General features: G+C 32.1%; 8 protein-coding genes across 8 annotated transcripts; 5 read left to right on the top strand and 3 right to left on the bottom strand.

Annotated features, from left to right (window-relative positions):
• Positions 1–10,874: 10,874 nt before the first annotated feature.
• Positions 10,875–13,372, bottom strand: LOC133688404 (protein TIFY 10A). Its single transcript, XM_062107880.1, has 5 exons — positions 12,970–13,372; positions 12,134–12,314; positions 11,595–11,905; positions 11,428–11,485; positions 10,875–11,260 (listed from the first exon to the last, which is right to left on the bottom strand). The coding sequence occupies exons 1-5, from the start codon at positions 13,133–13,135 to the stop codon at positions 11,152–11,154; spliced, it is 825 nt and encodes a 274-aa protein (XP_061963864.1). The 5' UTR covers positions 13,136–13,372; the 3' UTR covers positions 10,875–11,151.
• Positions 13,373–25,287: 11,915 nt separating this feature from the next.
• LOC133689586 (probable polygalacturonase) lies at positions 25,288–30,979 on the bottom strand. Its single transcript, XM_062109495.1, has 5 exons — positions 30,307–30,979; positions 29,080–29,200; positions 27,842–28,090; positions 26,917–27,070; positions 25,288–26,136 (listed from the first exon to the last, which is right to left on the bottom strand). Exons 1-5 carry the CDS (start codon positions 30,745–30,747, stop codon positions 25,611–25,613), a joined length of 1,491 nt encoding a protein of 496 aa, XP_061965479.1. The 5' UTR covers positions 30,748–30,979; the 3' UTR covers positions 25,288–25,610.
• A 2,415-nt stretch (positions 30,980–33,394) lies between these two features.
• On the top strand, positions 33,395–35,043 carry LOC133688253 (photosystem I chlorophyll a/b-binding protein 6, chloroplastic). The gene is made up of 5 exons (XM_062107679.1): positions 33,395–33,552; positions 33,695–33,856; positions 34,040–34,077; positions 34,242–34,756; positions 34,841–35,043. Exons 1-5 carry the CDS (start codon positions 33,500–33,502, stop codon positions 34,856–34,858), a joined length of 786 nt encoding a protein of 261 aa, XP_061963663.1. The 5' UTR covers positions 33,395–33,499; the 3' UTR covers positions 34,859–35,043.
• A 139-nt stretch (positions 35,044–35,182) lies between these two features.
• On the top strand, positions 35,183–38,449 carry LOC133688252 (pollen receptor-like kinase 3). The gene is made up of 2 exons (XM_062107678.1): positions 35,183–36,859; positions 37,389–38,449. The coding sequence occupies exons 1-2, from the start codon at positions 35,536–35,538 to the stop codon at positions 37,955–37,957; spliced, it is 1,893 nt and encodes a 630-aa protein (XP_061963662.1). The 5' UTR covers positions 35,183–35,535; the 3' UTR covers positions 37,958–38,449.
• Positions 38,450–41,778: 3,329 nt separating this feature from the next.
• On the top strand, positions 41,779–43,916 carry LOC133689733 (uncharacterized). Its single transcript, XM_062109734.1, has 6 exons — positions 41,779–42,176; positions 42,257–42,364; positions 42,532–42,693; positions 42,781–42,952; positions 43,387–43,460; positions 43,558–43,916. Exons 1-6 carry the CDS (start codon positions 41,832–41,834, stop codon positions 43,636–43,638), a joined length of 942 nt encoding a protein of 313 aa, XP_061965718.1. The 5' UTR covers positions 41,779–41,831; the 3' UTR covers positions 43,639–43,916.
• Positions 43,917–44,071: 155 nt separating this feature from the next.
• Positions 44,072–46,836, top strand: LOC133689731 (actin-66-like). Its single transcript, XM_062109733.1, has 4 exons — positions 44,072–45,029; positions 45,104–45,497; positions 45,608–46,221; positions 46,394–46,836. Exons 1-4 carry the CDS (start codon positions 44,973–44,975, stop codon positions 46,457–46,459), a joined length of 1,131 nt encoding a protein of 376 aa, XP_061965717.1. The 5' UTR covers positions 44,072–44,972; the 3' UTR covers positions 46,460–46,836.
• Positions 46,837–53,604: 6,768 nt separating this feature from the next.
• Positions 53,605–57,826, top strand: LOC133688054 (uncharacterized). The gene is made up of 3 exons (XM_062107437.1): positions 53,605–53,810; positions 54,746–54,867; positions 57,205–57,826. Exons 1-3 carry the CDS (start codon positions 53,687–53,689, stop codon positions 57,526–57,528), a joined length of 570 nt encoding a protein of 189 aa, XP_061963421.1. The 5' UTR covers positions 53,605–53,686; the 3' UTR covers positions 57,529–57,826.
• An 8,286-nt stretch (positions 57,827–66,112) lies between these two features.
• Positions 66,113–68,214, bottom strand: LOC133687862 (protein NEGATIVE GRAVITROPIC RESPONSE OF ROOTS-like). Its single transcript, XM_062107197.1, has 6 exons — positions 68,101–68,214; positions 67,915–67,987; positions 67,069–67,565; positions 66,793–66,958; positions 66,655–66,714; positions 66,113–66,564 (listed from the first exon to the last, which is right to left on the bottom strand). Exons 1-5 carry the CDS (start codon positions 68,104–68,106, stop codon positions 66,695–66,697), a joined length of 762 nt encoding a protein of 253 aa, XP_061963181.1. The 5' UTR covers positions 68,107–68,214; the 3' UTR covers positions 66,113–66,564; positions 66,655–66,694.
• Between the last annotated feature and the right edge of the window lie 2,392 nt (positions 68,215–70,606).

Genomic DNA, 70,606 nt, shown 5'->3' with positions numbered 1-70,606 from the left:
TGCGGGGCATCCCACTTCAGGGCTCTTTTTTCTCGATTTTAATTTTTGTAAAGATATCCTATTAATTATACAATAAAACTTATTTTATATAAATAAATAGATACAAATATAAAAAAAATATTAAATGCATATATTTTTAATATATTTAGTAGATTATGAATTTTATTTTCTCTCTCGTTTGTATCAGTTTATTTTAAAGTAGGTTATATTGAGTAATTAATATGATGTTATTAGTTATAACTTGAGTGCCATAAAATTTTTTCAAAATATTTACATAATTGATATGCATTTTTTCTTTAATCTTCATAAACTATAGTGAGAAATTCAAAGAATTAATCTATATAATAGAAATTTAACAATACCAATATAATAAAAATGATTAAGAATACAGTGTGATGACTTTACTTCAGATTTATTAGAGTTTACATAAAAATGAGACTCATCCATTGAGGTACAAGTTTATTTATTAAAAAAAATATTTTATAGTGATGAAGAGTGAATTAGAATTGATTTTGAACCATAAAGTTTTTTTAAAAAATATGAAAAGTTTGTTTATAATTTACTTTTCTAATTCAACCAGATTTTACAATATCTGGTCTAAACAATTCATAAATAGATAAGCATAATTGTATTGGATCATGATTGGAGATATCCAATTCAAAGAAAAAAAACAATGTTTTTTTTGTTTAAAAGCTTTATGGAAATACCCTATCTAGCCATTGCAATTTTTCGTTATGCTGCAAAACTCTTGCATCACTATCAATATCAATTAATTAATATTTTTTTTATATAGGAATTGGGCTTTCTTAAGCTTCAATCTTGAATTTTTCTGGGAGCTTTCTTACAAAAACAAGTTTAGAAATTATTAAGTGGTTGTTCTTGTTTCTAGAAATTATTGGATGGTTATTTATAGTTCTAGGAGTTGGTGATGGTTCATGGGATTGCTGGATTGTTAATGATAGTTCATGAAATTGTTAGAAGGTTGATGGTCGCGTATAACCAGGCTTTTAATAGTAGTGATTGAGGTATTTATACACTAAGTCTTTGAACTTATTTCTTGGAGAAGGAAAATATTTCCTAGAAATTTAGGTCATTTATGGTTCTATCCTCCTTGTTATGGAGATATTAGTGATTTTATTGGCCATAATGTTTTGCTATTCCATTGGAGGAGATGTTTGTGGCAAGTTATTGGTTACCTACTCTGCATAGAAATGGTTTGTGTGTATAGAAAATATTTTATGTATGGAAAGTTTATGTGTGCAACTATTGAAGAATCCAAAAAAAAAAAACACGCATAGAGATGTGTGTGGGATAGTATTGGACAATTCATGGCCTGAAATACCAAAATTATAGTCCTTCTGGGACAACCAACCATGATTTTTAGTTCTTTGGGCCGTGCCCAAACGACTAGTTTAGGTGGTGCATGCTATGCACACGTTACCTATAATTTGAACAAAAAATATATGCTCCATCATTCCCCCTCTAATCTTTGAATTGTGAGAAATTTTAGAGATTGTCATTAAGTTTTCATTGAGCTTAGGTTATAGTTAGAGAATATTTTTCATAAGTAAATAATACTCTACAATCGTGGCAAAGCATTATAGATAGAGACATTTGCATGGGGTCTTTGTCATAAACATGGAAATTTTCATACGAGTCATTAGAGACTTTCATAGATATTGTCATGTAGACTTTTTATAGGAGATATAGAGATTTTCATGGAGATATTTTTGTTAGAGACATGGAGATTTCCACATAGACTTTTATTGGAGTTATGGATATTTTTCATCAGGGATCATGGAGAAAACTATTACTTTATTAAAAAGTTCAAAATATTTTTCCAAACAAGTGGAGATACAATTTCAAAGATCCTTTGGTTTTAGGTATTCCATCAAATCAATAGATTTTTTTCTTTTCTTACTCTGACTTTGTTTTTATTTTCATTAACTATTAAAGGAAACCTCTGACAATTAATCTTTTTATCTTATTTTTTGGGACATGTCATCTCTTAGTGTCATGTCTATGGTTATAATAAAAAAGACAAAACTTATTAGAGTTTCATGTATTCATACTATTTTTTATAGAAGAAGAATAATGCATAAATTCTTTCCCTTGATAACAGCTAGCACCTCAGCATAAGTAGTGGTAAAAGGTGTTGTTAGGAGCTCATGAAAAGTCAAGCAATCATAGATGTGTCTCTTAGTGCATTTTCTCGAATGTCTTGGTTAGGAGAATGATGGCATCAAAGAGATTATTTTTTCTATGGATGTTTGTTTCTTCCACTTTGATATAGCTTTCATTACATGTTTCATACTGAGAAGATTTTATTAGGAAGAGTATACAATCTTTCTTTTAAAAAAATAGTTGTAGACTCTATTAATCAGAGCTTCAATGGTAATAGGTTTAAGTAGTTTATTCAAGTTGAGAATTTTCTCATTCAATCTGTGGAGATATATCCTAGTGCTCTCATCTTCTCGTTGCATGATGACAAAGATCTTAGTGAGAAGATTTTTAGCTATGATATTTATACTGAAGTGTAAAATAAGTTTGGCACTTTAATCATAAAAGTTTACGATGGAACTAGGCTTTATATGTTTATTATCGTTTAATAATGGGAATTAATCCATGTACACAGTTCTTAATTTTTTTTTAAAAAAAGTTAATTCGAGTTTTTTTAAAATTATTATTTTATATATAAAAAAAATTCATATTTGTCTTTCTTGTATCATATGCGAGGCTAATAATCACATTACTCTCATTAACATACAATTGAGACATACATTGAAACATCATTTTTTTGTTCGGTATTTAGATAGCATATGTGGCTTTTTTTTATTTTAATAATTCACTCCATAATGTTTTAGTATCATACGAGATGACATGCACGCGCGCTGCTGTGGGCTTATAAAACAAATGTATTTGATAGTGTTATAATTGTAAACCAGCGCTAGATAAGTAATAGAAATTAAAGGCATGATGGAGCAAATATTTCATGACGGAAAAAAAAGTTGTGTTGGTGATCCAAAACTTAGAGACTGAACAAAATGATTTGTAGTAATTTACAGTGTTTTGTGAGGAAAGATATAGTGCTTTCGCCACATGATTTAGCTTTTCAGTTAATAAAAAGAAAAAAAATTACAAAGCTAAATTCTCTACCAACTTAATATTAAAAAAAAAACCAACAAGGATAATTTTGGAAGGAAAAAAACCCATGAGAAAAAACATTGTAGCAATTGACAATGTTTTGTGAGGAAAACTATAACGTTTTTCCCAATAAAATGAAAGAAAAAACCATTTAGAGAAATATTATAGCAATCCACAGTGTTTTGTGAGAAAAACTACAACTCTTTTCTCATATGATTTAGTTTTATTGTAATTATAATTCTTAACCAACTCAATATTAAAAAAAAATCGACAAAGATAATTTTGAAAAAAATCATAAAAAAAATCACATGGAAAAACACTGCAACAATTCACAGTGTTTTAAAGAGAAAAATTATAAAGCTAAATTCTTAATCAGCTCAATATTAAAAAAAAAAATTGACAGAGACAATTTAAGGAAAAAAAATAACAAAACAAACACCAAAAAAGGGAAAAAAATCATGTTGGAAACACTGTAGCAATTCACAGTGTTTTGTGATGAAAGTTACGGTACTTCTCCACATGATTTTGCCTTATTTGTAATGACTTGTAATTGTAATTCACAAACAATTTAATATTAAAAAAATACAATTGAAAAGGATAATTTGAAAAAAATTATAAAAAAAACCGTGTGGGAAAAAACACTGTAGCAATGAACAGTAATTTTCAAAAAAAGTTACAGTGCTTTCCTCACATATTGTAACTGTAATTTTTAACCAGCTCAATATTAAAAAATAAAATAAAATAAAAAGATAATTTTGGAGAAAAAAATCATGCAGAGAAACACTGTAGTAATCAACAATGTTTTAAATAAAAAAAAATTACAAAACCAAATTCTCAATAAGCTCAATATTAAAAAAAAATCGACAAATATAATTTTGAAAAATAAAGAAATAAAATAGAAAAACTAAGTGGAAAAACATCATAGCAATCCATAATATTTTAAAGAAAAAAATTACAAAGCAAAAATTTTAACCAGATCAATATTTAAAAGGTAAAATCAACAAAAATAATTTTGAAAAAAAAATAAATGAAAAAAAAAGAAAAAATAAGAAAGTTGAAAAAAAAATAAAGAAATAAAATAGAAAACTAAGTGGAAAAACATCACAGCAATCCATAGTATTTTAAAGAAAAAAATTACAAAGCAAAAATTTTCACCAGGTCAATATTTAAAAGGTAAAATCAACAAAAATAATTTTGAAAAAAAAAATAAGAAAGTTGAAAAAAAATTTGAAAAAAAAAGAAAAAGAAAAGAAAGGGAAAAGTAAAAAAAAAAGAAGGAGAAGAATTACTGTGGATTACTGTTGTAATCCACAGTGTTTTGTGTGTGGGGGAACAGTAAAAAAAAAAATTACAAAGCAAAAATTTTCACCAGGTTAATATTTAAAAGGTAAAATCAACAAAAATAATTTTGAAAAAAAAATAAATGAAAAAAAAGAAAAAATAAGAAAGTTGAATTTTTTTTTTGAAAAAACAAAGAAAAAAAACGAAAAAAAAAAAGAAATGGAAAAGTAAAAAAAAAAAAAAGAAGAATTACTGTGGACTACTGTTGTAATCCACAGTGTTTTGTGTGTGGAGAAATAGTAAATCGTCCACACGGTTTAATTATATATATAATATTCTAAGTTATAAATAAAGCCCCGCAACACGGGATATAATGACTAATATAATAGTAAAACAAATGCAATTCTAAAATTGTTGTATGATTAAGAAACGTTGATTGTTTATTTATTAATACATTTAAATTTTAATCACTATATAGTATTATTATATATTAGAAGATTAACATATAGATTGGATCTCTTTTACCGTATAAACCAATGAAAGAAGAAGATTTTAATTATTGATATCTACTTGAAAAAATAGAAAATACGAGAAAATCTTTACTAAAAGACTTTCAATTGCAATTTATTATTTTTAGTTAAACCAGTTGAAAGCTCATACCATTAACTTCAATTATACTCTATATATTTTAAGAAATTATATTATTTTTTATTTTAGTTTTTAGATGGCAATCTTTTTAATTTCATTTCAATCAATAAATAAATTAAACATTAATATAATATACCATAAAAATCATATTAAGCACGAGTTATGCATTTCTAATGGGTATGAGATCTAGTTTAAACCCAATGTTTAGAAATATAAATAAATATAATTATAATAACTACGATAATATTATTAATAATATCAGCAGCACTAAGCAGATTTCTAAGTAATTGGTTATATATATAATCAAGAGTGTTGTATTCTTGGACCACGGGGCACACGCACAAATATTTGATTATCTTATACCATTACTACCGCCCTAATATAATTGTTCTTCCACTTGGCAGCAGTTTAAAATTACGTTACGAATGGAGTTTCTTAAAAATTTAAATTATTTTTTTTATTTAAAATTAATTTTTCTATATTTTTAATTTTTTTTAATATACTAATATTAAAAATAATTTAAAAAAATAAAAGTGAAAAATATTTTAAACCCACATTCCCAAATATCATTTTAAAAGTAATTAGAGCTCTTTTTTTATATATTTCAAAAATATTTTTGAAAAAATTTAAAATATTTTTATCTTTTTCCTTACTTTAAATTAATTATGTTTTGTGTTTTTATATGATTTTGATTTGGTTATGTGAAAAATAATTTTTTTTTAAAATATTATTCTAATGCATCTCTAAACAAAACATTTTAAAAAACAATTATTATCACACTTTCAAGCAGTGTTTTTAAACTCGGCCTGGTGGTCGTCCCGGTCCAAGACTCGGGTCACAGGTTTTGGTAAAAAATAAAAAAATAGTCAATGGGTTGCAACCGAGTTTTTGACCAGATCTTGTCGTGTCACCGAGTTTTTAACTACTTTTATTTTTATAAATCCGACTCGGTTTCAACCCCAGATGAGCTGGATGTTGGATGGACCCGCTCGGCCAAGCTGAATTTTAAAACTACGCTTTCAAATATTCTATGGAAAAAAAAAAAAACAAGAGCAGAAAATAGGGGGGTAGAAACGGTAGAATAAACGGAGGAGCATCCCACACCAAAGTCGTGGGCATAAAATAAGTGCCTTGTAGACATGGACAAAGCAAAACGTGGATTCCCCTTGAAAGCAAAATTAACGTCCTCTTCTTTTTGTGATCGGAAAGAGGCAAAGCAAACGCTAGGCAAGATTCATGGGGAACAGGTCAAAAGAAGCCGACCCCTCGCACGTTGCGACATTGCATGCCAATAACAAATATTATATAGTGTATTGTTTATTTATTTATCCTCGGCAGCCACAACCACCGCACATGGCTGCCTCTGTTTCTTGCTTTTCGAATAATTTTAATTTTATATGTAACATCAATGTGGTGAGACATGAACAACGTGGAAATATCAAGGGCTATTTGACTTGGACTCGTGGATAGGTTCTGAAAGGTTCACACAGAATGCCTCCTCACCTTTGCTGAATCTGACTTCACCGCTGAATGCTATTATTCTGAACTATATACCAAAAATAAATAACCCCTGCCGCCATTCAATTGTTATTTTCACCTCCAGTGTTTTATATATATATATATATATATATATATATATATATATATATATATATATATAAACACACCTCCCTCTCCTTCACCTCGTTCTCTTCTCATCTTCCCTACCAAAAACCATCGGGTTTTGATGTTAAAACAGCCACCACATTGGCTGCCATCCATGGCTGAACTCCACAGGCGCCCAGCCACCATCCTCCTCAGATCTTGTAAGGGTCGCTGGAAAAACCAAAGCCAAATTGTCTTTTCTCTTGGATTTCTTAAATTTGAAGATTTTTTTATATTAATTTAATTAATTAAAATAAAGATGATTTGTTTGGTTATATCTATTTTAATATTATATTAAAAAATTAATTCAATAAAAAAAATTAATATATTAAATAAGATTTGATAATACTCTAAATAAGCACGAGTTTTCCAAGTCACAATCTCCCTCGCTAGTGGTTGCGACTTACCTGGCCTTTAGTGATAGGTTGACGAGTCGTGAGCTACACGATACGCTTCTCACGCGCTATATGAGTCATTGGAGTAGTCATCAGCGATGAGGAACGGTAGCGCGTTGATTATCTTGAAGTTAGTCAAAGTGGAACTTTTGTTAGTTGTGAATTATTTCTCAATTTGTTGCGTTTAAGTTCTTAAATATTCTTAAATCGATAATGTTTAATTATTCTTTAAAATAACTTTTAAATTCTATATTATGCGGATTATCATGGTACTTTGATCTCCTCAAAGCGTGTGGATTTTTCAAAATGTGTATCTTTAATTTAACGTGCTTCATTAATTCCACTCCACATGTGTGGATTTTTCAAGATAATCTTCAATTCAATACAGATTATCTCTCCATTCATTGCATTTAGAGTTTTCATATATTTTTAAAATAATGTGATTTATTTCACTCGACATTATGTGTAGATTTCTTTTTCAAATGATTTTTAATCTGGCATGGGTTATTTTTCTATTCCACTTGATGTGTGCATGTGGATTTATTTTCAAATACATTTTAATTTATTATGGATTATTTTATTTTCTTCATGGCTAAACCAGTGTGATTTATCTCCACTCGTGTGTGTGTGTGTTTTTTTTTAGGGGGGTTAGGATAATCTCAGCCCGCTATGAGTTTATTTTCAAAATTAATTTTCTAGCTTTTCTTGAATTTTTCTGGTTTGATTTCATTGTATGCCATGTTTTATATTTAAAATATAAAAATATTGTCTTTGGTTCTTCGCGTGTTGCATGTGTGTGTGTGTGTTATTTGTGACTTATTTCCATCTAATTCAGTGCATTGTTGTGTTTTAATATATACATATATGAAATAATAAAAAAATACAAGAGAATATATATGAAGAAAGCTTAGTAGATTGTCCAAGATTGGTGGAGAAGAACTAAGATAACAAGTGGAAAAGTTGGAGGATTAAATTGTATAAGATTGATAAAATTGACAACTCAATTCTGATTGACAAAAGGCTTCACTGGTGAAAAATTTTTGTATTTAAGGTAAAGAAATACAAATTTGAATAGTTAAGGAATCAATAAAAATTTTGAAAGGCGTAATTAATTTCATTGAGGACTTGTTTGCAAGGAAAAATAGTAAGTTTGGAGATCAATTAAGGACTTAATTGTAGACTTTCAAGACCAAAGACTAACCTATAAGTGGCATGCAATTTTGATGTTAGAAATTGATCAAATCATGGGCTAAATTGAAAAGAATTAAAAATTTAATGATCAATTAAGGATGAAATTGAGCAAATTTAAAATCAAGAACTCATTTGTAAAAGGAGTTGAACTATATGGCTGATATTTGAATTTGGAAGAGATGCAATTACATGCAATTAAAAGTTGGGAGACAATTATGAGTGTAATTAAAAGAAATTGAAAGAGTAAGGATCAAATTGAAATTGGCCAAATCTTAAATTAAAAAACTCTAATTTTTAGGGTTTAACCTAGACGACATGTCGTTCACCCATTGTTCATCTCCTTCCTTGGCAATTTTGGATGATCGAATGAGCATGTTCAGGAGAATGAATATAGCATCTCTAACCACTTCAGGGTTATAACTACCACCATTTAAATAAGAAATACCCCCTCCACAACCTCATGCCCATGAAATTAGATGTTTACACCCCAATTCTTTCATATAAGTCTCAAACATCTTGTCCCCAATCAGCTTCTCTGCATTTTCAGATTATAGGTTGATTGAGTTGGCACCCTTGAACGAATGAATGTCAAGCTTCTCAAAGGGTTCTTATCAATAGCTTTAAAACCTCCATCTCAAAATCAAAGGGCTAGAAATAGGTCATTGCTCTCAAAGTCTAACAAAACCACCAAGTACACCTAAAACCAAAACCACCATTCAAAATCAGCCTAGTACAAAAGCTTTCAGTTGTTAGCTTTTGTCTAGAACCCTTTCACTTTGATCAATCTCTGAGGAAATCCACCAAAAAAACCTAGAAAACCCCTATAAATACCCCTAGAAATCAAAGGAGAAAAACAATATGGGGAAATACTCTATTAATGGACCTTATTGTGAAGGTTCAAGAGTCTAACATAGAAGGTCTAACAAGCTTTGAAAAGAAAGAGAATGAAAGGGAAAGAAGGAAGCAAAAAAGAAGAAAAAATAGCCCCTATAGCCAGCAAATTTAGAGAATATATAACCATGTAAAAACTCAAGGGTAGAGTTCATGTGGTTTACCCATTCATGCTTTCTTAATGTTTAAACCTCTTTTGTTGATTTTTTGACTTGTTTTAGCGTTATGATGTTTTTTTTTTAGTTTTGCTTTGATTAATACGTAACGATATTGTTTTTATTGTTTAAATATTATTTGGAGTTATTGTTGATACTACTGAATATCAGGACAATATGTTTGTGATTGATTTTGATAAAATATGATAGTTTTGGATTTTTTTTTTCAAAAGGTGACAGTGGGTGTTTGATGTCTTTTCTATTTTGTTAGTGTATGTTCTTGGTTCTTGAACATGGTTTGGGTTCTAAATGTTTAAATAGTCAGTTTTGAATCGGAATTTGATGTTTTTATTGACTGTCATTGAGACTGTAGTTATGAAATTAAAATTTAATATATGTTTGTGATGATTTGATGTTTTTTTGTTAGTTCTTCGGATTCAACTATGTTTGATATTGGTAATATGATTTGTGAGAACTAAAAACAGTGTGTTTAGAGGTCTAGAGGGCCAAATTTGGGATTCGGCATTAGTTCTTCAATTTCTGAAAATTTTCTAAATTTTGGGTTCTTTTTCATTCTCATGAACTTTGCCTTAGCCTTTTGTTTTTGAATTGTTTTAGGTTAATTCTTGGTACAGCTATGTTAGCCTGTCATTTTTAACAAATAATTTAGGGTTAAAATGCATTAGGGTTAAAATGCATCAATAACACGTATGCATGCATTTAGATTCTAGGATTTTTTTCGACTGCCCACACATATTTTAATCAAATTGTAGCTTTTGAGTGTTAATCGAATAAAATAGATGCATGATTCTTGATTTATGCATGATTATGAACAAAACCTTGTTCTTGATTGCATAAGAACTTATATGATTTATGATATGTGTTTACTAGGTTTCGATTTGAATATTCATCGTGTTCTTAGTGTTTGTTAGAAAATTTTATATTTGTGTTTTTTTTTTAGTTTTGATCTATTTTTGGTTTAATTGTTTGTTTTGTTTCAGGTCAAATCATGATTTTCAGTTCGGTTCAGGGTTGAACCAATATTTTTTTGTTTAATTCTTGATCTCTTTTTTTTTTGTTTTAATACCTAACAAGCTAGATAATTCAACATAAAAACAAAAGATATATGTTTCATCTTGAATAAAATGTTGTTGGATGACGACTTTTTAATTTTTAATTTTTTTCCTCTCAAAATTCGTCTTGGTCGTTCGATATTCGATCTTACTGGAGGCCATTCCGCGTTCAGGTTTCAAACACGCGTGATTTTATTTTAAAGTGGAAGATGAGGAGAAAATAAATATCAAACATGACGATCATTGCAGGGGCTGACCAGGCAATAGAACTCTTGGTGTTTGAGCCTTTACGTTATTTGTCAATCCTCCCTTGACAATTTCTTACAAGGGGAAGAGATTACTGTATTCAAAATCTAGCGTGTGATCTATTCATCATTACATGCCACAGCAACCATATCCAAGGTATTTTGTTTTTCACCATTTCCAAATATTCCACCGAAAGGGACATGAAATTTGATAATAATTGCAGATGAGAGTTCCATTTAAAAAAAAAAAATCATCCATCAATAAAGCTTACTTACATGAACTAATAGTGAGATTGATAGAGTTAGATGATCTACAAATAGAATCATTAAAGCCTAAGCTTAAAGCAATCACGTACGAGAGCTTAAAAAAGGGGGGAGAAAAATAGCAGGTTTCAACCCACCCAAAAAAACCATATAAGGTAGCAGCCTAGCAAGGCCTAAATTTGTAAATATGCCTAGTGGAATGAAAACAATTATCAATGGACTAGTGTGTTGTAGATGGAGCAGCCAAGCCGAGCCACGAGAACTCGCTTTCAGCTGGCTTAGACGTAGTTGCTGCAGGATTTATTTGGTATGGAGCCTTTGCGATGATCCTGAGCGAAGGACACAAGTAAACAGCACGATCAATCAAATGAAACATATAATCAACAAAGTCGTACATTTTATTTTCTAGTTACATTAATCAAACATGATTTGAATCTTGTGCATAATCCGCAGCAAATGGCAAATGATTTTCATTTTCTTTGGCATGGTCTCCTACCTGTCTTTTCTCTTCTCCAAAAACCGGTGGAGGGAAGCTCTCCTTGCAATTGGTAGATCTGAAGTTCAAGAGAAAACCCTTTATTAGAAACATGGTGTCAAAAGATCCAGTCACTCTCCCTAATCTGTGTCCATGCAAATAAAGAAATCATGGGAAAGAGTTTTTACCATTAGCTATAGGTTGAGGGGATGGTTGCATGCACTCTTGAATCAAGTTATTGCCAAAATTAGGAAGAGCATTTGAGCTAGACGGAATTGAAATGGTGGACTCAATTGGAGTTTTTGATATATTAGGAGCGAGGGCAGGGTGACTGTTGGCTGGAATAGAAGGAAAGGCATTCTGGACCTGGGAGCTTCCCTTGCTGGCTAAGAGCATCACTTCCTTAGCCTTGTCAGCCGGGAAATCGTTGAAGACAATAACTCTTCCGGCATAGAATATAGTCATTTGCGCAGTTTGGGGTTCTGCGGTGGCAGACTTGCTAAACAAGGTTCAAAAATATCAATCAGTAAAAGCAGAATTCCAAGTACAGATAACGAGTTACCACATAGATGTGGAACTTCAAGTGCAGTAAATTCACCGACACATCCTCAATAAATTGATTTAGATCACACTTGTCTGGCCGATTTTCCCCATCTCACATGTTAAGAAAACGGATTCACATGCCAATCAAGCCCATGGATAAAAGAAGTAGTAAATCCACACACACCTTGAGTCAAGTTTCTTTGGGACATCTTCCTTGGGAGCAAATCCAGCTTGTTGAGGGAACAAATCCATTGATGTAAAATTCCGAGGAGCCCCCATGTTTTGGCACGAAATGTGACCTGGTTTCTCGCTCACTGGAAACAGATTCATGGTAGACGGGGAGCGACGCAGCATCTCAGACGGACCTGCAACATCACGATACAACAAACTAAACATCAGATCTCTTTCTCCTGTTTCTCAAACTTGTATAGCTACTAATGTTGACTCTAAAGACAGACATGTAAAAGCAAGCAGTGGCTTGTTTATAAGGAGGCAGAAGAGAAATCTGGACCGAGTTTCTTTCTGACCGAAACAGAAATAATCTCAACAGAATTTTGAACATTTAAACAGACTTATAATTAAATTAGACACATGCATTAAAAAAAAAAACTGAATTTGAGTATTCCGAGGAGCGGCGGAAAAAAAGGGCACGTTCTCTGACCCATAATTAACAGGAACATGTCAAATTATTAAGTCTGAAATATTCTTGGATCTAAAGTAAAGATAAATACTTCAAGATAAATCAACATTACAATTTCTTAAAGTGGTCAAAGTGATTTGCAGATCTAAAAGCCTTAATTACTGCCAACAAATTATCCCCTTCAGCTCTAAAAAAAATCGATAGGGCATCATTCATCAATGCAAACAACAATTTTATTTTTATTTTTTTAATAAAGAGAAAAGAGAGAGGGAGGCTGGAATAAAGGGTAACCGTAATCAATTTTTTTTTTTGAACAAAAAATAAATCTTCGTGAACTCCTAAAAGAGATGGTTAAAACAGAGAAAGGAGAGGATTCATACCGTTTTTACTCGGGGTTGATTCGCTGTTGGATGCCATGCCAAGATTAAGATCTCCGAAACTACCTCTCTCCTTCAAGTATTGACTCAACAGACTACAAGTTTGCGAGAAGCTCGGCTTCTCGCACATCTTTCCCATCTTCTCAACGAATTCCGTCGAGCCAGACATCTTCTGTAGTTTTCCAAATCTCAAGAAGCAAACGACAGAACTAAAATGATTCCGATGCGCGTATGTGTGGAAGAATGATTCAGTTCTTTGCAATCTGTATTTGTTACAGCACAAGGAACGGAGAGGGGAGAGATAGGGTTCTCTTTATGGAGGAGTACTGGAAATTAAAAGAAGCACGAGGATTATATGGGCATTTTAAGCTTGTTTCCTTGCAGCTTCGCAGATGGTTCAAATTTATTACTCTACTTTAATGCTACCATTATTAGTCGTCTTTTTGTTTTATTTATTGGTGTATTTCAAACACGTTTTCTTTGCATTTCTAAACGGCGATGTTTGCGTTCCCTCCGACTCCCTCCTTTTTCTTTTTCTTCATTATCTTTATCTGCCTTCCCCTTATCATATTGCTCACGTTTTTTTCCTTTATTTACGGAATTGCCTCCGCATCTTATGTTTGCTAGCTCATTGTTAATTTATATTATTTGTTTTCAAAGGGGTTTTTTTCATATAATTATATTAAAATAATTTATTTATTTTTTACATCAACATATTAAAATAATTAAAAACCATTAAAAAAATATAAAATTAATATTTTTTTAAAACATACTCAAATATAACTAGAAATACAAATTTGCATACAAAAGGAGAAAATAGATACATATACGGACTAGAAGATGAAATAAAGAAATGAAATTGAATGTCTATTTTCTCTAGTTTAGGTATGGAATATAATTAAAGTATATAGAGATTAAATATTTTATTCATTGAGTGCACTTGTTACACGTGAATACTTTACTTGTATACCTCTCCTGACCCCCGAAGGCATCTCAAATTTATTAATTTATTAATTAATACTGTCGTTTAATTAGTAGACGGCGCTTAAAATAACGGCGTTAAGCGCGGTGCCGACTTGCTGGTAAACAATACGACCAAGAGTGGGGCACCACCCCATACCTGTGGTTTTCCTTTTTTTTTTTTTTCAAAAAAAAAACAAAAGAAAGCGGCAATTGAACGTTTCCTCGACCAGCTAATAAGAGCCACGTGGGGGAAACGATAGGTGAAGGTAATTGCCCGTGGGAAATCCTAGACTTGTGATGGATTAAAAAAAGAGGATGGGACATCACCATGTCCCTCTTTCACAAGATTTTCATGTGTTCCCATTTATCTCATGCTGTCCTGTCGTCTCATCTCTCCTCCCCCAAGCAACACAAACATTTCATGTGTTCCCGCCTCGTTTGTTTTTCTGTTTTTTAAATAATTTTCAAAACGTTTTAGGCTCTGTTTGTTTGCAGAAAAGTTATTTTCTTTTAAAAAGTAAATTTCGGGGAAAGTGAATTCCTGAAAAGTGAGTTCCAGGAAAGTATTTTTCGATGTTTGGTAGTATTATAAAACATGAACTGGAAAACACTTTCCAGTATTTGGTTATGTTATGGAAAATGAACTGAAAAATAATTTATACGTGGTTCTCTTGGTATATAAATTCTATTTCTTTCTTGTTCAATAATAGCTACCCTTGTTGCTATCACAGTTACAGCTACTCTCATACATGCTGCATGAATTATCTTACTATCTATGACATGAAAGTGAAGTTTTCTGATAACAAAACCTAAAAATTTGGGGAAATAAATATTAAAAAAAGCATATAAAATACTTACATAATCAATAAAATAAAACCGTTTTGAAAATTATACAATTCAAAGTTCACAACGATTAGAAATTGCAAAATGAAATCCATATAATTACCAGCATCGTCCCACAAATTTATCCATATGTAACAAATATAATCAAACATTAATTATAAATTAATCAAAGTAAAATAAAACAAGCATATCTATAAATATAGCAAAATAAAACAATAATTGTGGAAAAAAAACATGTTTTTTAGTGTTATCAACGTTTTTATATTTATAAATGCTTCCTCTAATTCCCCTTCCCCTGGTTTCTCCCCTCGTTTCTCCCTTCCCCTGGTTTCTCCCTTCCCCTGGTTTCTCTCTTCCCCTTTCCCTTTCCCTTTCCCTGTTCGGTTTCGGTTTCTTCCCTTCCCCTGGTTTCTCCCTTCCCCTTCCCCTGGTTTATCCCTTCCCCTGGTTTCTCTCTTCCCCTTCCCCTTTCCCTTCCCCTGTTCGGTTTCGGTTTCTTCCCTTCCCCTAGTTTCTCCCTTCGTTTCTCCCTTCCCCTTCCCCTGGTTTCTCCCTTCCCCTGGTTTCTCTCTTCCCCTTTCCCTGTTCGGTTTTGGTTTCGGTTTCTCCCTTCCCCTTCCCCTATTCGGTTTCGGTTTCTCTCATCCCCTTCCCCTTTCCCTTCCCCTGTTCGGTTTCAGTTTCTCTCTTCCCCTTCCCCTTCCCCTGTTCGGTTTCGGTTTCTCTCTTCCCCTTCCCCTTCCCCGGTTTCTCCCTTTTCGGTTTCTGTCATCCCCTTCCCCTTCTCCTATTCGGTTTCTCTAGGTTTCTGTCATCCCCTTCCCGCTCCTCCTCCCCAATTCTCCTCCCTCTCTCCCCCGACTACTTCTACTAGGACTTGAAAAAAAAAAGCAAGGGTTGATTAATTCCTTGATATGGTGGCTAACCGGGGACAGGGAAACCGGGTAGGGAATGCTTTTTGCTAGGGAAGTTTGGTCATTTTGCTTTGAATGATTCACAGTAATCTTCAGGGTAGGGATTTTGCTTTGATTTATGGTTTGTTTGGTTCTGCCGGATCTGCAGGATGTGAGTGAGGAAAAATGGAAATGATGCACTTGTTGCTCCTTCCTAATTGTTGACGAAAAGAGAGAGACCGTGATTTGAGAATTTGAGAAAAATGTGTGTTAAGAATTTGAGAAAAATGTGTGTAATGAAAGAAAAGGAAAGTGTTTTCCGGTTCTTATCAAAAGGAAAGTGTTTTCCTTTGTTAAAGTTGTGTTTTCTGTGTTGACCGGAATTAAGTTTCCGTTGACTAGTTTTCCATGTTGTTGCCAACACATGGGAAAACAAGGAAAGTGAATTCCAGGAATTCACTTTCCTGCAATCAAACATGGCCTTAAAAGTTTTATTTTTTCACTTTAAATTAATTTTTTTTATTTCTAGATTGTTTTAATATTTTAATATAAAAAATAAGTTTTTTAAAATAAAAAACATATTATTTTAATATTTTTTTTATAAAAAACACTCCAAAAAAATAATTATTACTATGATCTCAAACTCCTTGACATAATCTCTTCATACCAGTAATCATGCCTTCTCTTTAAGTGACAGGACTAACAGAGTAAGTTTATTTAAGAATTAAATAAATAAACTCTATAGCTCAAGTAGTTAAACTCTAAATTTATTCATTAAAAATCACTAGTTTGAGATCTCACAAACCTCAGGGCCACTAGAGGTTTCTATGATCGTTAATTTCAGGGCCCGTGACATTAGTCAAAGTACACGCAAGCCAGCTCGGACACCCACGTTAATAAAAAAAATAACAATAAATAAACTCTAAACTTATACTAAACTTATATGTAAGATTATTTATTTAAATTAAATTCATTATATATAAAATGAATAAATCTTAAAAGAGTTTACCGATTGAAATAAATCTTGAAAATCAATCATCAGCACCAACTTGGTTTATTTCCAAAACCCTCTCTTAAATTAAGCCTTAAAAAGAGTCACGAACAATAGCCCGAATCAATCGCGAGTGTCTTCGACGCATTGGTCGTCGTAGGAGCAAGTGACTAGAATATGAATTCAAAAGGCATTATCTTTATCTTCGCGTGCCTTGGTGTTGGACCGCTGCGTTTGAAATAAACCGCACTCTCTTGTTCTTGTTGGGCAAAAAATAAGTGATTTTCTTGCACTTATTACTTGACCAACTATCACCTATGCCACTAACATCTTTTAAGAATTCATCGACACCCAAAACAATCAATATTCTCTTCCCCTTCTTTTTAACCTTATGATCAATTGGGAATTGAAACAGTAATTTTTAAAAAATTTAATTTTTTTATTTAAAATTAATTTTTTATGTTTTTCCATCGTTTTGAAACTTCTGGTATTGAAAATAATTTTTTTAAAAAAATATTATTTTGATATATTTTCAAACAAAATAATATTTTAAAAAACAATTATTATCACACTCTCAAACACCCCGTTATTTTCTAATTGAAATTCACCAAATCAATTTCTATCTTCTTTTTTTTTCCTTCTCTTCGGAGAGAAATATAAATGCATTTTAATCTTTCAAGATTCCTCTTCCTCCAGTAATTAATTTATCATTATTTATTTCTTTTGTTTTAACAAATATTCATGCACTTTATTATCTCAGTGACAGTACAATTTACCCGAGTCAGTTTCTGACAATCTTAAGAATTCACCATTAAATTTAGAATCCAAGTTATAAATTGGCAATAATAGATTCTCCACATCAATTTTTATTATCCTTTTGACTTCATCCATGAATTTATAATCCACAGTGACAGTACAATTTAACAAGCATAATTCTTTAACTTCATTTCTTCATAGACGATTGAATACATCAAAAAAATCTTGAATTTAGACTACTATTCCACTAACCAAGTTCTTCAAACTCAATTTATACCAATCTTGATTTTTTAAAAAAAAAAGAAAAAGAAAAACGAAGAACTCCTTCATCATACTTATAAAGATTCAAATTATATTTCCAATATTTTATTGAAGAATTTCATGGTAATTCAGTTTCTTTTAAAACTTTTCCTTCCTAATAAACATACTTAAGTTTCAACCAACAAACAAATGGAGTTAAATTTATATACATGCAAAATAAATCTCAAATATTTAAATAATACAACATTTTAGTAATTAAAATTTCAAATTATATCAAGATAACCTATCTATTTATCTATTTATACCCACATCATCTACTGGATGGTTCATGCCCATCAATAGCATGATTGAATCCTGCTTCTACTCGAGTGGCTCCATTCCCTGTCATGGTATCATCAATAGTTAATATTTCTTCAAAAGTATCAAGTCCATTGTGGTAAATATTGAACCACCAAGACACAAAGGTGTATCCTTTGTTTTCTTCATCAATATTACAAAGTACAGATGCAACTTCTTAAGCCTCCCATAATAACAAGTCAACCTAATATTAATAAATTATTAATGTTAAATTAAAAGATCAATAAATAAAAGTCAACATTTAACATATATTAATTCTAAAAAGATTTGATTACTTATAATATTTTGAATATGCTAGGCATGTTACTTGCATTGTGTGTGTATAGGTAAAGAATCATGCTCGGGATCTAGTGTAATGACCTAACATGTGATACTCATGTACCAAATCATACACTTTTTCTCTATACTCACACAATGCATATTTGTAAGTATCTCATTCCTATGTGCATCCCACCATGACACATAAGCTCCATGATGTCCATTGCAACGCATCACCTGTATCGATATCGACCATAATGTGTTGTCCATAGATCAATTGTTGCGTTACCTGATCTGGACAATGTAGCTTAACCATCTAAAAATATCAACGAGAGCACTAATGTCCATATGTTCATCCCGTTATTGCAAATAGTTAGAACAACTAATCTTTCATCCAAATAAGGCATTCAGATGACTTGTAAAAGATAAGTTTCTTAAATATTAAACAATAATAATTCGATGAAATTAAGATTTTTCTTTAAGAAATGGTTCAAGAAATACATGGATACCATGTTACTTATCTAGCTTATTCTGATAAAATAACAACACATGTTGAATTATTATCAATTACTCTACTAGCACACTATCTGACATTACAAATATGTTAGTTTAATTGTATTTTTAAAGTTACAATTAGACAATATAAAATGCATATAATTACAAAATAACATTGCAATACCTACATCCTAGTGAGAGTTAAAGTGTAACTCTCATAATCTGGACAGTCATAAGTGGCAATTTGGGCATTTAAGGTCGACCTATATGAAGATACTCTTAAAATCATAATTGTTATGAAATAAAAAAAATGAGTTGTTTATTTCATGTTAATATTAAACATTTAAAATGTAAATAGTTATCTTAAATTTTTTGATTCATACTTGTAGAAGTAGCAAACATCTATCAATCTATTTGACCATCTTCTTGCATGTAAGACATATATGCATGCACATGCATGCCAATACAGCAGATCCCCAACTATATATGAGAATAACATCAAAATCATCTAGAAGCATTAGATAAATTAAAGGCACATGTCTCCCTGTGAAGTTTATGAATAATATATGCCAAATAGATACGATATATATGTTTTGGCATACCTACATAACACATTAAAATTATCATATTAATTCATATATACTTAACAAATAATCATAACATTCAAATCATAATTTAATGGATACCTCCATAAGACCTCGTTGTTAGCATCATATGGTGGTATGGTCAATGTCTCTTTAATACATTTAAAACGTATGGTACCCCCCTTCAATTAAGAAGGAGGTGGTGCCAATCCAGATGCATACTCGCATAACACAATCTCATTATGAATGCTAGTAGATGTGTCTTCTTATCCATCAATAAGAAGTCTAAGCAAAATTGTCACATCATGTAGGGTCGGTGTCATCTTCTCATGTCTAAGATGGAATGTGTGTGTCTCACATCTGCATCACTCAATTAGTGCATGGATCAAGTCATAGTCAAAGTTGATGTATTATAAACAACTGATGTATAAAAAAATAGCTTGGAAAACATATGGATGAACTTGCTCATGTTATCTCATTCGCTTATGAGTTTGACAATAAATCATGGTCTTATCCTGCATAACAATTTAAAATGTAATTAAATAAATATATAATACCTTTAATGTTAAGTAATAAAAATATTTATTAAAATAAAATATTCTTACAATCTAGGTGAAAATATTCGTAGGACAGAAATGTCAATGGGTCTAGTAGGCATGTATTGTGACTCAAACTCTCCATGAAAATAGTCATTCTCTCTGGGAATGTCATCATCATAATATGGCCACTCAACATGAGAACAAGATCTACCACTTTGAGTGCATGGCATCCTATGTAAGAGTACCTGTGTTTTATGTAAAATTAGATAAGCTTAATATGCTTTTAAAAAATATCATAATATATTTTAACAAATGTATGTTTTGTTATATAATTGTATTGCCATACATACTTGTCAATTAGGACATGTTTTCCTATTATGACCTATTTCGTTACATATGTCATGTTTATAATGTGTATGACTCTCTCTTGCATCCATCTCGTTGTGCAAACAAGTAGACATTTGTTGAATACGCCCAAATTTCCATCTAGATAAGTCTACTTCAACTAGAGGTCCAGTGTAATTGCTCTATTCTAACTCATTTGGTAATGGACAAAATGACATGCCATATGCTAATTTGTAACTTTAAACCATGTAATGATCATCAATAAACTATGTAAAGTTTATGTGATTCTTAGCACAACATGCAAAAACATATGAACATAGATGTTGGGATGTCTGCCATTTATAATAAGTGTATGTTCTATGTTGCGATTAAAATAAACAATCATAGAAAAAATAAGGGGTCGATTCCACGAGGAACGTTCAAGTTCGATTTTTATGTTAGATGATATGCAATTTGGAGGGGGTTTGGAGGTTATCTAAGCTAAAGCAAAAGTAAAAAGAAGAAAGCAATCAATGTTAAATCAAAGAAAACCAAAATTTATTAAGAAAAACAAACATTGGTCGCAAGTAAACGTCCACCTACAAAAATCAGAACTAGTCATGAAAACGAAACGTCAAATTATACTCTGAATATTTATCTTTTCTTATATTGATTAGTTAACAGATCCGTTGTACAACTAATCATAAGTATTAAACAACCACAATGTCTGCACTAGTAATTTAATTCAATGGCAGCCTTAAGAACTAGATGAGTTGATTAATCTAAACAATATAGTTCGCGGTCCATGTTTGATTTGATCAATTAAATATTCTCTCTAAGGTTAATAATGTAAATTCGCCACAATTATTAAACTCAGTTGTTTCACAAGTTCATATACCACAACTCCAGTTTTGATATCGAACTTAGCAATAGATTGTCTACAATAATAACTTAGAGTCAGTTCTAACAATTAAAATAAACAATCATAGAAAAAATAAGCTTAGGAGAACAAACATATTCATCATATAAATTGAAAGGAAAAGGTAAAATAAATCTCACAATTCTTGAAATCCGAAGGTTTTCGTGTCCTTGCAACCAAGAAAAAAAGTTTAGCCTTGCATGTCTACTGAACAATTAATCAAAAAGAAGGAAGAAAACATGATTTTGGGTTCTGTTGGAGGAATGTGTATTTTTTCTCTCTTAGTTAGCCATCGTCCCTTTTCCATTCTCTCTTTCTTTTTATATCCTAGGAAACCCTAATCCCTTCTCTACAAAATAGTCATTTCCTAAATAGATAATTTACATTTAAATAACTATTTAATTTCTTAAAAAAGGAGAAATAGCTTGACATAAAATCTTCAAGCTTTGACTTTTGACTTAGAGGAGCTAAATTGCTGAAATAAAGACTTAGATATCAGTTTGGATGCTTTGGGACGTAATTTGAACTTGTTTCTTCACAAAACTTGTTTGCTGGCAGAATTCACGTGTCATCTTAGAAAAATCATATATATCTCTTATGAGCTCCTTTTCTGCTGAAATTTGGCAGCTGATAGGTCTTCGAGTCAGGAATTCATAAAAATTTAGTTTGCATCAAATGGACTTCTGTAGCTCAAGATATTCAAGTCGGAATGGTCGAAAGTCAACACTAGCATAATGCAAGATTTGACTTTGAAGGCTGTGATTTCCATGCTCTTCATTTTTTTTTCTTTCCTTATATGTATAGAAATATATGGATATTAGCTTTATAATTCCACTGAAATCACTTCGTTTCGACCTCTAGAGTTCAAGCTCTGCACAAAACATCGAATGGAGGTCAAATCTGTAAGTTATTTCAACATCAATGTCATTATAATTTTACCCAAGTCCATGACAAATAGTTTCTTTCATTTTCATATATGACATGCCTAAATTATTATTTAACAATAACCTATTTGCACCATTATATGTTATATTATTGTTCAAATTAGGAACAATAATGTCATCGTAATGACAAAACATAAATATGTTATAAGACATTATGTAAAAATAAAATAAAAAAATCAAATTCTAATTAACTAGATGTAATTTTAACTAAATTGCATTACAACAAAAATTCTAATTGGCAAAATTCACAGTAAATTCAATCAAATTTTCAAAATTTAATGCAAAAGCATACGTGACCAAAATATATTTGATATTTAATGCTCAGTTGCATTAAATCAAACCTATGGTCATAGCAAATTAAAATAATTCAAAGAAAATACCAAATTCGATAACTTATTCACAATTCAATGCAACGAGGTTTCAAGATACAATTTTTTTCATCTTTTGGATTTTACAAATTATTCTTATTTTTTAGGTTTTTAAAATAAAATTTCCATTTTCACAAGTTTTTTAATTTTTTTTATAGGATTGTTCATATTTTTAAATTTTATTTTTTAAGGATTTTCAAAATTAATTTTACTTTTAGGGTTGTAGGATATTTTTGTTTAGAAATGACAAAAGAGACATATGAGATAGGATATAAAAAACATATGAAAATGAGAATTTCTTAAAAGAACTCATGGAAGAAAACGCAAAATATATAATAACTAGTTATATGGCTCGTGTTATGGCACGAATCAAATAAAACAATTGAGAAAAAAATGATGTTCAATCATCGCAAGCATGTTTTTAAAAAGAAAATGATAAAAACAAAAAATAAAATAAGAATAAAAAATGATGTCAAGCCGTGTTAATCTATTAAGCCCGTAACCTAACTTATTTTACCAGAAACAAAAAATTTAGAAAAACCTTGAAACCTAGTTCTCAACTAATCAAAAGTTGAAGAATGAAATTGAAAAAAAAATACAAAAGGATAAAAAGAAAACAGAAATTGTAAGTCAAAAAAGGGTTTGAGCCTACCCGAGTTAACACGCCAAACTCATGGGTCAAGTTATGAGATAGAGATAACCCGACATAAAAAAAATAAAAAAAATCATGAAACTTAATTTTTAAAAAGACCAATATCAAATTATGCAATGGAAAAAACAAGAAAAAAAAAACTGATGTCAACCCTTATTGGCCTATAAAACCCATGTGTTAAGCCATTTGATCGAAAAAACCAAATAAGAAAAAACCACGAAGGCCAATTCTTAACAAATGAAATATTGAAGGAAGAAATAAAAAAAAATCAATCAAACAAAAACATCAAAAAGAAAGAACAATAATTAAAAGGCAAAAACATAATGTGTGAACTCACCCGAGCTAACTTGCCAAACCCATAACTTAGGTTATGAGATCGGGATAACTTTATAAAAATAAAAATAAAGAAAACACTGATGCCTATTTAAAAAAAAATAATACAAACCCGTGACACGGTCCATTTGATTGGAAACACAAAACCTGGAAAAAACCATGAAGCCCAAATTTCAATAAATCAAATATCAAATGATGAAATTGAAAAAAAAAATTAATCACAAAAAAAGGATTCAAAAGAAAAAAAAATAGCAATTAAAAGAATAAAGACCAAATTTGAAAAAAAAAATATAAGATGAATAATTTTTTACTGAAAGGCTAAATTTAAAAATAAAAATCAATTTCACAAAAGAATTAAAGAATAAACTATCAAGAGAATAAGAACCAAATTTTATATAATCAACAAATTAAATATTGTGATTAAAGAATGAAATTGAAAACAATTGAAAGTTTACAAAAGTGACAAGAAAAAAATAAAAAAAAAAGAATTATGATCAAATTTGAAAAATAAAAAAATAAAAAAATTAGATTAAAGGATGCTATTGGCAAAAAAAGACAAAGGAATAAAGACTCATACTCAAATATATCCAACCAAGGAACTGCCCTGAACTCTTTTTTTTTTTAGAAAAGAGAGAAAAAAAGATTATGATGACAATTCATCCAGTAAAACCTAACATGCGTCATCTGTAGAGGAAGAGGATGCTGTGAGGAATTCAATGACATGATAGAAGCAAATTTTTAATTGCAGATGATGGTGTACACGCTGCCGAAGCATTGCAATGTCCTCCTACATGCCTGACAATGTTTTTTTAATATTTTTTAATTAATATGAAAGATTAATTTACCCCTTTATCAACCTTGTTATAATAATAAAAAAAACCCACTTGAAAATACAAAAATACTCCCAAAGAAAGCTTAAATTAATTTTGAAACAAATGTTTTTTTAGTAAATTTAACATGTGATAAAAAGTAAAATCTCAAAAAAAATCCCTAGAAACCAAATATCTTATTTTTCTTTTTTAAGATAGTGAATGTATTTCATTGTTTTAAAAAGAGAGAAAAGACCTCTGTAGCCCAAGAAAACAAAAATAACATATTTATTGTATGAAAAAATCAATTTTACCCATTAACTTAGTTTTTTTAAACTAATTTGATAAAGGATAAAAACATCAATCCATTATTACAATCCATTTTAAACTCTTTCTAGTACCACAGTAAATTTCTCATGCTCTATATACGGTAAATAATAATAAATGAAACAATTAACTCAATGATACATATTAATTTGCAAGTTATGAGGAGCCAAATATACATGGTGAAACTTTCATTTCATAGGTCTTTATTTTTGGATAAAAAATTGAGAACAACATTGCTACCCTATGGATTGTTGGGAGGCAAAGTGATTCAAAATGGAAATAATTCTTGAAAAGAAAACGTGCCCCTACCATACGGTGTCCTGCATTATTTCTGTTACCAAATGCTATATCATAACAACACAGTTCCTAATATATATTTTTTAAGAGAAATAGCATAGTTAAGAACTTATTTAAAAAAAAAAAAACAATTCATTAAATTACTGCAACTTCATAAGCGTAACTAGCAAAAATCTTTGAGGTTGCGGGCCACAGCCTTTAAAATTTAATTTTTTTTTAATTATGTTTTGTTCACTTAGGACTTAGGAGTTCCCTGATCACCAAGGCAGAAATCAGACAACAGAAGCCATTCATCTGATTGGTGTAGCTTTACCAGATCTGGTGAAAAGCTGCGAATCTTGTCAAATTAACAAGTAGCAAATGTTACTACAAAAGATGGCCGCCTGTACTGCCCAACTCAATGCACCGTTATAAAGGGAATGCCGATAGAACTATGATGTTATTATTTCACAGTAATTACAAGAGTAATTTGACTGCTTGCTAGCTCTTGGCACAATCATACAAGAGGAGGATTTGCAGTGTGTAAAAGAAAAGGAATGCTATGCAATCCGAGAAGCTCACAAAAGTATAAACCGCTGAAAATTTCTGGTATATACAAGTGGAGAGAGATATAAAAATGGTGGCGTTTGAAGACCATGAGAACAAGTTGAACTGCTCCAACGTGATCTGTCTGGCTTGTCTGATGCAGTCATACATTGTGTCATTGACCTTCAGAAAGATGAGTTGACCCATCAAAAATCATAATCTATATCTGTTAAGTTTTGGGAGACAGATCGCTTAACTAGCTTTCCTTGTTCGTCATACCGATCAAGGTTTTCACATGGGGCAGGGAAGACAGTCCCTATTACACGACCATGAACATAGGCACACTGGAATATGTGCTTCTTCTTGTAAGTTAAACCCACTGACATATCCCAAAAAGTCACATTCCTAACTGGAATTTCTTGGCTCCCATGTATGCGAACAGGCACCCGAACTCCTTGACCATGGATTCCAGTGAAGCTTATGTCCCCGAGTATTGGAACAGCTTTTGGATCATAACCTTCATCAGGGTGTTCATTGTAATCCGTCTTGATAACAATTCCAACTCTTACATTGTCAAATGTCAGGTTCCTGTAAGTTATATGTCGAACATACCCCCCTCTTCCAGGAGCAGTCTTGATCCGCACTACACGCCTTGAGCTCCACACAAGGATGTTCTCCACGGTGACATTTGATACCCCACCTGACATCTCACTGCCAATTGATATACCGGCACTGTTACAAAATCCAGTCAGGGAATTTCAGTCAGGGTGGATCCTAGTTGCCATCTAAAAAAATAAATGCATATATGACAAGGCAAGACAGCTAAGATGTGAATCTAATAGAAGTAATTGTTTGATAAAGCCTAAATGCACAAATCAGTTGAGAGTCCAAAACCGATCACACTGCACATTGCCAAGCAACAGCAATTGAGATTTGCTACCCTGCTTCAGCTAAAACAATCTCTCAAGTGAAAGCCACACAACAGTTCATCAAGATTACCAGGCAGGCAATTTGGTTTGAGGAATAACCATTGTTGCCATCTTTACTTGGAAACAAAAAAATTTCTTGGTTCCCTTCCAACAGACTTTGCAGGAAAAAAAAAAAGTGATAGAACCTGAAGTACCTATGTGGTAAAGTTCTGAAGAAAAGCAGATTTTCTGATATACATATAGTACATGTAAATAAATTAAGTGCAGTTTAGCATAAATCATGAGCCTCCACTTGAGCACATTTCCTCTAAAAACTTCTAATCTAATGGTTGAAATTATCAAAAATAAATAAATATCATCTATAAACTTGGCCCTGTGCATCCATGCACACATTCAAAGGTTTTGATCATGCAAGGGGAGATGCCTATAGAAAAGACAAGAAATATTCAATAATGCTTGGGTATGAAGATTTGTAGAAGGCACAAAAGGATGCAATAAAAAAAACTAGCTCCAGCAAAATTACCAGAACAATAATGCAAAAAATATACACCAAATTGGAAGCAAATGACATCAGATATTTTACCTGACCATAGAGCGAACTACAAGATTACGGATGAGAATATTCGTTGAAGGTCGTCCATATGCAATTCCATACTGATCCCAGCCACTCTTTATTGCAATCGCATCATCACCCACACTTATGTAACAGTCTTCGATTACCATATCCTCACACGAATCTATTTATGCCAAAAATTAAAGTTCACTTTATTCAGTATGGCAAGAACAAATTGCTTACAAACTTCAAAAAAAGCATTTCAGAGTAACAAAATAAATAAATTGCTGAAAATGCTATGATGGTACATCCTATGTGATGCCAAGGGCTTTGGAGTTTAACCAGCCAATATATGATAAAGTATTACTAGTTACTAACTTGCAGGATTATATCATGGTCCTACATTAAAATAGAAGGATAGTGAAAAAACAAAATTAACTAGTACAATGGTAAATAGGGTATTACACAAGAATGAAGTCAGTTTGAGAGAATTCAAAGGAAAATGTAGAATGACACAAGATCCAAAGTTCAGTGTCAAAGTTGAATAAATTTTGCTCCTCATAATCAATCTCACCATTACTTTGACATCTGGAATGCATTATTGATTATCATCCCAGACCACCTCGTCAGTGAGCTGAAAAACACTCGAACACACAAAAGAGAAAAAGCCCTCTTCAATGAACCATTTTCCCAACATTGACCTTTAGCCCTAAAATTGTTTGCTAACCCTTTTTTCAAATTAAGTTTAGCCCTTTTCATCCTTTTCTTTTCATTGACATAGAGTCGTAGACCAATTAAAACTCAGCAGTGCATCTCATCCAAGGTGCAAAATTAGAGGCTCAGATCAATATGTAGGCTGATCAACTCTATAGGTTAAGTTAACATCAAAGTTAGAGAGTCAGTTTCTGCAAAATAAATTTCATCGGCAGAAAACTCAATTGTCAGAAATATTTACCAGGATCAATTCCATCAGTATTTGGGGCTTCAAATATGGGTGCCAGAATCGTAACATTCCTGATTGTTACATTCTTGCAGTCATATGGATGAAGTGTCCAAAATGGGGAATCTCGCAGAGTTATGTTCGTAAACACAATGTCACGTGACCACATTATCTGCACAAGGGGGCCCCTAGTGTGGTTGAGTAGCTTTTGGCGATACTTCTTCCACCATGTTTGACCCTGTCCATCTATGGTACCATTGTGTCCTGTTGATCAACAGAAATGTTAAATGAGGATCATTCCCAGTCAAGGAATAAACATTTGCAAACACAGAATGTTGATGAACTCAATGTTCAACATAAAAACAACCAAAGCTAGATTCCACTAACTTCTGGATCAACTTATACAGAGTTCAAACTAGAAATAATGATATGCATATATAGCTGGTGGCTACCAAACAACCATATCAACTGTTTGTACAGTGGTGCCATCAGTTTGATTTGGGGCTTTGTATATACATCTCATTAAAATATATGATGAAAATGCTTGAATTGTAAGAATTAATTAATTTCATTGATTGCCCATTGTGATTAAGCAGAGTTACAAAGGAAGCAAGTTAAGGTCAATATTTGCTACACTTTATTTTGCGGTGGGATTGTTAAGGCACCACGCATAGGCATTGAATAAATGGAAACAAACATATCTAACATTCAAGGAATTGTCCTTTCCAAGTAATCTTGTAGCTTACAGTGCCAGAATTCTAAATAGAAAATGCTTCAGTAAGGAAATGAAGAGCTCACTATTATTTTGTACAATACACTTCTGGGTGGAAGACCTCTGCAAATTTAGCATAATCAATGATGATGATGCCAGAAGTTGCAGAAAATGGCCATACCACACATCTTCTTCTCTTAAATATATGACCTAAAATGGCCAAGAAAATTTCACTTTGATTCCATATGTGCAGTCTTCATGATTAATAATACAATACCATTGGTCAATAGTCGGCTCCACAACAGTTAATGATTTACCCTGCAGGTTGATCATACATTTTTGTACTCTCCATTTTTTATTCAAACTGCTTCCTTGTGTTTTTTTCTATAACCCATCTTGAGGATCACTCTTTCTATTTGCATATAGATCTTCATTGCACGAGTGATCTTCAAGATGGGGCTACAACTTGTTAACCCCTTACAAAGTTAAAAGCTAGGATTGAGGTTTCAGCATACTTTTGATGGAAGTTAAATAGACTAACCAGTTATAACAACATCTCTGAGGTTTTGACCATGGATTAAACTTCCATATCGAGGTCCAGGATGCTCTCTCCCATACCCATATGAAGGCAATGCAGGCATTAAAGGCCAATACTTCTCATCCTGCGAATATCAGACAAGGGGACATGTCTTAAATGAGCAATATTCAAATAAAAAAAAATAAAAAAAATGATTGAAAGTTTAAAAATTGAATCATTGAAACTTAGTTAAATAAGCAACTTCTGTTAAAAACTATGAAGAGTTGCCAAAGTTTCCAACTATTTGGGAGACCAACAATTGGTAAGCTGTCATATTAATAGTGCAGACCATATAGTAGAAGCTTATATGGTCGATAACTCATAGTACTTGTTCACAGTAGAAATTGAATTTTGAAAAAATAAACTTGATATCCATACTTGCAACATATCATGTTCCCAAGGACAATAAGCTTCAATAATTAACTTAGGGACATGTCTTTGCATTGTCATGATAATAATTATAAAACTTGTTAAATCTACTCTCACTCTCTCTCCCTGTCCCTAGCTAAACAGTTGTTTTAGACAACAAGGCATAACAGCCCCTCCCTCAAACACATTTAGTAGGTAACTTAGTAATTGTTTGTTTGACCCTATTACAAGTTCAAGTGCATCATAAATCTTTCCACTTATGCATATTCCATAAGCAAGTAGATTCTACATGTAACCATTATTTCTTTGCACACACGACCATAAATATTTTTTTTTTTAAAAAAAAAAACTCCCTCCAAGTATTCAACTCAAGCATGTCAAACTAATCCACAGTCCTCCATAAGATTCCAATTAAACTAGATATTGAAACACTCCCTCCAAAGGCCGATAATCACAGATTATATATTAAATCACACGGAACCCACATTCTACTGGAAAATCTATTCATTAAATAAACTCGGCCACCCCAGCCACCTAACACTCCCTTATATTTTTTTCTTGAATCTAAATCATTAGATAATTATTGAAATTAAAAAAATAAAAATTCATCCCTTATTTACAGGCCTAATTAGCTAGCTAGAATCCCAAAGCTTTTTTTATTAACAACAACAAGAAGAAGCCCCCCGACGGCCCAACCACCACCACCAACAACAACAACACCATAACTTTCCACATTTGAAAAAATAAAAAAACAAATTACGACTAATGTAAGATAAAAATTAAGGCTGTGATTTATACCAATTAAAGAGTTAGTGATTAAACCTGGATTCCAAGTATAACAGCACCCTCAGCAAGAAAGAGAGTCATATGACTAGTCAAATTAAACGGTGCCGTTAACCATCTCCCTGGAGGCACATTAAGTTGGCCACCACCTCTCTTCCTCAATTTCGAGATTGCCGAAACTGCCCTCTCAAAAGCCTCGGTATTTACAGTAACACCATCACCGACGGCACCAAAATCCGTCAAATTGAAAGCCACGGGACGCAGTTGAGGCATGGGGCGGAGGGGTCCTCTCCAGAAAACGGCGAGCCCAGCACCAACGGGATTGCGTTTCCATAGAAAGACGGAGGCGAAGGCGGCGATCCAGAGGAGAGAAAAGAGAGTTTTGTGAGAAGATAAAAAAGCAGGAAGGCAGCGTTTTAGTTCAAGCCTTTTGTAATTGAAACGACTGCTCGGTGGCGGTGCTGCAGTCTCTACCATCATCAATGAGAAATTATCGATTTGGAATTGGAAATCTGAGATTTTTGTAGCACATGGACGGATCTAAATTCTTTTGAGGTTTTGGTGAGAGTTCTTTGGGAGCGGGAGGGAAAGAGCTGTAGAGTGGAGAGATTGGATTGGGTGAGATGTTAATATCAGAAACAGGTGTGGATTTGTTGAGTGATATATTACGGAGTGTGTTTGTTACAAGTTCGATTTTTCTACTTTTCTATTTTTGAACACCCAAACTACTCTTTTGTTGTTATGGTCCATAGATATTATTGCTTGAACCAGAAACAATATTTATAGGAATTTTTAAAAAGATTTTGGAGATTTTTTATTGGTAATTCCGTGGATTATTATTGGTGGGTAGATATATAGGATGTTTTATGATTTTTGATAATTAATTTTTAAATAATTATTTAAGTAGTAAAGAATATCTGACTTTCAATAATATTTATAAAAATTCTAAATAATTTTAAAATAATTAAGATTTCTACTGAATATTGAGTTTATTATTTCCGCTTCAATATATATATATATACTGTTATTCCATTTTCTTTTCTTGGTTTTTTTTCCCCAGAAAAAACACGTCACCATCAAGGGGACATGGACATTGCCAAGGAAGACATAGAGCGTGTTTGGCAGTGTGGTTGCGGGTGCTTTTCAAATAACTTTTCGTGCCAAAATACATGCCAATGATATTTTTTTTATTTTTTAAAAATCATTTTTGACATCAGCACATCAAAACGATCCAAAACGTACAAACCATATTAAATTTTAGCAAAAAAAAAAAAAAATTTCAAATTTTTTAGGAACGCAGCCGCAGCTGCGTTCCCAAACGGTGCCATAGAAGATGCAACGAGGTAGGTGTTATTGGTGGAGAGTTGCAATCAGATGAAGTAGGTATTATTGATGATATTTTGTGGTTTGTGATAATTTAAAATGGTAAAGAATATTTGATTTTTAGGTAATTTTTATATAAATACTATATAAATCTAGATTTATTTAACGACATAATTGAAAATTGAATTGTTTTTATTTTTTTACAATGAATTTTTTATTTATTATTTTTGTAGATTTCAATGAATACTAAACGAATTAATACTGAACTATCAATAGAGAGTGAGATAACTGCAACTACTTGAAAAAACAAATTAAAGAAGGAAATAATTGTATCTTTAATGGACAAGCGAACTGCTGGTATACACTTAATAATTTGTTTAAAATAGCTTTGTAAATAAGTAAGGTTGTCATTAACTAGGATAATTTGTCAAGGATTAAATAATGTAATTCTAAATTATCAAGGATTAAATAATTTATAGATTGGAACTTCAAGATCTCACCTTTTAAGTTTTTCATGCCTTTAGAACATTGGGCTCAACTTTTATTGTTTGCCTTTAATTTGACATTGGGAATTCCTCCACATTTTGCTTGTGAGAGAGGTGAAAATAATCTCAACATGTAAAACCATCTAATATGACTTCGGAGGATGAGATTGCACAAAAATAAAGTTCAATGACTGAAAAAAAAAATGTATTGTAGAAATGAAAAGTGGAATTCATAGTGCTTTGAGTAAAGGGAACAATGAGTGGAATTGTTCAAAATGTAAATGTTATAAATGTGTGTTTTGGTATGATGAAGTTTTTTAATCGAGAAATGGAAAGACAATGTCTACTCTTAATAAAACCATTTGAAAATGCTAATTTAAGACTAAAACGGGAAGTTTATCTTCCTTCTTATTGATGCTTTTTTTTTTTACCAAAAACATGTTTCTTTTTTCATTATAAGTATTGTTTTTAAATAAAAAAAATAATCTAAAAAAAGCAAGTTCTAATTAATGAAAAAAAATATATTAATGAAACTTCTCATGTGCAGAGAAACTCAATGACATTAAGTTCAATTTTTTTTATTTGATTATGACCAACACATCACTTTCTTTTTCATCTCTTAATATTTAGAGATTAATATGAAAAAAATAAAGATGGGGATCTAAACACGCTAAACTAAGAACAATAACTAATTATGAAAAAACTTAAATTTTTAGGGATGAAATATAATTTTAGCCCCGCCAAGCCAAAGAGCTCTGTATGTTGGTTCTTGTCCTCCATCTTTCTATTTTTTTAAATAATGTCAAATTTAAATTTATAGAATTGGTATCTAATCTAATAGCGTAATATTTTAAGATATATAAGGTAAACGGGATAAAAAAATTTGAAAAGGATCTAAGTGCATAAAAATATATAAAATTAAACTGAAAAGGACATAATTAAAAGGATAAAAGTTTCAGTGACCGAAGTGGACAACTATAAAAATTTTAGGGACTTATAATAGAAAAAATCCTAAATAGTAGAGTGAACAAGAAATGTGTGTGGGTGAACTGTGAATGCATAGTGAAAAGCCTATATTTTTATTTAGTATATAGTTAATAATAATAATAATAGTAATAGTAATAGTAATAGTAATAGTAATTTACGTTCAGTCTCATACGGGCCCAAGCCCAAACAAACGGGGTCAGGCGTCAGTGCACAAAAGTCTTGGACTGTAGGACAGGGTAAAGGGCCTAGAAAGCGCAGAGTTTGAGTCATTTATCCTGAACACGTGTCAAGTTACAGTTGGTTCTTTACTTGCATGCAAAGGAGTGCACTCATCCATGTATCTTTACAGGATGGATAAGCTGAGGTAGCCTGCTTAAATCAAGAGACAGTCAGCTCCCAGCTGCACTACAGCTCTGGATTGGTCTGGTCGGTCATCCATGGCTCTGAACTTTGCCTCTTCTTCATTGTCAAGCCTTCCAACCAGGACAAGGTGATCACCGATCATTTCTTCTCCATTTTCTTTCATGCTGTTTAATATTGGATGCTTAATTATATCTGACATTAATCAATTCATATCTAAACTTGATTCAAATTGCTCACTGATTTACAGCGCTTTCTGTTTGAGTAAACAGGGATAAACCTCAAAAATCCTTGCTGGGGAAAATTGAAAAATGCCAGGCAGTGAAAGTCAGAGTAAATGCAACAAAAGGGGTTTCAAGTGTATGTGAACCGCTCCCTCCGGATAGGCCATTGTGGTTCCCTGGTAGCTCACCACCTGAATGGCTTGACGGAAGGTAACGTTACTTTATTTTATGCTATCTTGTACAGGCACATTTCTCGCTACACTGCTCTGTCTTTGCTAAATACCGGTTCGGTTGATGATTTTTCCCTTTCTTTTCCTTTGTGTTGGATAACTGTATTCATAATTAGTGAAATATGATTTTGAAACTTTAATTCTTTCTTTGTGTTAAATGAAGCCTTCCTGGAGATTTCGGCTTCGACCCGCTTGGATTAGGTAAGCGGAACCGAACATCTCACTGAAGCATCTTCCAGAACTGTTGACTGAACGTTCAAGTTGTTTTTTTCCAAAGTTTTATAAGGCTTTTTGATCTTGTTCCACACTCCATAAAGTAATTATATTAGCTGTTGATATCCATCATCATGCATCATGTATTTCAGGGTCTGATCCAGAGTTGCTTAAATGGTTCGCACAAGCTGAGCTAATACATGGCAGGTGGGCAATGCTAGCCGCAGCAGGAATTCTCATCCCAGAATGGCTAGAAAGACTAGGCTTTATTGATAATTTCAATTGGTTTGATGCTGGCACTCGAGAATACTTTGCAGATCCTACAACCTTGTTTGTAGTGCAGTTAATCCTGATGGGCTGGGTTGAGGGAAGAAGATGGGCTGATATGATTAAGCCAGGGTGTGTTGACATAGATCCTAAATTACCACACAAAACGAAACCGAAGCCAGATATTGGCTACCCCGGTGGCTTATGGTTTGATCCCTGGAATTGGGGTAGAGGGTCACCGGAACCTGTAATGGCAATAAGGACTAAAGAGATAAAGAACGGGCGTCTTGCTATGCTAGCATTTGTTGGTTTTTGGTTCCAGGCCATTTACACTGGAGAAGGCCCTATTGATAATTTGATGGCTCACATTGCAGATCCTGGTCACTGCAACATATTTTCTGTAATACTCTATACCTGATCATATTCATTAACCATTGGTTATCATCATTGAAGAAGAAGATTTAATTATTATTCATGGCTGCAGGCTTTCACATCTCACTAAATGCAAGGGCAAGCTAGTTGAGCAAAGAAACTTTCCGATGCAGTTGAACAGAAAGCCAGGATTGGTAATGAGAGTTGTGTATGCAAAGAGTTTAGTTATTTCTTGAGCTTGTATCGTGTTTCGATCTTTCATTTTGCAAGTATTCAAGCTGATTTAATGACATGACAAGTAATGTGCTTGGGCAATCCCTGCACTCGTACGATTGCATTGATGGAAAGCAGATAGTTCCACTAAGAAAAGGATCTAAACAGAAAACTTTTAGCACGATTACTGGTTCGACAAACTGCTCTTGACAACCATCAAATGAGCGCAGATACAAAACCAGTGATGCTAAATCAATGGTACAAGGTCTTGATAAATTTGGCAGCTCATCAAGTAATTGACAGGGTCAACGATTGTTGCAGATCTCTCTCGATACCATGAATCATTTCTCCTCTATAAGACGGCTGTACCTCTTTAATTTGGAATTCTATTCTTAGAATCTAAATAACAATACTTGCTAGCCTAATCAACAATTCCCTCAAAGCCACACAGAAAAGTCAACATGACACACCCTCTCAAACCCAAGCTAAACAAAAGGAAAACAATAAGCGACCAAAGAGATCTAGAGACCCACGAAATCCTTCCGCACAGTGGCAGGTTTCTATCCGGGATTTTCTGACATTTCCGGCTTGGCAATGGCTGCTGTTCGTATTCGTACCGTCTTCGTGCTTTCCCTTCTCACCTTCTCCTTCTCCCTCTCCAAACTTGCATTTTCCTTGACAGAAAACGAGGCTCTCCTCAAGGTCAAGAGCTCTTTCACCAACGCTGAGGCATTGGATGATTGGGATTCACGCTCCTCTCCTTGTGTTAAGAGGTGGGCTGGTATCATTTGTTTTGGTGGTCTCATCACAGGTCTCCATCTCTCAGACTTTGGTCTGTCAGGAACAATTGATATTGAGGCATTGCAACAACTCCGTGCTCTTCGAACCCTCAGTTTAAAGAACAACTCTTTCTCCGGTCAAATCCCAGCGTTCAATAAATTGGGTGCACTGAAATTACTCTTGTTGTCTCACAACAAGTTTTCAGGCCAAATACCAAATGATTTCTTTTCCTCCATGGCATCTTTAAAGAAAGTTTGGCTGTCTAATAATGATTTCACAGGGAATATACCTGTTTCATTAATGAGTTTACCGCATCTATTGGAACTGCATCTCGAAGGCAACCAATTCTCTGGACATATCCCACCGTTGAAAAAACCCACGACGGTAACTTCCCTGGACCTTTCACACAACAAACTTGAAGGAGAGATCCCCGACAGCTTTTCCAAATTCAGTAACGAATCATTTCTAGGAAATGACAGACTCTGTGGGAAACAACTTGACAGGGATTGCTCCTTAATGGTTGCAGAATCTTTGCCTCAACCTGCTGTTGAAGAAAAAAAAGAAAGCGCAAATTCAGACGGTCATACCAAATTGGCAATTGGAATCGGAGTTCTAGTAGTGATGGGTATTTTAATTATCGCTGCCTTTACTGGGAGGAAGAAGGATAAAGACGATGATTTCAGTATTTTGGAGAAAGAAACACCCGCTGAGATGATTCCTGTGCGCGTACGCTCAATTAAGAAGCCAGCTGAAGGGAGTACTCGGAGAGGCTTTGACTCTTCCCGGAAGGGTTCCTCTCACGGAAGCAAGAATGGTATGGGTGATCTGATCATGATTAACGATGAAAAGGGTGCATTTGGATTGCCTGATTTGATGAAGGCAGCAGCAGAAGTGTTGGGAAATGGTGGGTTGGGGTCTGCATACAAGGCTGTCATGACAAATGGATTGTCAGTGGTGGTGAAGAGGATGAGGGAGATGAATAAGTTAGGGAGAGATGGGTTTGATGTTGAGATGAGACGGTTTGGAAGGATAAAGCACAAAAATATTTTGGCACCATTGGCATACCATTACAGGAAGGAGGAGAAGCTGTTGGTATCAGAGTATGTGCCCAAGGGCAGCTTGTTGTATGTCTTGCATGGTATGAGATCCTCAGGAAGTTTTTTCCATTATATTTTTTCCTATTTTTTTATCTGTCTATGTGATTGTCACTCTTGCCATGCTAAACATTGTGTAATTGAAAACCTGTGATAATCATTAACTCGACTGATTATGATCACATGCTAATCAACAAAAGCAAGAATACAGATGGTTTTAGAGGGAATTGGAAGATATGAGGAGGCAGTGCTTGAACCGCCCTCCCTAACAATCTCATGCCTTCATCAAAATCTTGCTGAATAAAGCATGCCATCCAATAGGCTGACAGTGATTTGTGTGTGATCATGGAAAATATGTTCTAGCTTCAATCCCAAATTACTAGGATTGTGTTTCTGATAGTTTTGAAGGCTTTCAAATTTATTCCTTTCATCTTGTCAAGTGGCCTCTGTTCTAAATTTTGTGGAGTAGAACCAACACTTTGTTTTTATTGGATTAGCAAAACCAGCATTCTTAATATTTTCCCTGCATTTTCCTCCACATCGATGTCTGATCTGAAGTTCATTGTTCTTCAGGTGACCGTGGAACATGTCATGCCGACCTCAATTGGCCCACACGTCTGAAGATAATCAAGGGAATCTCAAGTGCATTAGGTTTTCTCCATTCAGAGTATGCAACCTATGACCTTCCACATGGAAATCTCAAGTCCAGCAATGTTCTTTTAAGTGAAAACTACGAGCCGCTAATCATTGACTATGCCCTGGACCCGCTAACCAATCCCAACCATGCTGCACAAGCGATGTTTGCTTACAAGTCCCCGGAATATATCCAACACCAGCAAATTTCTCCGAAGTCTGATGTCTATTGTCTAGGTATCATAATTCTTGAAATCATTACAGGGAAGTTCCCTTCTCAGTATCTTACCAATGGCAAGGGAGGGACTGATGTGGTCCAATGGGTCGTACAAGCAAGTTCTGAACAGAGAGAGCAGGACTTGATCGATCCTGAGATTGCGAACAACACTAGTTCAATTGACCAAATGGTGCAGTTACTCCGAATTGGGGCAACTTGCATCGAAAGTAGTCCAGTGCAGCGGTTAGACACGAGGGAAGCAATTAGGAGAATAGAACAAATACTAGTCTGAGACATTGCTTTAGGCCAAAGAAGAAGTCCTAGGAGAGGTTGCCGGCGTCCGAGTCGATGCTTCGTTTTATGCTCGAACACAGCAACCATGCACGCTTTAAAAGTCATGATGGTAATGAAAATGGTAATAGCCTTTGCTCTTATCACTCGTGCTGGGATTCTCTTAAAAGGGGATACGATATACCTTTGCTAGCCATTCCACCAAATGAAAGCTCTTGCGGAGAACACCTCATATTTGGGCAAAGCCTTGTGGCATGGCAGCCACCATCTCAGAAAGGTATACTGAGTTCCTTCTTCACAAGGACGGGTGACAGACTTTCTAGGAGGTCGAAATTTGTAGTAAAAATTGTGTTCTCTATCATGTACATTTCTGTTGGTTTTTTAGGCAGTTTTCCTGCGATGTTAATATCATGTTTTTTCTTCTTAATCTCATGTCTCGTGTAGGATTGACAATGCACGGCAATATCTGCAAGAATTTCTTTCTGTTCACCAACATGGTTCAATTTTGTAATTTCTTTTCCTCGAGTTTGGTTTTATAACATACTAGGCATCACCCCGAACATGCATTACCCACGATTTAAAAAATTTCACTATAGTTTTAGAAATTAATTCTATCCTACAATCTTTTTTGGGTACAGTCTAAACTCATGTAGTTTTTTTTTAATTAAAAAAAAGCAATTCTTGATACCCTTTCAATGAAAGAAATTCAATGTCAATTACTTACAAGCTCAGACCTCTTCTTCATAATAAAAAAAATTATAGAAATATTTATATAAATTTTTATTTATTAAAAACAACTAATTTGCTTTTGAAAAACAATGCAACTGTAGACTTATTTATACTGTTTACTGAATAATGCAATAATAATTTTACCTCTTCACCTTAAAAACTTAACAATTGTAATTAAATGTATTAAAATCTTTTCAAGAGACTCATTACTTATTATCAAATTAATCGAAACCAATAAGTCTTTTCTAATTTTAATTACACAATGAAACAAATAAAATACCATTAAAAACAAAAAACTTAAAACTAGCATCAAGGGATATTTTTACAATGGTTTTTCATTATTATAATGTCAGCTGAGTAACAATTTGTTATTTTACTAAATATAAAAAAATAATAAATAATTAAAAAGCACAATAAAATGATCAAAATGCTTTTAAAAGCAAAAAAATCAAAATTGGAGTTAAGGGACTTTTTTTTCACAATGTTTTTTCTTTGTTATTACCATGTGAGATCATGGGCAATTTGGTATTTGGCTAAATAAAAAAAAAATAAAAACAAAAAAGGGCAGACATGTGGGAGGTGCTCATGCACTTCGGGCAGCGCATGTTACGACTCCTAGCATCCAAAAATATATTTTTTCCATGTTGTTAAAAGCATTGCCATGTCCTATTCCATTTGGAGTGATGCATGTTAGTTTTGAAGGTCTAGTTTCTCATTGGTGGACTTTTTTTTATTTTCTTTCTCATCAAATTATGGCTTTGACTTTTTTCTTGTTGGTATTTCAACTTTAGAATTTATTCATTTAATTTTTAGTTTTTGTTATTGGCTCTTTTGTAGAAGTTTTATTTGTTTTCAATTTAATTATTCAATCCCAATTTATCAAATATTATATTTTTCAATTTGATCCTTATTCTTTCTATTTCTATTTTTTTTCTTTGGCCCTTCCATAAAAGTTTTATTGGTTTTTAATTTCATCATTTAATCCAAATTGATGGTATTATGTTTTTCAATTTGATCCTTATTGTTTTGATTTCTAATTTTTTTTCTTGGTCCTTTTGTAAAATTTATTTTTCTTTTCAATGTCACTCTTCAATCAAATATAAGATTTATTTTATTTTAATTTTGATCTTCATTATTTTAATTGTTATTTTTCTAATCCTTTTGTATAATTGATATTTGTTTTTCAATTTTATCTTTTAATATTTGATTGATTGAGAATTGAATTTCCTGATTTTTTAAAATATGGTGCTTTAGATCTAATGATCTAAGTCACTAGTTTGAAAAGTTCACATGTTTTTTTTAAAAGGGCTTTAAAATTCTCTTTATTTTTTATCGAGCTATTCCAATCCCATGATCTAGATCACGGTTTTGACAGGATATTCCAAGTTGACTCAACTTTGATTATTAGGGTTATATGTTTGGTCATACTAATTCGGATTAACCAAAACTAGTTTTTTATGTTGTTTTTTTATCCTATTTTATTCTTCTGAATTTAATGGACTGTGAATTGAGACATATTATATTTTTGTTTTTGAAAATTGTTTTTCCTCAAGTTATCCTAATCACTTTTCTTTTAAAATTTGATCAATTTATTGTTATTTTTTTTTATTTTTTTTGTCTAATTGAAATAAAACTAGATTATTCGACCTAGTCAAATTTATAACTTAAGTCACATATTTTTTTTAAAACAAATACATTTGTGGTATATGAATATTATTTTTTAAATAAAAAAATAATTTAACCCCGTATCAAAGCACGGTGACCAAAACTAGTAAAATAACTAAATGGGGATGAGGTATTTAATTGTTAAAATTTTTTCACGTATCAAGTCATGAACTAGAACTTTTAAAATGAGGGTGGTAGGCCTTGTTTAAGGCTATGTTTGCATTGGAATTTTAACAAAATTTAATTTTTTATTTCAAATTAATTTTTTTATATTTTTAAATCGTTTTAATGTGTTGATGTAAAAAATAAAAAAAAATTATTTTGATGCATTTTCAAACAAAAAACACTTTAAAAACTAATTTCAACCATACTCCCAAACAATCTCTTAATATGAAAAAACTCAAAATAAGTTTTTGGAAAATCACTAATTGACTCCGCTTTATTACATTATTTGAATAGAATCCCACTACAGGTAAGCATTTTCAGTTCAAGTTGATTTTTTATAAATAAAAGCATTCTTTTATAAATAAAAACCAACCAAATCAGAATATACACACTTAACCAGAAACTAGTTCAAACCAATTAATTTTGATTTGATTTTTTAATGAAGGAAACCTAAAAACCCTTGGTTTTTTAGTGGGTTTTTTTTGGAGCTTTTATGAGCTTTTTATGGCTAAATTTAGCTGGTTTTTATAAAATAAGAAGAAAAACCAAAATAAAATTATAAAACAGATAAAATAATTGTAAATACTCAATAATATATATAAATATAATCATAAAAATATATAAAAAAAGTATATGAACTTATCCAAATAACTTATATAACTGTAATTACAAAAGTTTGTTGTACTTAAAATTTATTCACACACGAGACATGTTGTCGTTTATACATTATAAATAATATGAACTTTATATTTTTAACAACAAAAAGATGCAAATCCTAGAGGTGGGCCGTGAGTGGAGCCATGGAAAAGATCGAGAGAGAGGGGTTGAGAGGGGACGTGCAATTGTAACAATGAATTTTATGTTGGAGTATTTGGAAAATAATTTTTTATTTATACCCTTTTCTTAGGTTAGCATAATTTTTAATTTTTTAGTTGAACCGGTCTAATTTGGTTTTATATAATTGGTTTTAAAATTTTTAAATAAAAACCAAACCGGATCTAATTTTTGTTTTCTAATTGTTTATTTTATTTATTTTTTATTTTCTATAGTTTTTTTTCATATACTTTTCTCCATTTAATTGATTTTTAAGTTTTTTTTTCTAACGTCTAATTCCCGCGGAGCGCTAGCAACGAATCAAATGCTTAACTTATGCAGGTGGCAAAACAACTATCATTACTCTCTTAGTGGCAGCTAAGTTAACACGTGGAATCACAATAAGCAGCTACGTGGAATGGAGAAAAAATATTTTTTTAATTCCCTTCCTCTTCTTCAAAACCACCACTCGCTCCCCATCTCAGTCAGATCACATACCAAAAATGTATAGGACGGCGGCGTTGGCAAGGCGCCTGCTTTCTGGTGCAACTGCTGGTAACAATAGCAACAGCCGTATCAGATATCTTAATCTCCGAACTACAATTATCGGCTCTCGCTATTGCACAGCGGTCAATAACAATCATAGTTTTCCTCAATCAATCTTCAACCAAAACCAAACCCCACGTGCTAATCTAGAATTCCCTAATCAATCAGAATCAACGTCGTCATCCAACTGGTCAACATCATCAACGGCTGAGGATGGTCGACAACGGCAGGAGAGACAGAGACCCAGGATTGAGTACCAAGAACAGCAAGCTCGGGTTCTTGAAGCCTCCCTTCGCCACGTGGTACGGGTCCTTAAAATTAATTAATGTAACTTTAATTTTTTTTTTTGTATAACGAATTTTTTTAAAAATGGGCAATGCAGTTAAGGTTGGGATGGAGTGAAGAAGCTATGATTGCTGGAGCAAGAGATGTGGGCGTTTCTCCTTCAATTGTTGGATCATTTCCTAGAAAAGAGGCTGCTCTAGTTGAGGTCCTTATCTTAAACTTGATGATTAGTATTTTTTTTCCTTCTTTTCCTATTCAATTTTAGGTATATGTTGCATAGCATTTATATGTTTCGAAATTAAATTAGTGGTCACTCCTCAACTGTAGGCATTAGATTGCGATGCTGACTTGTATTTATTTTTCCCTGTTCAGTTTTTCATGGATGAGTGCTTACAAAAGCTTATTGATAGAATTGACTCTGGAGAGGAGTTACAAAACTTGGTACCTAGTGAGCGCATCTCTAAGCTCCTCAAGATTCGTCTTGAAATGCAATCTCCGTATATATCGAAATGGCCCCAAGTCCTTAGCATCCAAGTATGAAAAAATTTCCCTTTCTTGTTGTGCTGCTAAGTTGCATTGTTGGAGCTGAATTCAGAAATACCTCTATTTTATGGCTTGCAGGCATACCCATCAAATGCGCCGACAAGTTTTAAGCAGCGTGCAATGCTGGTTGATGAGATCTGGCATGCTGTTGGTGATGAGGGCTCTGATATAGATTGGTATGTGAAGCGCACTGTCCTTGGAGGAATATACTCAACAACAGAGATTTACATGCTGACTGATAGCTCACCAGGTTTATTTCTCTCACTTAACATGTCATTGTCAAATAGATTTTCATTTTTGTTTTGTTCTTTAGGTGCACCTCTTCCTGTTTTGTTAGCATTAATTGAAATAAAAATGACTTTCTTCTTCCAGTGGGCTTGTAAAGTATATTCTACTGTGATTATTATGAATGTTTTCTGCAAAAGAACTGTGACAAGCAATGGTATAGCTTTTTAGTTGAGTCCTATAATATTTCTTCATATGAGATGAGATTTATTTCTTCCTGGATCAAATTAAGAATAAGCTAGTGAGAATCCTGGCCGAAGGTAGAAGAAATAGCACTGCTCTCTTTCATTTCTTTTCCATTTTAGAAGCCCTCACTTCATCTCCCTTCCATCAGAACAGTTTTTGATCGAGGAAGATACTCCAGCTATGTTTATTTGGTTACCTTAATTTTTCTGACAGATTTCCGCGATACATGGGCATTCCTAGATGATCGAGTGAAAGATGCTTTTGATCTCAAGAAAACCATTCAGGAGGTAGTCTCTTTTAGTTTTCTATGGTGTCTATATCAACTTATTTTGGGAATTTTAGCCTTTCTTGGGAGGGTAAGGTAATGTGGTTACTTTACTGCAGGCAATGTATATGGCAGAAGCTGTTGGTGCTGGAATGGGGAACTCTTTCCAAGGATTTGTAAAGAGAGTTTTTCAGAGGTGAACTATGTATCAATGTCACACATTTTCACTTTCTTACCCTTTATAATGTTATCGCCTATGATGAGAGGTTCAAGCTAGGAGAAGATGTCTTCATGTTGAAGTACCTTTAGTGGTTTTGCAATTTTTACTCCTTTTAATATCTGAGGTTGCTGTCCGAGGTCAACCATGTAGCGAATTTCCAGCCCTGTAGGAATTGATTATTTATCCTTTCAACAATAAGAAGTTAAAGATCAAAATGATCTTACAGGAAATAAATTTTCTCACCATCTTCAAAAGCAACTACCTCGCAGCAATGATTTTTGTTGATTGATAATGAGATGCATTTATATTTACATTGCACCTTGGAAATTCACTTATCCTGATGATAGTTTGTTCAATCAGATTAGCTGACTGTTTTGAATGTGATTGAGGTCAGACAGTTACGGGGGGGAAGAAGAAGCAGCTCCCTTCTGCTTCCTGCTTTTTCCCAAAGTCAAATCTGTGTCTTCTCCTCACCATTTGGTCTCAGTACTCTACGGATCCAATTTCTCACATTTTCCTTGCCGCATTTATCACTTGAACACCGTATGCTCTTGAAGATATAAGCCAAACTCGAGCCACAACAATTTAGCAACAATTTAGAAATCAGCTCACATTATTCACAAGTTTCAGCCCTTCATCATGGTGGAACCTCTGTTTATAGAACCCTTTACTATCCTGGGAATGCAAAGTCTTTCAAAATCTCCAGTACTCTCAGCAATTAACGAAACTCTGCTGGAGAAACCAAGAAGTCAACAGACACAGTAGTAAACTATAAGCTCGCTGTTGAAGCAACTATTATTAGTAAATCAAGCAGAAATAAAACCCAGTTCAGACTTCGATTTCTCTTACTTTTCTGGAGATCGAGAGTCCTTGTTTATTTTCTGTTTGGTTTGGTCATGCATGTGGCGAGAAGGTGTACGGTGATACGGTCAAGGCTTAATACTTACAACTGAATATTAAACATTTTAGCAAGTTAATTCTTGGAACGCCCTTTCCTGACATATTCTGTACTGTGTCCACAATCTATCCATGGCCCAAAAAAATAAGATGATGTGAGCATAAATCAAGTAAAATCACCTCCGATGTGATACGATGGGTACGTAAAAGTTGCCTTTCAACCTAGTCTTGTAAATATGCTGACATTCACTGGAAGCAACCGGAAGTGGGTGATTCTAAGATTCATCCTAAAGTTAGAGTTTACCGCCGTTTTCTTCCACCGCTTCCTCTTCTTAAATATCACACATGTCCGTGTACTCTCTACCATCTACAGATATTCTCTGTCAATCATCTTGATCGAGTTTTCATAGCACAGGCATGGATTTCTTAGAAAGCAGGCCAATTGTCTGCGACAATGGATCAGGCTTAATGAAGGTAATTGAATCAGAAATGCCGTGTTCTTTTCCTCCAAAATTATAAAGTTTGTTGAATAAAGTTTTCCGTTTCAGGCTGGTTTTGCCGGTGATGATGTTCCATGTGTGGTATTCCCCAATTTAATAGGCCGACCACGAAACAAGCATGCAATGGTCAGCATGGGACAAAAGGATATGTATTTTGGAGACGAAGCAGAAGCAAGGCGTGGAGTTCTTAGTTTAAGCTACCCCATACATCATGGAATTGTGAGATGCTGGGAAGGAATTGAAAGCGTTTGGGAGCATACCTTTGATCAGGAGCTCCGAGTCTCCACAGAGGAGCATCCTGTTCTTTTAACAGAGGCTCCACTCAATCCCAAAATTAACAGAGAAAAGATGGTGGAGATCATGTTTGAAGGTTTTAACATTCCTGCAACCTATATAGCCATCCAGGCGGTTTTATCCTTGTATGCCAGTGGCCGAACTACAGGTACGATGGAAGCAATGCTCTCAACTCTCAACAGAGATACAATGAAATGCTATGACATTTTAAATGCATGTGGAGAGGGGTTCATTGCTGTCTTGCAAAATGTGTTTCAGGTATTGTTATGGACTCTGGAGAAGGTGTGACTCATGTAGTTCCAATATACGAGGGCTATGCGCTGCCACACGCCATCCATAGACTTGACTTGGCAGGAAAGGACATTACGGACTACCTCACCAAAATCCTAGCTGAAGACGGCTACATTTTCACCTCTACAGCCGAGAAAGAAATTGCTAGAGACATCAAGGAGCGAATTTCCTACGTGGCAATGGATTTTGAAAGAGAGCTTGAAACATCAAGGAAAAGTCCAGCACTAGACAAACAATATGAATTGCCGGATGGACAAGTCATAACCATTGGAGCTGTGCAGTTCAAGTGCCCGGAAGTTCTGTTTGATCCGAGTAGAGTAGGAATGGATTCAGGTGGTGTGCATGAGATTGTGGTGAGGTCAATCAGCAGGTGTGATGTAGACATCAGAAGAGAGATGTTTGGGAATGTGGTGCTTAGTGGGGGTACCACTGTAATACCAGGCCTCGCTGAAAGGTTGGCCAAAGAGGTCAGCTCATTGGCGCCTCCTGGTGTGAGGGTACGAGTGGTTGCTCCACCAGATAGGAAGTACAGTGTTTGGATTGGTGGCTCCATCTTGGGTTCTTTAAGCACCTTTCAGCAGGTACCTTCTGACAAATCAATCTGAGATAATTAATAGATACCATTACCAAGCTCCATACGAATCTCCATATGAAAGCATAGAGATGTAGCGTTAATCTTCTGCGAAGTTCATTGGTGTTATAAATGCATGGTGTAATTTCATGTTTAACTTTTCATGGTGGGTTCTATTGCAGATGTGGATATCCAAGGAGGAGTACATGGAGTCTGGATCTTCCATTGTGCACATGAAATGTTTCTGAACCAGTCTCACAGCTTCAACGAGGAATTTAGCATCACCTTCAATGAGAACCGGCTGTTGAAATTTACTTGCCAAGGTGACAGCATCCTTTAAAGCAAAAGCCTCCACAGTTTGGGCATCTAAAGCAAAGGGGAAGTACCTGCTCTTAGCTACACAAACAGCACCGTCATGATCTCTAGCCTCAATGCCGACTGCACCAGATTTGCAAGAGTAGTAAGCGCCACCAAAATTGATCTTCATGGTTCCTAAAGAGGGAGGAGTCCATTAAGGAAGTGTTTAGAATGATAGAAAAAGATGGATTGGATATAATATTTTTCAAAACAATTGTTTAGTCTATAAAAATCAATTTTAATCGGAAGAAATTCTTATTTCACTGAAGAGTATATCGCTTTCATGTAAAATAACCCAAGACCTTTTATGCTCGGGTTGCAGTCCCATTCTCAATGCCAACAGATAAACCCGCTTCCCCTCTCTTCATTTGCCACGTGTCCACAATAGGCCGCCCGTTGAAAAAGATCAGCGAGTAGAGAGAGAGTTATCATAAGAGTTTGAAGAGCCTGCAAAATGAAAGTTCTCAGATGACTAGGGACCTGAACAGACCATGTCTGCTTCCATATTGGTCTGAACGAGAGGTGTTCGCAGTTGGAGCAAAGGCAAGAGTGGTTAGGGCAATTTGATATACTATCTTAGCAGAATAGATTCCGTTCATAGTGTGACGCCGAACAAGACAGTCAAAGAAATTAGCTGCAGAAACAGGAATGCTGAGAATCAATCTAGCATTTTCATTTGCAAACAGGTCCTTGCAAGAGAGGATTTCCAACAACTCAGTAACTACCTCTAATCAAACAAAATAGGGATTCTAGATCTTAAAACCTCAATAAGAGTAAAATATTCTACAAGAACCGCCGTGTAAAGAAAATACAAGATGTTCAAGGGAGAATAAGTTTGCAAAAAGACTTTAAGTAAAGAAAAAGTAAAGAAAGCAATAAAGATAAATAAATAAAAAGAGCAATCAAACCCTTTAGGGGAAAGAGCAGATAAATAAATTTGCAAGAGACTGAAAATGTGGGACTCACCATCATTTATAATACGCATAATACACCATATTTACACAAGTAATTTTAATAATTTTTTATTAGAACTTTTACTCTTAATAAAATTGTATTTTTTTTATTCTGACACTACTAGAAAATTAACAAATACAAATAAATATATCAATGAAATATTTTCATCGATGAATTACGGTGAATTTCTTCTCATGTCATTTAAAAACTTCTACTCATGTTATTTAACATGTGTAAATAATGCTCCCATGTTTCTTTGTTTTTTAAATGAAAGAATATTAATCTCATTATAATTGTAATAAAATTGATTGATGAAATCAATAAAATATGATGTAAAAATTAATATTATTTATTAAAAATCAATTGATCATGTTTTAAAACATGTTTTTGACATGTCTAATGCTTCATTTAATTTTTTTTAATTTAAAAATTACACGTACTCTAGCTAGATGTGATATTTAAGTGTCTACACATGCAAACATGAACCATAATCAATTAATTACTTTACCTAGTAATCAATACCATAAAATCCAAACCTTCAACTAATATTTAGGGAATGAATGAAGTTAGAGCTATAATCTCCATCTGAATGAAATCTTTACTTCATTTCCTTCACCATACTAATTATGTTTCGAATTGGAGTTTTAAAATACTAGTGGACAAAATTGGAAAATGACATCAAGAAAAATAATACCCGATAAAAAAATCATTGGCATGTATTTTGGCACGAAAAGTTATTTGAAAAGCACCCGCAACCACACTTAAAGCGTGTTTGGCAGTGTGGTTGCGGGTGCTTTTCAAATAACTTTTCGTGCTAAAATACATGCCAATGATATTTTTTTATTTTTAAAAAATTATTTTTGACATCAGCACATCAAAACGATCCAAAATATACAAACCATATTAAATTTTAATAAAAAAAAATTTTAAATTTTTTGAGAACGCAGCCACAATTCCAAACGCTGACTTAATAAGCTAAAATCAAACCTCAAAAGTTAAAGAAAAGAAGCTGTTCGAAACCTAGAAACTCTGCGGATTTGTGAGGAATGAAATCCAAATAACAATCTTTGGAGTTAACTTACAAAGGAATTTTCAAACTACTATAACAAATAATCTTTGTATTTTTATACGTCTAACAGTTCCATCAATTTGTATTATGTAAAAACAAAATTATTTTTATCTTGATATATTGACCTTCAGACTAGAATGCCTCTGATTATAATCATTGAATAAAATTGTTCATCAATTCAAATCCTTATGGAAAATTAAAAAAAAACTTAAATTGTTTTAAGAACAACGTGACTCAAATTAGTACATGTTGCTTAAACGTGAAACAGTTTTGAGTTTCCTTCTCATTCCTCTTAATAAACTTGTTCTCACAACTTAATCATGCTTAATTAGTCAGCGTAAATTCTTAATGTAAAGAAAAGCATGGAGTTTAATTGGTTCCAATCCTACTATGATTAAGGTATTTGTTAGGATAACTAATAGAACAAATCCTAAGCACACGACTCTAAACCTCGTGTAAACTTGTGGTTGTGATTTTCGAGATCAATCCTTTAGTTCCTCGATATTATTTTTTTACATTCCAAGAAATTAAAGTCTAACCCACAACAAAATCTTGAGTGAGAAAGTAGTATAGATTAAATTCAGACAATTCCAATATCCATGTACCAATACAACCTCTTAAAAAAGATTCTTACAATATATATTTAGTCAAATATGTTTTACAAATTATATAAACATTAATGGCTATTAATTGATTCTTATATTGTTGAAATGTATAACCTCAAAGACTTTCTAGAACTTGGTCAGGCCAACACTTTGAGCCAACACTAGGGGTTTAGTTGGGTAAACTTTTATGTTTTTAAAAGCAACTTATTACTTTTCTATCAATTAAAACTCATCAGAGAATTCAGTAAAAGGTCTTAGCTTTCAATGTAGTATTTGATATAAACTTTGTTATAATCTAATTTTGACCCCCCACTTTTGTATACATTTTGAAGACATTAGAAAGAATAAAAAAAATATATATATATCTTTTCAGTAATTTTAGTCATTTTGTTCTCTATTCATTTTATTTAATTTTTGTGTATCAAAAAAATCTTGAAAATCATAAAAAATACAAAAATAAAAAAGTTAACAAAAATAAAAAAATATAGCCGAGGTTGAAATCAGGCCAATAATTGAGTTTCACATGCAAAAATTGAGTTTGAGAATTTTTGAGCCATAATTGAAGAAGAAATTGATAAAAAGTTTAATTTGATTTAATTGGGCCAAGATTGAAAAGAATTTGAAGTTCAAGGATGATTTTAAAATAAATATTCAAGTTAGAAAATCAATTAAGGAATTGAAAAAGAAAGCTGAAGGTGGGAGTTAATTTGGCTTAAAAATAAAGAATTGAAGGACCAAGACTGAAAGAATAAAATGGAGAATTTAGATGACATATTTTAATTCAAGTAGGGGTTGAATAAATATGAAAATTGATCAAAATTAAAAAAAAAAGGAAGTCCAAGAACCATGGAGTAAAAAACACGGAAGGCAGAGCACTAATTTGAAGTTTGACTTGATTCAAATTTAAAAAATCAAATTTTATTTGAGGGTGAAAAATAACATGGTTTTATATTAAATAAAACGATGTAGTTTTGATAAAAAAGAAAAAAGAAGGGGATTAATGGATAAAGATCGTGCGTTTTGGTCAAAAGAGGGGATAATAGAGGATGAAGATTGGAATGGAAACTGCTTTGTTTTGTTCTAAATTAAATTCAGGGCATTAAAAGATATTGGAACAACTCACTCTCATGCATTATTAGAGCTTAATTTTGAACTTAATCCATCCTCGTGGTGGCACAAAAACAAGAGAAATGTGGTCTCTAATAGTTCAGCTACAATCATGGCATAAGAAATCAAGATTTAACTTCCAAAATCCATCACGAATTTCAAGTAAAACATGACGACTCAATCAACCTTTCTTCAAAAACCATAGCCCTGGCTTTAAAGGTCCAACCTTCAAACCCTTGTTCCTGCGTGTTTATATGACAAGTCTTGGATTGTTTTATTTTTTTATTCCCGTGAAGTGTTCGGACTAGTTTGTGTGCACCTCGACTAATCCCCACGAACCTTAAAATTAACGACCAGGTAAGCTTCTAGTGACCATCAATATTAGCAACCTCATGGCTCAAACCTGGAACCACAGGGAAAACAAATTCCTTGATCCATATTCTTATTCCTAAGTCACCTACTATATGGTTAATTGTACTCATTCTTGGTATGCGAAAACAGAAGTCATAAACTTCTAGTAAAGTGTTTGTCTTTCTTATGTATGGTTCTCATCATTCAAAATCTGGGTGATCATATTTCATGTTTAAATAACAAGATTCATCTGGAATTAGATAGAATTTGATCTGCATGAAAATTAAAAAGTGAATGCGTCATATGGTTTTCAAAACTTCAAATTCTATCTTTTATCTATTTGCTTGAGTTCAAAAACTTTCAGTTTTAAGTTTGTATATAAGAGGAAAGGGGATCCCTTTTAAGTTCAAAAATTAAAAAGCTGATGTATGGATCATTGATTTTTTTTTTAATTCTTTTTTAAATTGATGTTTTATTAATTTTATTTTTAATATTTATATTATTAGCGAATATATTTTGTTTTCTTAATTGTTATTTATATGATTCTTTTTAATAAATTTTAAAATAACTCAGATTGTTTTGAGTCTTTTAAACTATTTTTTTTGTAGGATTTACTTTTGACAAATTTTTAACTTTATCGGTTATGCTTACTTGGTTTGTTGGTTTTTTTTATTTAAAAATTGATCATATTTTTAATTTTATTATTTGACGTCAGATTTATTTGAAATTAAAATTTGTTTTTGTTTTTTTTTTATTTGTTTATTCTAGTTTCATGAACTGACTTGTATATTTGTCATATTCAGTTTAGTTGATTCATGTCATTTTTTTTTTATTCTTTTATATTTAATTGACTAGAATATTAACTTTATCATTTTTTTTAATCATTCTTTAGTTGCAGGTTTTCATGTTTTTTTTAAAATTAATTTATATATAATTTTTTTTCTTGATTGGATCTATATCCTTGAGTCATATTGTTTTATAATTTTTTAAAAATATATTTGCGTTGCCCTGTGTCTTCTTTAACTGATAAAAAATATTTTGACTCGCAATATAGTACGGTATAAAAAATCTAGTAATATGCTATACATTCAACCATATATACATTTTAAGAACTACACTACACTGAGAAAGTAACTTTATATGATTTTTTAGGGATTTGGAAAAACGTTTATAGGGTTGTTTAGTTAACCCTGAAAGTTTGATTCTTTGATTTAAGAACAGCTCCAAAGGGTGCAGGGGTGTGATAAGTAGAAAACTAAAAATAAAAAAAATATTATTTTGATTTTTTCATGTCAGTTTTACATGTTTTAAAAAAAATGCTGAATAAAATATTAAAATATTTTTTTCTCTAAAAAAATACTATTCCTATATATTTTTCAAAAAAATCAAAACCAACAAAATATAACCAATAAAAAAATAAACTAATTAAATATAATTATTTTAAAAAAATAACATCAAATTTATTAAAAAACATTTATTTCTTTTATTTTAATATAATTAACTTTTCAAATAACTTTTTTCTATTAGAATATATAATAAAAAAATTATATTTATATTATTTTAATAATTTTTCTTTTTAAAATAACATCTTTTCGTAGAGATGCCTTAAAAGTAAAACCAAACACAAGGGTAATATTTGTAAAAACATAAAATAAAATTTAAGGAAATAAAAGATTAGTGTGTTTGGGAGTGTGATAACGGTTGCTAAGTATTTTTTATTTTAAAATATATTAAAATAATATTTTTTATTTTTTTAAAATAAAAAAAATTAATTTAAAACAAAAAATAAAAAAAAATTTTAATTTTTCATTTTTTTTTAAAAAATTTCAAAATGCAATTTCAAACGCACTGGGTAGCATAGACCTTAATATTACGTAATCTCTAGTTTAGGGACAAAACCGTCGTTCAACAGTTTGAACACGCAAGACATTTCAAGACCATGTTTGTTTCCCGGAATTCACTTTCCGGAAAATCACTTTCTAAACTTTCATGTATTTGTTTGCCATTAAAAAAGTTGGTCAATGGAAAATACTTTCCGGTCAACGGAAAACACTTTCCAGTCAAAGAAAAAATTGGTTTAGTTTCCAGGAAAGTGTTTTTCCTTTTGGCTGTGTTTGTTTTCCAGAAAGTGGTTTCCGGGAAACCACTTTCCAAATTTCCTGTGTTTATTTGCCATTAGAAAAGTTGGTCAACAGAAAACACTTTCTAGTCAAAGGAAAATTTGGCTTGGTTTTCAGGAAAGTGTTTTCCTGAAAAATTTCGGGGGAAAACACTTTTCGAAAGTTGTGAAAAATTTAGAAATGTCATTATTTGCTGATTATATCAAATTTGATTATCAAACTTTTGATTGCTATATATAATTTGTTTTGTATATTTATTTTTCAATTCCATCTCTTAAAATTTAATTTTTATATTAATTTTGGTCTTTTATTTTTATAATTGCTATTTGCTTTTTTCTTATCATTTTTTTTATTGAAATTTTTTATCTATCAAATTTGGTCCTCATTCTTTTGATTGTTACTTATTTTATTTGAAATAATTTATGAAATGTTGATTATTATTATTTTAATTTATTCACCTTTTATTTTTTTTAATTTTTTAGATTTGATCTCTATTATTTTGATTATTATTTATTTTATTTGAGATAATTTATGAAATTATATTTTTTTTCAATTTCATTCTCATTCAACTTTTAAATTTGAAAGATTTGTTCCTCATTATTTTAATAAACTTGAGAAAAATAAAATATTAATAAGTTATTTTCCAACTCATTTTCTATGACATAACCAAACACTGGAAAATATTTTTTCAACTTATTTTTCATTACACTACCAAATATTAAAAAATACTTTACTAAAATTCATTTTTTTAAAATTTATTTAAAAATAAAAATTATTTTCTAACAAACAAACTACCTAAGTTTTTAATACACCTAACACAACAATCACAGTGCTTGTAAAAGAAAAGCGAGAGAGAGAGAGAGAGAGAGAGAGAGAGAGAGAGAGAGAGCTAGACAGTAATACGAAACAAACATGGCAACTTCATCAGAGATAGTGAATAAACTGAATCTCCAGCCCCACCCAGAAGGCGGATTCTACTCGGAAACCTTTAGAGACACTTCTATCGTTCTCTCTTCTCCTCAACTTCCCTCTGAATGTAAGTTTTCACCTGATGCCCTGCTCTTTTTCTTTCTTTTCGTTTTCAAGTGTATGAAATTTTGATACGCCTTCACCCTCTAAAGACCTTCTATGCTGTAAATAACAATTCAAGCTAAGGATCTCACTACTAATCTTGGGTATGCCTTCTTTTGTCTTTATGATTTGATTAATATGAATAGATTCTGTTGTTACTAATTCATACTACTATTGGGATCTGAGTCCATCTGTTGTTACTAATCCATTTTACTAATTCATATATACAAAAATTCATACTACTTATTACATAACTTAAGCTTGTTTGTTCTTTTTTGACTTTTGTTTGCTTTAATAAATCTTTTCAAGGTATACTTTTAATTCTGTTTTTCTTAAGGCAAGGCTGTGTTTTGGTTACATGGGATTTGGGGCTTGAAATGTAGGGACAGTTCAAGGATTCTCTCTCTGTTTTCTGTATCCTTATATTTAGTTTTGATTTTAAATAATGAACTTGAAATTGTTGTTTACTTTGACAAAATTTTAGAATTCCATGAAAATGGAATTCCAAAATCAAATTAAATTCTCAATGAATGACACCTATACTGAGTTTTGGTTTAGCAATGTAGTCAATCCGAGAATCCTTCTACATGGCGTTGAAAACATGTTGATCACATGTGGCAAAGATATTAATCTTGTTTTTCTAGATCTTCAGTATTTTTCTATTCACATGCTCGGTTCTCGATATGAACAGTGTACGACCTGTTGAGGAGTCTTTGGTGGTGTCTATATTTGATGGCGGAACCATTCATGCAATAAGGTTCAATTGTCAAAGCATAAAACTTTCAGTTTAGTTTTGAAATTATAGCAAGCAACATCAGTGTTTTTGTAATTTGATTCTTGTTTTGTTTTCATTTTTCGCTTGATCAATCAATTTACTAATATAGTTGCATCTTAATGCAGATAAGGTTGATCGTGCAGTTAGCACATCTATCTACTTCTTGCTACCTTCTGGGAATGTCTCACTCCTTCATCGCATTCCATGCGCAGAAACCTGGCATTTTTATTTGGGAGAACCACTTACAGTAAGGCTTATTTCTATGTGACACTGGTATTTAATTTTCCTATAGAATTGACAATTTGCATGCCGTGATTAGCTCCTTCCAATTCTAACAGTCATTTGATGGAAAGCACTGACTTAACGAATGCCACTGGAACATTCTATCTATCCTGTTGGACATAGATCACTCTACATACTGTTTGGACAATGAAGATAATTTTTAGTTTTGTGCATTTTGATGTCTCATTGTTTTAGTATTCCATTAGTTGGATCCTCGCTAAAAGGCTCATGTGTCATGTGTTCAGGAATTATTAAATTGAACTAAACTTCATGAAGGTTTTCTCAATCCTCTGTATCTTAGCTTTTAAAACACCTATCCTCATTATGTCTTTGCTAGTTGTCTTCCCTGCACAGATTATGCATGGAGGATGTCCATCACATGGTCAATGCATGTCCATTTTGTCCTTCCCAACTATTCACTGTAAACTTGATCTAAAGCTCTTTCATTTAGTGGTTCACTTTGCTTATGAACATCAGATCTACTTCTATGTTTGAAGCTTTTTTATAGTTTCTTTGGGTAGATGAGAAAGTTTTAATTTCATGTTTGTGATGTGATTTTGCATTGGAACATTTCAGATTTGCACTTGGGCATTGCATAAGGGCTTTTCATCCAGTAAAGGAGATGCTATTGCATGGGATAATCCCAAGGACAATTTTGATAGGCAAACTATTTGATTTGTTCAAAGTATTTGTTAGGAAAACTCATTTATGTCATTCCAACAGCAATTGCTTTGGACAAATCAAATGAGTTGGGTTATCCAAAATGTACCTTGGATGGCCCTACACAATAATAGTTCCTCCTCCTATAACCAGAATAGAGTCTTAGGATGTGACATGAGTTAAGGAGTGAGTAATATTTGGTTTAAACTGAACTGATTTGACCCATTTTGGTTCCATTTGGTTCATGTGTTTTGAAAGCTTGGTTTGGTCCAGATTATTTTTTTTTAAAAAATGTTTGATTTTCAGTATTTGGTTCAGTTTGGAGGGGTTGCAAACTGAACTTGGCCTAAAAATCAATAGTTTATTCTTTTTCTTTTTAAATTTTAATAACATTTATTGTATAATAATTTTAATATATCTAAAATCATATGGAATTTTCTATGTTTTATATATCTTTCTCCTAAAAACTATACTTACCCAAATCTTCCATATTTTTGTTTGGGCAGTTCTGTTTACTTCTTTTTTCTTATTCAGGGCAGCTTTGGTTTGAGGTGCAAAATATGTGGTTTTGACCAAACCAAAATTTCCAAAGCTAACCCAACTGACTGATTGCACCACCTAAGCTGAATTTGGTATTAAATCTCTCATACCTGAATTAGAGAATCGTGTAAAGACAGACTATTAGTTGCTGTACTACCAAAGTTGGGTTGTTAGAAGGAAAATTTCGAATACCCTTCAGCATGTATTTGTAAATTGATCACTCCTATGCAATAGTACCTCCTAGTTATGGCCCCTTTGAAACAGAGTTCCAGGTAGTGAGGCAAATTCTGTGTTACAGCTCGCGGAGTCCAATCATGCTCTGTGTAAATAACCGCTACCCAATTGCAGTCCAGAAAGTAGGCTCCTGGGATGGAAATTTTTGAAACAGTCCTACCCTTCAATATTATGAAGTGGCAGTCAACTGCAAGAAGACAACCTTTTCAATTACACTAGACAATGACTCTTCGTAGAATAAATTAGTGTGGTAGTTCTTTGATATTCTAGTTATGAGATTGCTTCGAGCATTAGAAGACTGTCAAAGACCCAATGATGAAATCTTTGAATTATTTATGTTTAAGCTTGAAGCACTAGAATTAGATTACACTGCACATCAATGTCAAATTGAAATGGTAATATAAATTGATTGATATACAAGAGTCGTGTTTTTTACCTGGTTGAATTTGATGCTATGAAAATTATGGCAATTTTGTATCCTGTTGACCTCATCTGTGCTGTGGTTTCTCTACTCACCTCCACTAAACCAGCAATTAAACTGTTGAAGTTTTCACCTAAAATTGTTAATTGTATTCCAGAAGTAATTCAAACAAACCATGCATTGCTGAAAAGAAGGAATGAAATGAGAAATAATTCATATTGTAAATCCGAAATTTGATCTTATTTCTAGCATTTTGAAGTGCCATGGCAATCTAAAATATCCCTTGCAAATTATATATGAAGCTTTTCTCTCATCAGAGCAAATTACAAATTTAAGATGAAATTGGAGGAAAAGAGTCTCGCTCAGGGTTCCTGTCTTGCAATATTTGCTGTTAGTCCTGCCATTTTACTTAATTTTCTATTGAAAAATATATATATTGTTTTTCAGATACTGGAATTGAATGAGAAGAACGGGCAGGTCAAATTAACTTCCATTGGATCTGATCTGGTTGGAGACAATCAGCAACCACAGTATACTGTGCCTCGAGATGTCTGGTTTGGTGCATTTCCAACAAAGGACTACAGCATTTCTCCAGATAGTATGGTTGCTAAAGCTGCACCGAGGGATGCTGAGAGCCACTACTCCCTAGTAGGTTGCACTTGTGCTCCGGCCTTTCAGTTTGAAGACTTCGAGCTGGCAAAACGCTCTTATCTTATTTCACGTTTTCCCAATTATGAGCCTCTGATATCTCTACTCACTGTTCCGGAGTGAAGATGATCCCTTGGCCTTGCCTTGCTGCAGTTTTCTTCTGCAAGGAAATAAATGAACACCGGGTTGAGGCTTATAAAGGAGACGGTGACCGAATTCTGTGGTGTTTATTTCGAGTCAATAAACTTAGGCTCCGTTTGTTTGCAGAAAAATTGTTTTTTTTTTGGAAAATGAATTCCGGGGAAAGTGAATTTCAAGAAAATACTTTCCAGTGTTTGGTAGTGTTATGGAAAATGAACTGGAAAACACTTTCCAGTGTTTGGTTATTTTATGGAAAATAAACTGAAAAATAATTTATTAATGAATTTTTTTTTCAAGTTTATCTAATATATATAAAATACTTAATATAAATATTTAATCACTTACAATAAAAGAATGAAATCTAAAAAGTATAATGATGATTTTTTTTTATTATAATATATATTCATATATAGTTTATTTTATAAAATATAACTAAATATGTCATGTCATATTATATAGAAATAAGTTTGTGAAATATTTTTTAAGTAAAACCTATTACTATATTTTTTTTAATTTTAAAAGCTTAAAATAAGTTTTTTTTTTAATATGAAGAAAGCCAAATTAGTTTATGGTAAGAGTTATATATTTGGGTTTTTTTTTGGTATGAAGTTTTTTAAAAAAGATAAATAGATTCAAAAAATATTTTGATGGGTTTTTTGGATAAATATTTTTTTTTTACGGGTAAAGGCAATTATCCATTTAATATCCCTTTAATATATATCAAATAAACATCAAGAAATAAATATAAATATCTAACATCAAACAAAGTCATGCATAAATATTAAGTTTCGATGTCATATACATACATATTAGTTCAAATTACAAACATAAACATGCTAGATCGAATTAAACAAGTAAACATACTTGTCAAATAACAAACATAGTCTGAACCCAAATTTTAAATATAGTCAAACCATCTTAGCAAGCAGGCATGTAGTAGTGTTTGTTCACAAAATTCTGAACCCAAATTTTCCTCAAATTAGCATTTTTTACCATAAATGCTTTTGCCAACATTTCATTTTGGACCAAATGATCAAATGCATCCCCAAGAATGATCTCATCAAAGCCTTCAATTTTCATCACTTCCGTATACAATGTATTAACATCAAGTTGATTTTTGCTGAGGCTTTGAATTGCAAGTGCTACATCTCCAATTTTTTTAGACAACTTTTCAACACCATCATCTTCATACATGCGATTTCTCTTCCTATATTGCCTCTTTTGTGTACTAGAGGAAGATGTCTCTTTTCCCTTAAAAGTTTCTTCATATTCCCCTTCATTTTCAATTGAAACAGACCTATAGTATACACCACTAATAAAACGAAATCTTTGGTTTTGGCCTATAATTTGTAAGAACACAATTACTTGCTCCCTAATGGACACATTTTGAGTTGATCGTAACAAGTCACGACTTGTGAGAACATCACACAATCTATATAAGACAACAGGTTTCATACGAATTTGTTCAACGCAATGTCTATCACCTCGATTCAAAATGCTGTCAATATAGAATTCTCGTTGAGCAATTGTATTTATACGTGGTTCTCTTGGTATATAAATTCTATTTCTTTCTTGTTCAATAATAGCTACCCCTGTTGCTATCACAGTTACAGCTGCTCCCATACATGCTGTATGAATTATCATACTATCCATAACATGAAAGTGAAGTTTTCTGATAACAAAACCTAAAAATTTGGGGAAATAAATATTAAAAAAACATATAAAATACTTACCCAATCAATACAATTAAACCGTTTTGAAAATTATACAATTCAAAGTTCACAACGATTAGAAATTGCGCAATGAAATCCATATAATTACCAGCATCGTCCCACAAATTTATCCATATATAACAAATATAATCAAACACTAATCATGAATTAATCAAAGCAAAATAAAACAAGCACATGTATAAATATAGCAAAATAAAACAATAATTGTGGCAAAAAATCATGCCTTTTAGTGTTATCAACATTTTTATATTTGATTCTGTTAATTCCTCTTATTAAACTTCTTCTCGGTCTCGGTGGATTCCCCTACAATCACCTCTCATGCCCCTTCCTTTAATTCCCCTTCCCTGGTTTCTCTCATCCCTTTCCCTCGGTTTCTCTCATCCCCTTCCCTCGGTTTCTCTCTTCCCCTTCCTTTTCTTCGGTTTCGGTTTTGGTTTCTCTCTTCCCCTGTCATCCCCTTCCCCTTCCCCTTTTTCGGTTTTGATTTTGGTCTCTCTTTTCCCTTGTCATCCCCATTTCGGTTTTGGTTTCTCTCTTCCCCTATCATCCCCTTCCCCTTCCCTTGTTCGGTTTTGGTTTCCCTCATCCCTTTCCCCTTCCCTTTCCCCTTCCCCTGTTGGGTTTCGGTTTCGGTTTCTCTCTTCCCCTATCATCCCCTTCCCCTTCCCCTGTTCGGTTTTGGTTTCTCTCATCCCCTACCCCTTCCCCTGTTCAGTTTCGGTTTCTCCCTGTTCAGTTTCTGTCATCCCCTTCCCCTTCCCGCTCTTCCTTCCCAGTTCTCCTCCCTCTCTCCCCCAACTACTTCTACTGGGACTTGAAAAAAAGAGAGCAAGGGTTGATTAATTCCTTGATATGGTTAATTAATTCCTTCCAATTCTACACATTGCCTCTATCTCTTTATGCTTCCACCCGGGATATGATGGCTGGATTCGGGGACGGGGAAACAGGGTAAGGACTGCTTTTTGCTGAGGAAGTTTGGGCATTTTGCTTTGATTGATTCACAGTAATCTTCAGGGTAGGGATTTTGCTTTGATTTGTGGTTTGTTTGGTTCTACCGGTTCTGCAGGATGTGAGTGAGGAAGAATGGAAAACATGTGCTTTTATGGCTTGCTTGATGAATTTGGGTTGTTTTGAACACACAGATTGTGATGGGGAAAGATGAAGAAGAAAACTGTGTAATGTTATGGGAAAAATATAATAGGTAGCAGATTTATCAAGAAGATGAAGAATTTATGCCATAATTCTTACAGATCTAAGAAGATAAAAACATAAAGAAGAAGAAAATAAACATAAAAGAAATAATAAAGGAAAACAAATACCTGAAATGATTTGAGAGAGACCGTGATTTAAGAGCTTCAATTGTTCCAAAGAAATGATGCACTTGTTGCTGCTTCTAATTGACGAAAAGAGAGAGAACGTGATTTGAGAATTTGAGAAAAGTATGTGTAATGAAAGAAAAGAAAAGTGTTTTCCGATTCTTTTCAAAAGGAAAACACTTTCCTTTGTTAAAGTTGTGTTTTTTGTGTTGACCAGAATTAAGATTTCGTGGACTAGTTTTCCATGTTGTTGCCAAACATGGGAAAATAAGGAAAATGAATTCCAGGAATTGGTTTTCCTGGAAACAAACACAACATTATTAGAACTGAACTTTCCATGGAATATGACTCGCACTGAGCAACACAACTTGAATATCATAATATAATTATTTTTATTTAAGGTCCAAAAACCTACTCTTTCATCAAAGTTAAAATTTGGAAAGGTCTGCTGGTAGACAGACACAGTTCAGCATAGAACCTGGCATTTGAAGAATAATTTAGATCTTGGGCTTGCTCCTCAATGGTCATGAGTTCGGGTTCTCTCAGGGCCACTGGAGAATTACATGGTCGTTAATTTTAGGGCTTGTGGTATTAGTAGAGGTGCACGCAAGCTGGTCCGGACACCCATGCTATTATTGTTAATAATAATAATAATAATAATAACAATAATAATAAACGAATAACTTCTCAAGTCTTGATTAATGGTAATTAATGAAATGAGAATAGCAAAATAGTAACCAGTTTACCTTGAACTAGTTTATATATTAATTAGATAAAAACATTAATTGTTCATTAATTGTTCAATATTGTAAAAAAAAAAAAAAGAACCTGTAATCAATTATAAATGGTATGATCAATCATGAAGTTCATGATCGATTAAAGGCAAGAAAGATAGGACAATGATCGTTCATATAAATGGAGTCCATGTAATCAACCCAGATGAAACAATCGACTATGAAGAAAAGGTCCATGTGATCGATAAGAGTATCCAGGGGTATGTAGAACATGAATCATCAATGTCTAAATCTAGCTAGGGTTACATAGTTGGTTACATAACTATGACCAAATCCTAGGAAATTCTAAAGCCATAAGCACTCCAACATAGGTATTTGAAACTATTATGCCTTATACAATGACACATATACCAATGTATCATACATAATAACAACAACTAAACCTAGGCATGATAGCTCGTAATATGCCAATTTCCTGTATATATATATAACCATAAGCCAATCATATAGCTCCATAACCCTATTATATAGTGCAACAACTTGTTATTAGGCAATTTAATGCCTATTATATTGTTTCATAGCAAGTAAACCTCAATCTCATTCCATAGTAAACCCTAACTATTGATAAACAAGTGAGGAGAAAAATAGATACAATTGAATAAAGAACCCAAGGGAGACGGAGTTAGTAATTAGTTGAATAGTAATATTTATATACACTCATCCATATCTTAAATGAGTTGACAGATTGCACCTAATTTCTAGAGATATAAATATTGTAAATTACAAATAATTTTAAGAAAAAAATAATGTACGATGGAACACATTGTTAAATTCACAAACCAATATGACAATATTGTAGTGAACCTCTTCATAAAGTTAAGGTTGTTTGGTTCATATTGACTAAAATAGCTTTTCACTAGTTTTTTATATTGCCACCCAACTTTATCAACAATAAACAAGAGATGGAGACTCACTTCCATGAGCATTTCTACATAACAAAACTAGAGGTAATAATAGTTGAATTAACTAGGATTGTCTAAGACACATGGAAGTTAATTAAGAGTTATGTCTTTTAGTTGAGGACATTAAAAATTAAATGCACTATAATTATAACAATGTATGAGTGCATTAAAATTATTTTGAATGGGATATTGTAGTGGAGCATAAGAAAATAGTTTATAAAAACCAAATACTTAAATATCTGCACCCTAATAGATGATGTTGCTTGTTATAAGAAGATGAGAAAATAAGTAGAGAATAAGCCAATTAGAAGAATATACCTAGTTGGCTATTTAGACAATGTTATGATTACTCTTTCCATGATTAATTCATTCTCCAATAAGAAATTTGGAAAAAGGCCAACAATAACTCATATCAATTTTAAAAGTAAAAGAAATAAGACTGTTTTTACATCATTGAACAAAGCTAGATAGGCTATTTAATCTAGTAGAAAAGAAACAAATTCTATCAGAGTGGTTGAAAAAAATTAAGATTAATCTTTTCACTACAAAAGCATTGACAAAATCTTTGACCAATTGATATATAAGATGTAAATTAAGTTCCTTGATAATCATTGCATCCCCACCACCAACCAAATTAAAGGGAAAAAGTATTGCAAGTGGTATGACTCATAGAGATATAACATTAATTATTGTGTTGTCTTTAAAAACCATACTTAGAAGGCATTAAAAACTGGTCATTCACTTTTAATACAAAAAGATTAAAGTGGATAACAATCTATTCCTTGAGACAACAATAATATTAGCTACCTTTAAGCCAAAAAGAACTTTGATGAGTGTGAACTATAAAAGTTAAAACCTAATAAACCATAACAAAGTTTATAACCAGTCATATATTTTAATACTAACAAAAAGGTACACAAATTATGGTAAATCCAAATGGGTGGTTTGGTAAACCTATAATATGCCTTATAATGAGGTTTATGGAGGCCATACCTGCCATACAATTCTTTTAAGGGTGAAGACTTGAGGGGAAAGGTTAAGCAAGTAGTAACTCATTGATAAGCTAACACATTTAGGCTTAAAAGACCAGTTCACAATTACTAGCATAAACACTAGCCACAATAAAAATAATCTAAACCATGTAATAAGGATGGTGATGATCCTATTAGCAATTATCAAAATATCTTAGATTAAAAAAAAAAGATGAAAACAAGAAAAACTATTAAAATTTAGGAGAATGCAATGCTCAAACACCTTACCAATAAAAAAAATGTTTTAGATGTTAAACAAATTAATAAAGTGGTCAATACTAATAACCTCAAGCATTAATCATGTTACTAACAAGAGGCACCCAATATTGATCTATTCTAGATATGTTTGCTCCTAATCCTGTACAAACTAATAACAATGATTTTCTGCTAAAGTCATAATACTTTGGCATAAAGAGTGGAAATGGTTTTTACTCCCAAACTATATCTTTGGTATAAAAAATGGAAAAAACTTTTTACATCTATTTCATATTTATCTTAGGAGATTGTAATAGACTATGACATACTAAGTATATAGATTACTAAAGATATCTTTAGAAAGCTAGAAAAGGCTATTGTTAAGATAATTAAAAAGTCTATGAAAAATAATTGTTTTGAAGATGAAAAATAAAGAGTAGACCTAATGTCAAGATAAGGTTAGATTTACCTAACATTAAACAACAATAAGATAAAGCTATCTAAAGTAATTGGCCAACACCTAAGAAGTTTGAACAAAGAAAATAAGCATTATAAGACTGGTCTAAGTCTTTATCAGTCCTACATCAGAAAATACATGTGGCATCATCTGGTTAGGAAAAGCAAAATGAAGGTGTTGCTTTAACAACTACCATAATAAGAGAAAAAATATTTTCCTATTATAAAGAAAAAAATTATGGAAAAATCTTATAAAAGGTAAAGTGGCTTTAACATATGCCTTCATCCAAACAAAAGAATAACTCAAAGAAAAGAATGACATGATTATCAATGTTAGCTTATTAGATGATATGTTAAAAGATGGAATTGATATCTTTTTTTATTATTATAATATACAATAAAAGAGGAAAAACTTCTTAATTTTTCAAATTTGATGCAATAATTAGAAAAAAACACTACAATTAATGAAACAAATAGAAAATTCTTTTAATATATGAAACAGAAATCGTGAAGAAACCATATCCATGAATATGGTATTTATTTTTCTTGTTCAATTGAAGCCAAAATTGGCCAACTATCTTATTTGAATATTGATTTTCAAGACAATATTGACTAAAAAACAAAGATTGTTTAAATTGACCAATCAGAACTTGTTGTTAATCAATAAAGAAGTCTTATAATTTGTAAGCCAACATAAACTATGAGTCATCATTTGAAATCTCTATACCTTATAACAAATTTTAATGGTGTACTAGTATAAAGGGTTCTGATCGATAAAGGTATAACATTAAAAATTATACCATTAACTTTAATTAATAAAATTGATCATAACAAGGCTGATATGATTCCATCTAAAATGATGATGTTAATTTTATGAGAGGTATAAAAGAGACCATATAAGCATTGTAGATGGATTTAATTGTTAGGTTTGACACATTAAATACTTTTTTTTATATAGTACAAACAAAGATAAGTTATAATACATTGCTTGGATAATATGAGATACCCATTAATATTTTTGTGATGTTATTTTTTTCACCAAGATTTTATGTTTTGGTTATCAATTAGACTAACTAAAATATTTAAAGAAAATGATATATCATTCATGGTCAATTCAATGATGGAAGATGCATGAATGAATAGTAATAATGTAAGCCCATTTTAATTCACGAGCATGAATAATATGAGTTACTTTATTGACTTTTTTTTAAGAAAGAAAACAATATGGATGAGGCGACTAAAAAAGACTTTACTAGACTATTTAACTTGTAATTTGAAGATAATGACAAAGAATTTGAAACATGGGAATAGATAAGTCATTATGACTTAATCACTTGTTTCGAGATTTTTTTGTAAAACTTGTAGACATGTTAGGCATCATAATAAAATATATTTAATAAAACTAGATCAAGATTATCAAATGATCTTGCCTGACAAGACAAGTTTTCCTATAGTATCATTAAATATGAATGATAGACATGTTAAAAGTTCAAGATCCACTAATTAAAGTTAACTTGGGAGATTATAATAAGTCTATACCAAGTTTTACATGCGCCAATATGATAGAAGAGTTTCAGAATAATATAGTACCACTGCTACATGTTTATAAACACTATTTTTCCTATGATTATGATTAATTGCTTGGTCTAGACCAAAGTGCGTCCAAACATTCTTTACCAATCAAGCCTAAAGCCACGTAAACAACCTCCACGAAGAATGGCTTCAAATGTGATTAATTATATGAAGGAGAAAATCGAACGACTCCTAAAATATTGATTTAAAGTCTGTATTTATATAGATGCATAGGTGCATGTAACACAAGTGCCTCCAGTGTAAGGTTAGTCAAATCTTTTAACACAATGGTCCACGTTTGTCAGCACACCCACATCTTTTTACAAACAATTACTGTTGAAGATAGCATGTAAGGGAAGGCATATTCCAAATTAGAGAAGGTAATGATTTTGTATTTTTATTTATTGAGTTTTGCTAAATTAACATGATTTCTCGCGAAAGGAGTTTGAGTATGAGATTTCCACTTTTAAACAAGGTGCTGCTCTACCCAATTAAGCCATGCACATTTCATCTACCCCCGTGTCGTTGCTGCCCTTACAGTAAGCATAAACGTAACAACAAACAAGCTTCCTAAAACTCCAATAAATTCTTCTTTATTTCAAGATTTCCTTTTTCTCCCATAGAAAACAAAGCTCAGAATGCCCCATGAGCACAAAACTCAGCCTGAACCTGCCAGTGTAGACCAACAGATCTTTTTATTGTCCTCCAAATGCTAATCAATTCCTTGTAACTTGAGAAAAAACTATGCCCAGCCATTGGTATAAGATCATTCGCATGGGAGTCAAAGGCATTAGGCTAGAGGCATACATATATATATATATATATATATATATATATATATATATATATATATGCACATGTTTAGAAATCGGACATTATGCTTCATTCCTATGTTTAAGATAGATATGTTGCAGTTTTCATGAAAGTTGAAGACAGTTCAGTACGGCTTGGGCGATTATTTCAAGCCATTTAGCTCCGTATATTGAAAGCAGGACGGTTCAACCACGGATCATAGTTATCTGCAAATTTTTGTAGTTCTTGGTATCAGAAATGCGACAATTACTGTTACAAGTATGAAGTAACTGTTTGAAAATACTGCCATTAATTACCATGTAATCTTCACATGCATCTGGCCAGGGCCAATTTAATTTATATCTCCAACACTATATCTGCAGTTGAATATTAAGTGTTAGTCGTCGAGATCATATCAGTACAGATGATTCTTATGCATACTAATCCGAACTTACATTCAGAATCTGTCTTCACCCATTTACTTCCTTCATCAGCCTTCTCATCTATTCCATCCTCTTCGGCAGACTTTGGCTTTTGTTTATTCTCCAAATATTTGTTCGTTGATGATTTTGGACTCGGATTTTGTGGATATATCTTCTTGTGAAGTATTGCCCTCAATATCTTTCATTCAGACATAAATTAGAAGGAAGAAACCGTATTAGAAATCCCTTTTTTTCTCTTTATGAGCAACCAAAAAAAAGAAAAAAGTAATATGCATTATTTGCATCTACCTTTTCCATTCTGGACTCTGGGACTTGATTCTTTAAACTAGGGGCAGGAGAGAATCCACCGCCACAAATGAACTTCTTCTTTAGAAGAAAAGACAAAGACTTTTTGTTAATTGCTGCACTGGTGTCTGCCCATATATCTTTCCTTCTGCTGGTAACAACCTCGGTGTGAGCCTGAACACAGCAATCTTTGTTATTTGACTCATCAGAACAGCCGTCAGAATTTGCACTATCATCTTCCATGCTTGTTTGGCTATTGAAAAAATTAGCAGTTTCTGATTCTGCTCCATCAGTTGATCCACCTTGTTTATGCAATAAGATGCTCAGCTCATTTTGCAGTTTTCCAACTTCTTCAGGTGTAAGTTCTTGTGGAAGATTTTGGGAGAAATGGTTATGCTTAAATTCTTCTTTTATGGATTTGTTTCCAAACGTCCCAATTGCCAGCAATTCATTAGGCCAGTCAATGAATTCTTCTTTACGAGATTCTTGCCGAATGTGATCTATGCAAGGAGCAGAAGTTACATTAATAATAATCTAAGAAATACATTTCACACATACTGATCATAAGTTCATAGAACGGAATGACTGCTAATAGCTTGCTGATCTATGATTGCCACTTCCTGACAATTAAGACCAAAGAAGGATCAAAATGTTAATTAAGACTAAGAAACCTTTTACCGAGTATAAATGGGCCCATCTCCCTTGTAACCAGCCTATGAATATGATAACCTCGTGATAGTTTGAATCACTATGACTGTTATTAGTCATTTTAAGAAGTCTAAATCCATGCATTAACAGAAACATACAAGAAAACAAATAAATATATAAAGCAGGCAACACAGTGCTTACAATCAACAGAAATGGAGTTTGGTTTCTTGCTGTCATGTCTCCTATAGAGTTTGTTTTGCATCCAAACGACTATCTGCAATTGTAAGGGCACATAATTATCCTCAGTAAGCGTCAAGTTAACTTCCCTGCGATGAAAAATGCAGAGATAATCAAGACATTGATTCATTCCTGTAGCTTTATTCCTACCTTCATTTGGCGTGCGAGTGTTGAGAACTCTTCAATATGACTAGAGAAGGATGTAGCGCAGTTGCGGCTTAGAGAAACCAAGTGTTCTTGCTTCTTATATATATATATATATATATATACACAGATCCCATAAGCCAGTGAGAACTTAGCTGCATTGAATTATATAGAGTTTGAAGCTTTGATAAATTCCATGGACAAGCTAGTACGTGCCAATGCCATTGGTTCAAGTTCCCAAAATACTTGACTTTCCGCCTGCCCTCAATCTCTTTCTTATCTATTTGTCACTTTTGCTCCAACTACTATGTCTTTTTCCTTTCAATTTATTGCGTTTTCGAGTTTTCTAATTAAGCATTTTATATAATACAATACCCCCCTCTCCACCATTTCACTGCATATATATTGCATTTGATTTCATAAATCTATATTTGCGTTGAATTTAATCTTGAGCATTGGTAAAACTACTTGAAACTACTGCTGCCTCGTAAATTAATGAATATTACATTATATTATATTACAAAATATACTAAAACAGATAGGAAAATCATTGTAGTAATAATAACAAAGAGTATTTAATTTTATCTTCAAATTTTTTTTATAATTACAGCCTTCTATGATCAAATTAATGATCAATTACTTAAAAATTGTTAAGAATAAGAAAAGAAACAATTCAACAAAAAGTATTAAAGTTTAAAATAAAAAGGAATCATATGGTAAATCTCAAATTCATGCAGAAAAAAAAACTATTTAAGCAACCTATTTCCTTTTTTTTTTTTTACAATCCTTATAGTTTTTTAAATTTTAGTTTTAGTTCAAAAGATTTTATTTACTTTTCAATCATTGGGTATGAGAAAAAAGAGAAAAAGTCTTCAAATATAAGTGAAAGAGATAAAGTTGTTGTTAGCCTAATTTCCCACAACAAAAAGGTTTAATTTTGATATCAACAGGTTTCATTCGATGAAAGAAGTTTCATTGAGATGTTTTTAAACCTTTAACTTTATGAAAAAAATAGAACAGGTTGAGAGATAATTTTTTTTCTATTTGCTTTTGTGTTTTTGGACGAATTCAGAGTTGTTTTAGATTGAAAAAAATAGGTTATTGAGATTGTAAGAGTATTTTTTTTAGTTGTTTTCGGATGAAAATAGAAAGAAAATAGATATTTTTAGTGCAAAAAACCTAGTTGTGATCTCTTTGATAAATAAAATTTGAAACGGCAAACGACATGTCATCAACCGTTTATTTTTTTTATATAAATAAAGTACCTAATAAAATAAAATAAAACAAGAAAGGAAAAGGCCAGACTCCTAGGCCTCGCCTTGCAAGCTTAGGCCAGGTGCTTAGGACTAGCCCCTTTTGATTTTTTTTATTTCATTAAATGCACTAAAAAAATTAATATTCTTTTTCAATTTATCCATGGTTCTAAAATAATATTATAGGTCCTTATAGGAATGTTAATATTTTTTTTTAATTATTATGTGCCTAATATAAAAAAAGTCTTATGAATATTCAATTAAAATAGAGTTTATGTTTGTTTTATTTATTTTTATTTTTTTATTTTTAATATGTTTTAAAGTTCCCATGTATTATATTTATAATTTTTAATACGTATGTGTCATAATAATGAAAATATTTTAAAAAAATTTTCTTTTGTGATTATAATAATTATTTTGCTTAAGCACAAAAATATTCAAATAAACAAATCACATTAATAGGATAAAAAAGGTTTTAATTAAAGATATCGCTTTTTTATTTTTAATAATTTCAAGTTTTTTAAATATTTATTCTAATCACCTTTGTTTTTATTAATGAAACATATTACTTAAAAAAATATTATCTTTTGGCTGAGAACTATAGATTAATAATAAAATAAAGGATTATACTAGTAAATTATTTTATTTTAATAGAATTTAAATTATTATTTTTTATAAAAAAAATTATTGATATATAATTGAATTTTTTTTATTAATTCTCATATGAGATATCTTAATCATCATCAAGCTCTCAAGTCTCAACTTTTCAATTTTGTTTGACTTACATCAACATTTATCTCTAACATTTATTTATATATATAATTATTAATTTATTTGATTAAACACATGTCACCTATTTAGTTCAAAATTTAAAAAATTCCTTGAGCTAAAAAAAATAGTTGACATTGCTCTCACTTTTATTGTTTTAACATTGAAAAATAACTTTTGATATAGCTTATCATGATCAAATTTGCTAATATCTATTATTAGTTGTAGACATTGTTACTCTTGATCTAAATCGTTTATATTAACTTAGCTTATACAATCAAACTAATAACATTCTTTTATATATATATATATATATATATATATATATATATATTCTAAAAGCACAATCATGTAAAGAAAATATATGAGTTTAATAGAGAAGTAGTTTGCATGAAACTTAAGTGTAGAAAAATAAATCAAGCTATAAATAAAAGTAGTAAATAAAGCAATAAATTAAATAAAATCCTCTCATTGAAAAAGTAGATAAAATT

The sequence above is a fragment of the Populus nigra genome, chromosome 3 (assembly GCF_951802175.1).
Source record: "Populus nigra chromosome 3, ddPopNigr1.1, whole genome shotgun sequence".
In the NCBI taxonomy this organism is placed as follows: Eukaryota; Viridiplantae; Streptophyta; class Magnoliopsida; order Malpighiales; family Salicaceae; genus Populus; species Populus nigra.
This window is presented reverse-complemented; position numbering and strand designations above follow the sequence as displayed.

What these genes read in the sequence shown, in the direction of transcription:
- LOC133688404 (XM_062107880.1), bottom strand. Translation starts at nt 13,135, where the DNA reads ATGTCTGGCTCGACGGAATTCGTTGAGAAGATGGGAAAGATGTGCGAG. An exon ending in ATCAACCCCGAGTAAAAACG is followed by an intron (nt 12,315 to 12,969) that starts GTATGAATCCTC and finishes GTGATGTTGCAG; the next exon opens with GTCCGTCTGAGATGCTGCGT. An exon ending in TTGGAGAAGAGAAAAGACAG is followed by an intron (nt 11,261 to 11,427) that starts GTAGGAGACCAT and finishes TCCTTCGCTCAG; the next exon opens with GATCATCGCAAAGGCTCCAT.
- LOC133689586 (XM_062109495.1), bottom strand. Translation starts at nt 30,747, where the DNA reads ATGATGGTAGAGACTGCAGCACCGCCACCGAGCAGTCGTTTCAATTAC. An exon ending in CAGAGATGTTGTTATAACTG is followed by an intron (nt 28,091 to 29,079) that starts GTTAGTCTATTT and finishes GTTGATCAACAG; the next exon opens with GACACAATGGTACCATAGAT. An exon ending in GTAGTTCGCTCTATGGTCAG is followed by an intron (nt 26,137 to 26,916) that starts GTAAAATATCTG and finishes ATTTTGTAACAG; the next exon opens with TGCCGGTATATCAATTGGCA.
- LOC133688253 (XM_062107679.1), top strand. Translation starts at nt 33,500, where the DNA reads ATGGCTCTGAACTTTGCCTCTTCTTCATTGTCAAGCCTTCCAACCAGG. An exon ending in AGCCTTCCAACCAGGACAAG is followed by an intron (nt 33,553 to 33,694) that starts GTGATCACCGAT and finishes TTGAGTAAACAG; the next exon opens with GGATAAACCTCAAAAATCCT. An exon ending in CTTCGACCCGCTTGGATTAG is followed by an intron (nt 34,078 to 34,241) that starts GTAAGCGGAACC and finishes CATGTATTTCAG; the next exon opens with GGTCTGATCCAGAGTTGCTT.
- LOC133688252 (XM_062107678.1), top strand. Translation starts at nt 35,536, where the DNA reads ATGGCTGCTGTTCGTATTCGTACCGTCTTCGTGCTTTCCCTTCTCACC. An exon ending in CTTGTTGTATGTCTTGCATG is followed by an intron (nt 36,860 to 37,388) that starts GTATGAGATCCT and finishes ATTGTTCTTCAG; the next exon opens with GTGACCGTGGAACATGTCAT.
- LOC133689733 (XM_062109734.1), top strand. Translation starts at nt 41,832, where the DNA reads ATGTATAGGACGGCGGCGTTGGCAAGGCGCCTGCTTTCTGGTGCAACT. An exon ending in CCCAAGTCCTTAGCATCCAA is followed by an intron (nt 42,694 to 42,780) that starts GTATGAAAAAAT and finishes TATGGCTTGCAG; the next exon opens with GCATACCCATCAAATGCGCC. An exon ending in TCAAGAAAACCATTCAGGAG is followed by an intron (nt 43,461 to 43,557) that starts GTAGTCTCTTTT and finishes ACTTTACTGCAG; the next exon opens with GCAATGTATATGGCAGAAGC.
- LOC133689731 (XM_062109733.1), top strand. Translation starts at nt 44,973, where the DNA reads ATGGATTTCTTAGAAAGCAGGCCAATTGTCTGCGACAATGGATCAGGC. An exon ending in TGCCAGTGGCCGAACTACAG is followed by an intron (nt 45,498 to 45,607) that starts GTACGATGGAAG and finishes AATGTGTTTCAG; the next exon opens with GTATTGTTATGGACTCTGGA. An exon ending in CTTTAAGCACCTTTCAGCAG is followed by an intron (nt 46,222 to 46,393) that starts GTACCTTCTGAC and finishes GTTCTATTGCAG; the next exon opens with ATGTGGATATCCAAGGAGGA.
- LOC133688054 (XM_062107437.1), top strand. Translation starts at nt 53,687, where the DNA reads ATGGCAACTTCATCAGAGATAGTGAATAAACTGAATCTCCAGCCCCAC. An exon ending in TCCTCAACTTCCCTCTGAAT is followed by an intron (nt 53,811 to 54,745) that starts GTAAGTTTTCAC and finishes ATCTTAATGCAG; the next exon opens with ATAAGGTTGATCGTGCAGTT. An exon ending in ATTTGGGAGAACCACTTACA is followed by an intron (nt 54,868 to 57,204) that starts GTAAGGCTTATT and finishes ATTGTTTTTCAG; the next exon opens with ATACTGGAATTGAATGAGAA.
- LOC133687862 (XM_062107197.1), bottom strand. An exon ending in AAACTCCATTTCTGTTGATT is followed by an intron (nt 67,566 to 67,914) that starts GTAAGCACTGTG and finishes CTCCTTGCATAG; the next exon opens with ATCACATTCGGCAAGAATCT. An exon ending in GGTGAAGACAGATTCTGAAT is followed by an intron (nt 66,715 to 66,792) that starts GTAAGTTCGGAT and finishes ATTCAACTGCAG; the next exon opens with ATATAGTGTTGGAGATATAA.